General features: G+C 47.4%; 1 long non-coding RNA gene across 2 annotated transcripts; it reads right to left on the bottom strand.

The window, feature by feature from the left end:
* Positions 1 to 24,257: 24,257 nt before the first annotated feature.
* LOC117695204 (uncharacterized) lies at positions 24,258 to 44,149 on the bottom strand. 2 transcript variants are annotated; one of them, XR_013105822.1, is made up of 4 exons: positions 43,708 to 44,149; positions 32,218 to 32,317; positions 29,683 to 29,804; positions 24,258 to 25,170 (listed from the first exon to the last, which is right to left on the bottom strand). It is a non-coding gene; the product is annotated as an uncharacterized LOC117695204 (long non-coding RNA). The 2 variants fall into 2 exon arrangements; XR_004604585.2 differs by lacking the exon at positions 43,708 to 44,149 and having other exon boundaries at positions 32,218 to 32,589.
* Between the last annotated feature and the right edge of the window lie 27,699 nt (positions 44,150 to 71,848).

Raw genomic sequence — 71,848 nt, 5'->3', positions numbered from 1 at the left:
CATCTGTGATTGGGCTCACCTGTGGCTTTTAGGTTTTTTGGAGTGGGACAACAGCACATGACAATTTAAAGTCCCTCCCCCACAGGGCCAGGGAACAAAACTAAAGTGAAGAGACCAGGGTCCTGCAGGTTCCTTCGCGACAACCTCATAATGACCTGTGCACTAGACACCCCCCAACACACCTCTTCCAATTATGTATAACTGAGAGTCCTTTGAGGGACTGTCAACACCCAGACTATAGCATCTTCCTTCCTGTTTGAAAAAAAAAAAATAGTCACCAGACTAACTACCTCAAGTATCTCCTGATGCATGTCATTCTCCAGATTTTCCAGAAATAGGGAGAAGGTCATGGAGGAGCCTGTATCCACTGTTCATCCAAAGAGCAGAATGTCCTTCAAACAGGATTCATTGAACAACCTTGTGCTGGGCTACCCAGAGCTCACATGTCAGACCTGCCAGCAAGCCAAAGTACAGTGTCCCGCCCCTACTCCCATCCCAGCCAATCAGATCCGTCACAAAACAACTCTACAGTAGGGCAGGGTTATAAAGTGAAGAGGTGGAGCTAAAGTAACAGGAGCTATCTGTACCCATGCGTGCATCCTCTGCTTGTGGTCCTCAGAGGTAGGATGGGTGCTTGAAACTGAGGGAAGGTGCTATCCAGCCTGGGGAAAGATGAAGCTGTGGCTTGTAGGTAGGCTCTGCCTTGGAGAGGACTGGGAAAGAGCTGCCTCCAGACCACTTCCTAGCCAGTGATGTAGCCACCTCGATGACTTCCTGGGACACATGCACCCAAAGATATCTATCTCCCTTGCTGCTGGCTTCTTGTGAAGCCACTGACTTATTTCAACCATGAGAGCAAAGCTCAAATCCTTATGAAATGACTCTTTAGAAAGGACTGCCAAAGGCAAGACTGGTGGCTCCTGCCAGTAATCCAGTCCTTGAGAAGCTGAGCCTGGAAGATTACCAAAAGTTCAAGGCCAGCCTGGGCTATAAGATGAAATTTTGAATAATAATAAAAAAAAAAGGTGGGGAGATGGAGGAGGAGGCAGGCACACACCTGCCAGAGGCAATTTCATTGCACTGAGCTGGTGTTTGCCCGAATCTTAAGATTGGATTCCCTAAGCACAGGTAGTCTGTTTGGAAGGTGAGCCTAGGAAGTACAATTGAGACAGAAAATGAGATAAGAAGGGGCAGCAAGACAAAATGGGATGTGTTATGGATAGATCTCTGCTGTAGAGAATGGAAGTCTGACCCTTTTTGGCCCTCTGAGAGACTATACACTATTCTACAGAATGGCCTATCTAGACAGTGATGCATATACATACCACTCCTTTATCTCCTAAATCACTGGCTGGGAAGTGAACCTGAGTGAGTCCTTCCCCAGCCTTCTCCAAGACAGCTTCATCTCTCCCCAGGCCAGACAGCACCTTTCCTCAGTTTCAAGACCTTTATGCAAGGTCCCTCTGAAGACCATGAGCACGGGATGCACTGGCTCTAGAGATCTGAGGGATTTTTGAACCGTTAACAAGAAATCAAACCCACCTTCGGAAGCTAGATTATTATCTACAGAGATCTCAAGAGGAATAATAACTGCTGAGATTTACTGAGTACTCCAGTTCTTTCTGCGCTGACCCATTCAATTCTTGCACGTACGGATAAAAGAAGCACAATTATCACACCCTGACAGACAGGGATTCAGATATGCTCTGAACTCCGAGGCAATTCCATAAACATCTAGGAGCACTGAACCCATCGCTGGCATACACAGGCAGCCATCCAGTGATAGTTTTAAAAAGATAAAATGGATCCGTTTCCATTTAAATATTGGAATGTGTGAATATGTAGAGCTGGGTGTGTTCGTTAAAGGCAGAACTGGTCTCATTACCTATATATGAACCAGTGAATAACCAATTGAAGTTTTCCTGCCATAAAGGCCTTAAAAGTTTAGGAATAAGAAAGAACCCAGTGGTGTTCTTATTGTGCTGGAAATACCAAGGGGAGCTCTCTGGGGAAGGGTGGATTAGAAACCATAGGTGAAACATAAGAAAAGGGTGTGGAGTGAGTTCCAGAGGCAGGATAGAGTGGGACAGGTAGACCAGCCCATCTGGTGTTCTAGTCACAGTGTCAATGCTATTAACTAGTCACCGACAGTTCCAGCTCCCTACTCTCTCTCAGCATGTTATAAAATTATGTTTCTGTCCCCTTTCGAAGTCAGGGACTTAATTCTGTCAAGGAAAAGGTAAGCAAAATGATTTATGTTCCATCTATTTGAAACCTTTTTGCCAAGATGGCACTGAAAACTAAGAAGGAACCTCTCAAAACCCAAGCCAAAACAAAGGCCTTGAAAGTTAAGAAGGCAGTGCCGAAAGGCGTCTATAGCAAAAAGAAGATCAACACATCACCCACCTTCCAGAGGCCAAGGCCGTGCAGCTCCAGAGGCAGCCCAAGTACCCTCGGAAGAGCACACCCAGAACAAACAAGCTTGACCACTGTGTCATCATCAAATTGCCCCTGACCCCTGAGTCAGACATGGAGAAGACAGAAGACAACAATATTCTTGCGGTCACTGTGTAAGTCAAGGCCAACAAGCATCAGATCAAACAGGCTGTGAAGAAACTCTATGACATTGATACCCTGATAAGGTCTGACAGAGAGAAGAAGGTATATGTTAGATTGGCGCCTGATTATGATGCTCTGAATGTTGCCAACAAAATTGGGATCATCTAAACTGAATCCAGCTGGCTAGTTCTAAATATACATTTTTTTTTTACCATAAAAAAAGGGAGAAAAAAAAAAGGAAAGCTTTAAGAATCAAGGTATGAGGCAGGAGTGATGGCTCAGCAGTTAAGAGTTATTGCTCTTGCAGAGGACTTGGGTTTGGGTCCTAGCACCCAAACAGTGGCTCAAATAGCACCAGTAACATCCATCCCAGAGGAGTTGATGCCCCATTCTGACCTCCTCAGGCAACAGACATCGTGAACATAGTACACATATATGCAGACAAAATACTCTCTCTCTCTCTCTTTCTCTCTCTCTCTCTCTCTCTCTCTCTCTCTCTCTCTCTCTCACACACACACACACACACACATTTTTAAAGAGTCTGGGATTCATTTCCCATAGGCCCCTTCCCTTGAAGGTAATCACAGAGCCTATGTTAAGATGGACACTCCATCTACCTGGGTACCTGAGTGATGACCAGGAGAAGAGGCTCCTGCTGACCTATATGAATATGGGCAAAACCTCAAACTTTCATTGTGTTTTAAGCTGCTGAACAACTGCCAGATCTCAATAGCTCAACAGTATAATTTCATTTCCACTTGAGGTTCACTGCAAGTCCGTGGATGCAGGGAGGAACATGTTCTGCTACGTAGAGTCACTCAGGGACTCTGGCTAATGGGGGCTCCACCATCTGGAACACTGCTACAGAGCGTCACAGCAAGGGGTAGAGGGAAGTGGGAAAGTCCTGCAGGGCCTTTGCATTGCTTCAATGTCAAAGTAACACACATCCAGATCGATTTCATTGGCTAGAGCTAATCACGTGGCTGCCTCTACTTAACTGTAGAGAGCAATAAAATCATAAAAGGGAATTGAAATCTCCCCCCATGCCTGGGAGCAGGGAACTGTTGGTGAACACTAATAATTTCCACCTGGCTTCTGAATCCTGACAAACAGTAAGCCATTGAGTCTCCAAGAGCATGGGCCCAGGTGGAGAAGGCTTTCAAGAACCAGACTGTGGCCCAAGAGGTACCAGGGAGCCACCGTATTAACAGGGACACAAAGAAGGCTCATTTAAAGCTACATTACTTGACAGACAGGCATGCTGGAGGCCAGTGAGGGAAGGGGAGGTCCCTGAGGTAAGGAGATTTGTTAGGAGACCGCCTTATTAACCTAGCCCTCAGTGATAAGGGCCTGGCTTGCTGTTGCCTGAGGAAGAGTGATGAGGAATGAGCCCTGGGATTATTTGTTTATTGTTTTGTTTGTTTGTTTGATTTGAGACAGGGTTTCTCTGGGTAGCCCTAGCTGTCCTGGAACTTGCTCTGTAGACCTGTAGACCAGGCTAGCCTCAAACTCACAGAGATCTGCCTGTCTCTGCCTCCTGAGTCCTGGGATTAAAGGCGTTTGCCCTATAGCATTTTAAGGAAAGAAGGATGGTGTATTGAGAGCCGTGGCTTCAACATCTATTAGCTGCTTCCTTCTTCTTTTTCTTCTTCTTCTTCTTCTTCTTCTTCTTCTTCTTCTTCTTCTTCTTCTTCTTCTTCTCTTCCTCCTCCTCCTCCTCTTTTTAAAATAAATTTTACTAGCTTATTTTTACTTCTTTTAGAAAAGATTTCATTTGGTGCATGTGAATATTTGCCTACATGTATGTATGTGTACATGTGCATGCCTGGTGTCTGCAGAGTCAGAAGAAGGTTTCAGATCATCTGGACAGATGGTTGTAATGTGCCACGTGGGTGCTGGGAATCCAACACTTAACCAGAGTAACAACTGTTCTTAACTGCTGAGCCATCTTTCCAGTCCCTAGCTCTTTGTTCTTAGTCAAACTAAGAGCTTCAGTGTTATTGCCTGGAAAATGGGCATGATATTTACCTTATGTGATGGCTATGAGTAGAAGACTCATAGTAAATCATAGAAGGACTGAGGTTATGTCTCTGGGGAATAAAATATCTAGAATTAGAAGGGATGCTAAAGAAGCTCCTGGTACATTAAACATAGCAAGGGCAGTTGAGAGACAGGAAGTATGTGATGAAATTCAGAGCCCTAGAAACCAAAGAATTTGAAAAAGAGCTTCAGTAAGGAAGTTGACACTCAGGGTAAATAAGGCAGTCGCAAAAAAAAAAAAAAAAAAAAAAAAAAAAAAAAAAGCCATTGGGTTCTACCAGAATAAAGCAACTCGGACTGATAAGGAGGCAGTTGGGAGAAAGGGATGGAGGATGGGCAGCTGAGAAGTATGCCCCTAAAGCAGGACTGTCCTCCTGAGGAGCTCAAGCAGTGGATAAGCTGGTGAAAGGTCCAGTGTCAGGATGAAATGCTTTCCACTGCATGTAACGGGACATTTTCAAATCAAGGCTGAAAAGAAAGAAGGATGTGGCTGCAAAGAGAGAAATAGAAGAAATATTTATTTTCAAATGTTTTGCATGGTGGCTAGGCATGGGTGGCACATTCTTTAATCCTAGCCCTCCAGAGGCAGAGGGCAGCCTGGTCCACAGAGTGAGTTTCAGGCCGGTAAGGGATCCATAGTGGAACCCCTGTGTCAAAAAAGAAAAATGTTTTGCTTGAACACTGGGATGTGGTTCAGTAGGTAGAATACCTGCCGATCATGCAGAAGGCCCTGGGTTTGATGTCCAGCACCACAGAAAATGCCAAGTATATTTTCTAGAGAGAGCAAGTGTGCCGCTGTATGCCGGTAATCCCAACCCTCCAGAAGAATGAACATCAGACGTTCAAGGTCATCTTTGGGTACACAGTGTGCAAAAGACCTAAGCCCTATCCTAAAATAAATAAATAGAAATAAAAGCGGTTCTGCATTAAAAGTTAGAAAAATCAGCCGCGGGGGGTGGGGGTGGGGGTGGGGCGAAAAACAGCCAACAGCAAACAATTAAAACTAAGGCTTTATTTAATTTCTAGAGCTTTACTTTATCTAACGTCTTCTCAGACTATTTATATGAAAAACCCCTGGCTTACTCAGCGTTCTATTGCTGTGAAGAGACACCATGACCAAGTCAACTCTTACAAAGGACGACATTTCATTGAGGCTGGCTTACAGTTCAGAGGTTCAGTCCTTTATCATCATGGTAGGGAGAACAGCAGTACATGGGCAGACATGGTGCTGGAGAAGGAGCTAAGAGTTCAAACTCTGGATCTGTAGGCAGCAGAAAGAGTAAGCCAGTGGGACTAGCTTGAGCTCCTGAAACATCAAAGCGAACCCACAGTGACACATTTCCTCCAAGGAGGCCACACCTCCTAATCCATCTTAAGTAGTGCCACTCCCTGATGACTAAGCATTCAAATCTAGGAGCCTCTAGGGACCATTCTTTTTTTTTAATCTATTTATTATATAATATATATATATATAATAGATTTTTTAAATCTATTTATTTTATATATGTGAGTACACTGTAGTTCTCATCAGACACACCAGAAGAGGGCACCAGATCTCACTATAGATGGTTGTGAGCCACCATGTGGTTGCTGGGAATTGAACTCAGGACCTCTGGAAGAACAGTCAAATGTTCTTAACCACTGAGCCATCTCTCCAGCCCGACCATTCTTATTCAAACCACCATAAGCCCAACATTTGGGTTGAATATTTTTTAGTCTTTGCTAGCTGCCCACATGCATTTTACCTGATAGGCGACCCAGGAGATAGGCTAACCTCCTAGCTAGGTAGGTCATGTGTTTATGCTATGTCGCCTAGCTAGGACATGTATTTATGCCAGTGGGACAAAAGCAGGACAGGGTATATATGTTTCCAGGTGTCATCTTTGACATCTAGAGTGGGATCATACCTGTGTGGCACCCATAAAATGATTTTTGCCCTCAGTTTTCATGAGATATTAGAGTGGCAATCAGGGATGCAGAGAGTGGATGGTAGATGCCAGGGGCTAGGAGCAGGAGCCAGGGCCATGGGGGAAGCTCATGTTTAATGGGTAGCAGGTTTCAGTTTTACAGACTGCCTAGAGTTCTACCAAATGACTGCAAACCTTGAGAATGTATTTACTAGCATGGAACTAGAGGCTTAGATTAGGCTGAGAAATGGCTCAGTAGTTAAAAGTGCTTGCTGTTTTTTTGGCAGATCCAAGTTCAGTTCCCAGCACCCATATCAAACAACTCACAATCTTCTATAATTCTGGCTCCAGAGAATCTGACACTCTCTTCTAGTCTCCATAGGCACCCACATATATGGCATACATTCACACAGACACACACATAAACATAAATAAAAATAAAATTGTTATTTTTTTTTTAAAAAACACAACAAAAGAATGGTAGAGGGTATTGGGAACTGTTCTGCACCTTGTTCATTGGTTAGGTTTGGTTTGGTTGTTACTGTTTGGTTTTTTTTGAGACAGGGTTTCTCTGTGTAGCCCTGGCTGTCCTGGAACTTACTCTGTAGACCAGGCTGGCCTCGAACTCACAGTAATCTGCCTGCCTTTGCCTCCCAAGTGCTGGGAGCAAAGGTGTGTGTCACCACATCTGGCTCATTCTTTTGCTTTTACCCATCCCCCTTCATCTCATGGCCTTCAGTGAGGGTACTGAGGGTGCCATGTGGGATTGTGGGATAAATGCTTTGGCAAAGCAGTGCTTTGATCTTGAAGGGTCTGGAAACCCTGAGGATGTCTTAGAGCCGAGCAAGTGTTTCTAGCTCCGGACTGTCACCAAAATTCATCTTCCCACATGGAGTCCCTGGAGAGAGGGCAAGTGACATTCGAACATTCACCTAGAGAGACCAGCCTTCTCTCTCCCAAGTCAGCAGTTTGATTTGGGGCTGCCCCTCTGAGAAAGAGAGGTGAGCCCCTTGTGGCACTGGAGGAACCTCAGAAGGAGTATACCCAGAGCAGCCCCTCAGAGCTCCTCTGAACTTGGCCTTCTCTGGCTGGCTCTGATCCCAACTGAGCATAGCTAAGCAGCACTGGCTTCACACTGGCAAGGTGAGAAGCTCCGAGGACTTTCAAGGACAAGCAGCAACCTGATGTCTGGAGATGAAGATTACAAGCAAGTAGTGATTTCTAGAAGCAGAAGAAACGCTTTCCGAGACAGATGTCATCCTTTTTTGAACAGGAAGTCCTTTCTTCAGCCGTACCAGCTCCAAACTGCTACCCGGAAGTGCTTGCCCAACCTTTCCCTCTGTGGATTCATTCAGTGTGCCTGGCATACTCGCTGGTCTGTTGGTCATCTATTGGGTTAGGTATGCTAACCCCCAATTTATCTGTCTTAGTTGTATTAGCTGCTTTGTTTATTTTTATTTTTATTTTTTTTGAGATAGGGTTTTTTTTCTGTAACAAGCCCTGGTTGTCCTGGACTCCCTTTGTAGATCAAGCTGGTCTCGAACTCACAGAGATCCAGAGTTCTGCCTGCCTCTGCTTCCCGGAGTTCCGGGACTAAAGGCCTGTGTCATCACTGCCACTGCCACTGCCACTGCCACCACCGCCACCCTGCAATATTAGCTGCTGTTATATTGCTTTATGATTTGTTTGATCCCAGAGTTTTGGAGTTTCAATTTGTTATGGAAAAGGTAAGTATTAGTCTCTTGTATCGACAAAACACACTGACCAAAGCAACTTAAAGAAGGACTTATTCTGACTCACAATTGGAGGGTACAGTCTGTCATGCTGGGCAAGTTGAGGCAACAGGAGTGGGGACAACCAGTCATATTGTCTTGACTGTTAGGAAGAAGACAGAATGCCTGGCTTGCTCTCTTCCTTTTCCTTTACTCTCAGAAACCCAGCCTGTGGAACTGTCCTCACTGTCCACACTTAGAGGAGGCGTTCCCGTCTCTATTAACCTAATTTTGATAATCCTTCACAAGCATGCCCAGAGATTTGTTTCCATGGTGATTTGAAATCCTGTTAAGTTGCTGATGGTGATCAACCATCGAGGAAAGGAATGGTAGGGTTCATAGCCATTGGAGCAGCACTGTGAGCCAAGCAGCAGAGAGTGGCTACAATCAGCCACACCGGTTAAAGTCCCACTCCCCTACGGGCTACCACCAGTGTCCAGGCACCCAAGATAGCGCCACCAGCTGGGAGCAGACATTCAGAAAACAAGCCTGTGGGTGACTTTTCCTACACAAGCCATGACACTTTCGGTGATGCTATTATTTATTATGAACTTCAGGGAACCATGGACTAGCCTATTGATCTTTGTGATGTCATCTCCAGCACCACACCTGGCACACAGCAAAGGCTCCAGAAAGGTCTCTCATTAATCATGGCTGCAGATAATCTAGGGGCCTTTGCTAGCAGATAAGAAAAAAAAATAAAAGAGTCTCAAAACATTCCTTTGTGCCTATTCACCAGTGGCAGCCTCCTGGTCCATTTTGAAGGCCTGTAGCTACCCGACTTACAGTTTGCCCACCCCTCCTTGGGAAAAGATAGTGATATAAGTTTCCCAGTGATGAGACAGAATTTCTCCTGTCGCAGTTTAAAACCACTCCATCTGCTTTTACTGTCATTGTGACAGCCCAGCTGCTCACTGCCACCTACAACCTGCACTGACATTCAACTGCAATGCATGGCTACGACAGCTGTACCAGTTACTAAAATATTGAAATGCTTCTGTCGCCATATAGTAAATAGCTACTGGCCCAGACCCTCTGAGTGTCAACACCTGTCTTCCTGACCACCCTTGGCAAGTTCCTTGATGCCCTGCAAGCTCCTCCCCGCCCATCCAGGGCATTATTCTGAATGACCCATATCCATGTGTGGCTGTCACTCAGCTGGGACACACACACACACACACACACACACACACAAACACACACACACACCTTTCTCTTCCTAAGGCTGAAGAACAGTGACTTCAGCAGCTTGTTCCCTCCCCTCAGAGTTATGAATTCAATGGCAGTGGCCTCTGGCAGATGTGTAAGTTCTCCGCCAGCCACAGAGAGTGTGTTCCAAGCTGTTTAACCCTGAGATGAGAGATAAAGCCGCTCACCAGGGATGGTTAGGGATCAGATATCCAGAAAGGAGCTAAGAGGCTAAACCCTGCTCTGTGAAGCCATCAGGAAGTAGGCTGGCAGCTGGGCTGAATTCAACCAGAGCCAGAACTGAGCAGATGCCGGGGAGAAGCCAAGTTCAAGAGAAAATATGAGGTCAAAGTCAACCAAGGCAAGAGGTATGCTATTCTGGGCTACTGGGTCCTTGTCCCAAACCTAGAAACTCCAGCAAATCAAGATAGCAGTATGGATTCTAGAAGCCGGCCAAAGATTGCTGGGAAGACCCAAGAAAGACTGAGGGCTGACATGAGGTAAGATGATGCCAAGGGATGGTGGGTGTCAAGAAGCAGACTGGAAGAAGAAAGCCTTTTAAAATGTCATTACATTTCCTCCTCAGCCTGTGGCCTTGAGCCTACCCTTTCTTTTTTTTGGGGGGGGGGGTGTTCTACCAAAGAACACCATCATGCACCTGCCAGCATCCTTGCTGACTAAAAGAGGTCTAGGCAAAGCAATGGCTTACAGGCCTCTCCATTCCCTCCTGGCCCCAGGGCCAGAACCTAGTAAGGCTGTCTCCTCCTCTGATACAGATGAATAAAGGTTAAAAAGTACACCTCTGCTTGGTGATGTGGCCATCAGGTGGAGTAATATACACTTATTCATTGTCCAGGTCTCTTCTTAAACTCTCTGAGACTGACATCTACCATTGCATGGCCTTTGGAGCCTCCTCTCCAATCCACACAACCAGGTAACCAGCCTCACCCAAACATACATGACCTGCAAGATGCCAACAATGACCTCCCTACAGAGATTATCCATCACAGAAGAAAGACCACAGAGTACATCAAAACTCCCAGAAGCAGAAAGCAAGAATTGAGAAGGACCCACACTGAAAAGCAACTTTAAAATTAGATATAAGAGCTGGCAATCGCTGGGCAGTGGTGGCGCACGCCTTTGATCCCAGCACTTGGGAGACAGAGGCAGTGGGATTTCTGAGTTCAAGGCCAGCCTGGTCTACAGAGTGAGTTCCAGGACAGCCGGGGCTACACAGAGAAACCCTGTCTCTAAAAACCAAAAACAACAACAACAACAACAAAACAAACAAACAAAACAAAAAACAAAAAAAGCTGGCAAGCTGGCTCAGTGGGTAAAGGAGCTTGCCATCAAGGGTGACAACTGTGACAGATCCCTAGAACCCACACAGTTGAAAGAGAGACTCCATCAAGTTGTCCTCTTATCTCCACATGCATGCCATGCACTTCTGTGTCCCCCTATAGACACACTAGGCAAATAAGTGTAAAAAAATTAAGGAACAGGAGAAATGATGTAATTATATTATCTCAAAAAAAATTCAAATTTTAAAAGTAGGGCTGGAGAGATCACTCAAAAATTAACAGCATAAACTGCTCTTGAAGAGGATCCAGGTTTAGTTTCCAGCACCACCTATAACTCCAGCTTCAGGGATCTAACACCTTCTGGCCTGATAGCACATCAGCATACAAGCCTCCATGTGCACATACCCCACCTCTACTGTCACCATATACCAACTGTATATATATATATATATATATATATATATATATATATATATATTCAATATATATATTGAATATATATATATTCAAGAAATAAGGACACCAATTCATAGGAAGTTAACAAGTAGAAATGTATGGGCTATGTATCACTCTAGAAGGAATACTTAGAGTGTTACTAGCATCTCTCCCACAAGCCTTTACCCTCTGAGAAATCTTGGAACCTCCAAGGACAAACCTAATCTTAGTAACCCTGTAACAGGCCCCTCACTGAAGTTAGTTGGTCCAGAAGAGAGAGAGCCAATGAAACTCTACCCTGGTATTTTTCGATCCAACATGGTCAGCTCTAATCCCAGTAGCTGGAGCACAAGTCATTATATAGTCTGTCAATGAAGGAGGAGGAAGAGAAGAAGGAGGAGGAGAAGGAGAAGGAGGAGGAGGAAGAGAAGAAGAGGAATCAGAGGAGGAGGGGAAGGAGGAAGAGGAGGAGGAGAAGGAGAGAAGAAGAAGAAGAAGAGGAGGAGGAGGAAGAGGAGGAAGAGGAGGAAGAGGAAGAGGAGGAAGAGGAGGAAGAGGAGGAAGAAGAAGCTGACATAAGAGAAAGAACAGGAAGCAAAGACATTCCTGGGTTCCTTGTGTCCCAAACCCTGCCACTGCCAGAGTTCCATGAGATGCCAGCTTCTCTTATAAACAGAGTTGAATGCTTAAGGGTCATTTTCTTTTAAGTTCATTTGGGCTGAGTTATTTCCCACTTGCAACAAGAAAGACATACTAAAAAGCAAGTCTTAGACTTTCACATAAACACTTGGTTAGCTGCCAATCTTTCCCATCCTTGTAGTTAAGTCGCCTTCCTTGTAGGATGAGGGTTCCAGACACAGTCCTCAGTGGATCCATGGAGAACAGTGGCAGTACCAGGATTTGATGAGTACTTATTGCTGCAGAATAGGCACAGGCATAGACTGACTATTTAATTTCTCAAGAGGCTTCCAGAATCTCCAGTAGCTCCAAGCCAACAGCCCCAGTGTTCTTTCTTGTGTCCTGGTGGTGGTCGGTGGTGGTCGATAGAACAGAGAAGAATAGACATGGGCTCTGGGCCTTCACTTGTACAATAGGAGCCTACTTGGAGGGGGGGATGAGTGAGTGGGACAATAAGACAGCTAGAGTGGCACGCCAAAGTGGCTTCAGTCCTGGCACAGAGGCCTTGTTGAGTTATGCCCCTGCCGCAGGCTCACAAGTGAGCCTGCTGTTATTCAGGAGCTGTTTGCTTGCCAGAGCTTGGTGACATCACAGAAACCCATCGGCACTTGGCTCCAGACATTTCCTGAGAAATGGGATCCTGTCCCAGCAGAGCGGCACGCTGACATTTGAAGAGCCAAGGAATACATCCCAGCTTGAAGCAATGCACAGACTCTTGAATCCTTCAGAAATGTCAGCGCCTGGTCAGAAGCAGAGGGGTATTCTGTTGCCATTCCTTGGGGACAGCACAACCCAGTGGGGTAGGAAGAGGCAGGCACTTGTCTTTTTCTCCACAATCTTTTTTCCAAAATGATTCCACAAAACAGGTCAGGAGTAGTGGCGCTCAGGAGGCTGAGACAGGAGGATCACCGCAAGTTCAAGGCTAGCCAGGGCCACATAGGGAAACCCTATCTTAAAAGACCAAACAAAAGAAAAGCAGGTTAGAACACAAGACTTATGTTAGTAGTGGCATATGCCTACAAGCCCGGCGCTTAGGAAACACAGGAGGATCACTGTATAACTTTTGATTTATTACTTTCCATTGATTTAAATTTTGTACTTATTCACTGGTGTGTTGGAATTCAAACCCAGGGCCTCAAACATACTGGGCAAGTTCTCTATAAAGAACTTTATAGAGGTTTCTGGAGGCAACAGAGGCCCATTGTTTGTATTTTCTCCTTGTTTATTTAATGAACACACACATGAAGCTGTTTGATGTTAATTTTTATATCTGTGTTATTGTATGTGTCTGAGACTTACTTTATGCATATAATGAAAAATGCCCCTACCCACACTCACTTGTATAGAGTTAATGTATGCAAGCAGTAGTGAATAGAGATGCATAGTTTCTTTCTCTGTGTGTTTGTTACATATACCTATGTGTATGCACGTGTACGTACATGCATGCACCCATACACAGAGGCTACAAGAAGATGTTGAGTATCCTGACCTATAACTCTCCAACTTATTCCCTTGAAATAAGGTATCTCACTGAACCTGATGTGTTTCTGACAGAGTGGATAGCCTGTGTACTCTGGGACCCACCTGTCTCAGCCCCTACAGCACTGAAATTACAGGCATGCACAGCCATGGCAGGCTTACTTTTTTTTTTTTTTTTAATACAAGAGCTGGGGATTTGAACTCGGGTTCTCATGGCAAGAAGCACCTTTACCCATTGAACCATCTCTTCAGCTCCATAGAGTCTTATATCTCTTCATAGTTTGCCAACTATACACATACTATCATGCACGTACTTGTTCAGGGATTTTTGTTGAATTGTTGCTTTACATAACAATATACCTTCAGGACCTCTCCAACTAAGCACAGTGCTTCTTCATTCTTTTTTCAACCACATATGTTTCTAGAGTGTAGACATGGTTCATTTAGCCCATCTCTTCCTGATGGCTATCTCAGTTGGTTCTGTCCCCAGCAGTGCTGCAGTAAGTAACCGCATGCCTGTGTTGTTTCACTCATGCAGAGGATTGATCCTGCCTATGGCACCAAGTCTTTGCTTCTTGCCCTTTGACCCTTTACTCGGTCTGCTCCTCTCACTAAAGACACCAGTGTGTTTCCTTGCCCCTTCACCACATGACTTGTCTAGCAAGTGATGTACACAGCTGCTTTTAAATTCACTTTGCGTGTCTGTTTCTTCTTTGTGTGTCTCCAAATGCATAAGGTAAACATAGGCTGGCTAGGGACAAGCTAGCCTACAGGATAATGACACTAGGTATGGAACAGAACCTAATTTCCCAGTCTGTTTATCTGCTGACCACAGATCCACCAGGAGAACCTACCTAAAACGAGGCTAGTCTAATGCAAACCAACAGGGCAACTCAACAAGCCAAAAAGTAATAACACTGCCTAGCATTGTGGTGCATGCCTTTAGTCCCAGAACTTTGGAAGCAACGGCAAGTGGATGTCTAAGTTTAAGACCAACTTGGTCTACGTTGTGAATTCCAAGCCAACCAGTGATTCCAAGGGCTTGGAGTACACGATGGTGGAACAAAGGCCTGACAGTAGGAAAATTGAGAATTTATGTCTCAAAGGACAAGCCGGAGATAGAGAGCACAGTAGGAATCCTGTGAGTCTTTTGAGACCTCAAAACCCGCCCCAGTGACACACCTCCTCCAACAAGGCCACACCTCCTAATCCTTCCCAAACAGTTCCACAAACTAGTAACACATTAGCCTGTAAAGGCCATTCTCATTTAAAGCAGCACAATTGGTTGTATAGCAATAGCTGCCTGTAACATGATGTAACACATATGCAAGGAGCATCAACTCCCAGTAGAGGAGTCACTCTATTAAGGAGTATGCACATTGAAAATTTTGACAGATACTACTAGGTTCAGAGATTTTTTTTTTTTTTAGCTTTAAAAAAGCTTTAGATGTGTGAATGTTTTGCTTGTGCCCCACTTATGCACCAGTCTAGGGAAGGAACTCAGTGAGACTCTGTCTCGACATAAGAGGTAAAGAGTATATTATGATGGAGTTGAGTGCTTTGGTAGAGTCATGGTCAGCATAAAGCAACTTGGACCATGGACTACAACTAAGATGATCATCTCCTAAGATTGTAATGGAGATGAAAAGTTCCTGTGACCTGGTGTCATGGTAGTGTAGAATGTTACTCATGTGTTTGTGATACAGTGTTAACAAACTTCGTTGTGCTGCTGTGTAGTTATATAAGGTGCATACTAATTGCTATTAAATGTCTCTTATGGGCTTATGCATTTACCTTACTATATTTTTGATCATTTTAGGGGGAAATTCTTCTACATATTAACAAAAGGTCTATTGTAAAGCAGTCTGTCCCATCATACCAGCAGCGGTCTCAAGCACGCCATTTTTACAGCTTTGTTGAATTGCATTAGATGAACCTGTACCGTTTTTGATTTGTGAGCAGTCTCAGATGTTTACAGAGTGATATAATCATATCGCAAAATGTTTTCCTAGTCTGTGTCCTATCAAGTGACACATGACCGGACTGAGTATTTTTCTTGGGTCAGAGCTCTGGGTTGAGCTTCTCTACTATGGTGATTTGCATGAGAATGGTCTCTAGAGGCTCCTATGTTTGAATGCAGGGAGTAGAACTGTTTGAGAGGGATTGGGAGGTGTGGCCTTGTTGGAGGAGGTGTGTCACTGGGAGTGAGCTTTGTGGTTTAGAAAGCCCATGCCAAGCACAGTCCCCCCACTTCTCTCTCCCCTCTCCTCCCCTCTCTCCCCTCTCCCCTCTCTCCCCTCTCTCCCCTCTCTCCCCTCTCTCCCCTCTCTCCCCTCTCTCCCCTCTCTCCCCTCTCTCCCCTCTCTCCCCTCTCTCCCCTCTCTCCCCTCTCCCCCCTCTCCCCCCTCTCCCCCCTCCCCCTCTCCCCCCTCTCCCCCCTCTCCCCTCTCCCCCCTCTCCCCCCTCTTCCCCTCTCCCCCTCTCCTCCCCTCTCTCCCCTCTCTTCCCTCTCTCTCCCCTCTCTCCCTCTCTCCCCTCTCCCCTCTCCCCCTCTCCCCTCTCCCCCTCACCGCCCTTTTCCCTCTCCCATCTCCCGTCCTCCCCTCTTTCCTGTCCCCTCTCCCTTCTCCCCTCTCCCTCTCCCCTCTGCCTCACCTCCCTCAACCTCTGCCTCTGCCTCTGCCTCTCTGCCTCTGCCTCTCTGCCTCTGCCTCTGTTGCCTCTGCCTCTGCTGGCCTCTGCCTCTGCTGCCTCTGCCTCTGCCTCTGCCATCTCTGCCTCTGCCTCTCTGCCTCTGCCTCTCTGCTTCTGCCTCTCTGCCTCTGCCTCTCCTGCCTCTGCTCTCTGCCTCTCTGCCTCATCTGCCTCTCTGCCTCTCTGCCTCTCTGCCTCTCTGCCTCTCTGCCTCTCTGGCCTCTCTGCCTCTCTGCCTCTCTGCGCTCTCTCTCCTCTCTGCCTCTCTGCCTCTCTGCCTCTCTGCCTCTCTGCCTTCTCCTCGCTGCCTCTCTGCCTCTCCTCTGCCTCTCTGCCTCTCCTCTGCCTCTCTGCCTCTCTGCCTCTCTGCTCTCTGCTCTGCCTCTCTGCCTCTCTGCCTCTCTGCCTCTCTGCCTCTCTGCCTCTCTCTGCCTCTCTGCTCTCTGCCTCTCTGCCTCTCTGCCTCTCTCTCTCTGCCTCTCTGCCTCTCTGCCTCTCTGCCTCTCTGCCTCTCTGCCTCTCTGCCTCTCTGCCTCTCTGCCTCTCTGGCCCTCTCATGCCTCTCTGCCTCTCTGCCTCTCTGGCTCTCTGCCCTCTCTGCCTCTCTGCCTCTCTGCCTCTCTGCCTCTCTGCCTCTCTGCCTCTCTGCCTCTCTGCCTCTCGCCTCTCTTTCCGCTCTCTGCCTCTCTGCCTCTCTGCCCTCTCTGCTCTGCCTCTGCCTCTGCTGCAGATCAGGATCAAAGCTCTCAGGCACTCCTCAGAGTTATGCTTGTCTACTTCCCACATGTTTCCTGCTGTGATGTTTAGGGACTAACCCTTTGAAACTGTAAGTAAGCCCTCCGTTAAATGCTTCCTTTTATAAGAAATGCTTGGCGCATAGTGTCTCTTCCGCGATCAACGGGGAGTAACTTAAGACACCAGCATATATAGAAAGTTATTTGTAACACACACACAACACACACACACACCACACACATATCCCATGACATAACCTTCTTGGCTAGGATAACTATCTGACCTAGGATAGATCCATCTCTTCCTCGAGATTAGATTCTTTTCTGAGATTTTGAACAAAGAACTTAAGATCAGAGGATGACGGGCTCCGGAGTCGTCTGGCCAGTTTTACAGAGCTAACGTTGGCCAAAGTGTGACATGTACCATCAGACAAATGAGCCACAGAAGACCAGTGAAGGGAGGACATAAGTGCACCTAGCTGTCACCACAGGGTGTCAACATGGGCCCTAGACCAGGAAGAAACACGGGACCTCTCGACTCCATGCACATCTTTCCAAGGCTCAGTTCCCACCTCATTGATCCCTCACAATTTTGGGTGCAGTTGGGTTTTCACATTTATTTTTTTTATGCAGCTACATCTGGAGCCAGGGGTCAACCTTGGGTGTTGTTCCTGAGGTGCTCACCACACACACACAACCAAAACACACGACCTCAAACACTATATTCATATGCAGGCTCTCATATCCTCACATACTTTAAAGAAATAAAGCTGGGACTGGATAATGTCTTAATGATTAAGAGCACTCCAGGATCTGCCTGTCTCTGACTCCCAGTATTGAATAACAAGCAAGCACCATCATGCTGGAATCTCTATGTGGGTGCGAGAGATTGGACTCAGTTCCTTGTGATTGTGCAGCCAGCATTGTGCCAACCCTATTGTCATTCTAGGTCCCCTGAGGCTGAGTATCTTGATGGATCTTGTGTTTTAAGTACAGTTCTGAGCCTTAATATCAAGGTATCCTAAAGCAAGGCATTGTCATATCACTGGGGGTGCGGGGGGGAGCATTTTCATCTTGCATGGCTTAGTTCTGCTTTCAAGACTTTTGTGGTTGGGCAGGGTGTGACTCAGTAGCAGAGAACTTGCCTGGTCTACCTAGGGGGCCCTGAGTTCCCTCTCCAGCATGGCAAACAAAACAAATCAAAACAAAACAAAAAGCCAAGAGTGTTGTGGTAGCCATCACCCTGGAGAAAGTAAAATTAGAGAATTTGGGGGCTCAGCCAAGGTCACCCCGTGACCGCACAGAGCAAGCTTGTCTGCCAGCTGGAGGTGGCTGCTGCCAAGCAGAACCCCTGCCTCCCCACTTTCTGTCTGCAGGCCAAAGCCATCCTATAAGCATGCTCAGAATCAAGCCCTGAGCCATCAAGTGCTGGCCAGGTCCTGAGAGGGGGTGATCAATACTAGCTAGGATAGCCAGTGAATGGCCTTAAATGACCTCTCTGGCTGCCACCAGAACCCTGAGTATTCGTACACAGAGATGCTTTCTAGTCATTCGGGCTTATTTCTTCATGGAGTGTCTTCACTGAAGGAAGGCTGCAACCTTAAAGGAAAATGAGAGTCCAGGTACCCCAAAGAGACTTGGTGCACCTCTGCAGTGGCCTGGTCATCTCTTTCGGGACAGATATGATCATAAGTTCTTGTCATATACCTCTTACCCCTCACTGCAATTTACCCCAGAAGTGGAAAAAAGAAGGCTACTGTCCCTTCCCCTCCTTCCCCATCCTTCCCACCTGGGTACCATCTCTCTCTCACAGTTAGTGCCCCCCCTCACTCTCAGGCCTCATCAGCCCCTCCAAAATAGGATTTGAATGTCCAAGTGAAGAGAAGCCAGGCTTCTGGATGGGGGCTGCAGGAGGGCTGGAGGGGCTTCTTACATGGAAGTCTCCTCTGCTGTGAGCACAAACACCTACCTTGCACGAAACCCACCACAAGGTACTCCTGGGGTCTACAGACTTTCCTTCTCATTGACTACAGGAGTTGGGAACCAGCCTGGCTGCCCCATCCCCCCTCCTGCCTGCCTCCCACCCCTTCCACCCCTCTACTACAACTCACTTTTTATCTCACCAATTACAGTTTTAAAGCATTTAGGGTGTTGCTGTTTTAGTTTTAAAATTTGTTAGGCTCAATTTATGCCACTTAGTAAAACCTCTATTCCAAACGAAGCCAAATGAGAACTAAAACACTGTGAGCAATAAAATGTGGGCATTTCATTCGGGCCAGGCTGCCTTTCTGATTGTATAAATGAAGCAGAGAGGAGAATTCAAGAGGAACCTGTCCTCACTTGAGCCCTAGTTTCCTGGCTAGTGGCAGGAGCCAGTCCCCGTTAAGCCCCAGAAGATCTGACAGTTGGCTCAGGCCAGTCTTCTCCCCCAACTGCTCAGATCTAGAAGAGCAGGATCTTGGGTGGCTGTCTCTGAAGCCGGTACCTTCACTGACCCTACAGCAAGCACCCTAGCAGCCCCTACTTCCAGCTGGTGTCAGCCACCCACCACCACCACCACACGATATACGATAAATAGATGTTAAACTTAGCTTAGCTGTAGCCAGGAATGCAAAGTGAAAACATCCGATCCATGTTGGTTACCATGAGATGGCTGAAAATTTGTCCTTCTCTGACAACTGTGCCCCCCTGAACCTGACTCTGGGGGTGCCTATCGGGGTAAATGGTGGAGCAGAAAAGGAAAGAGAGGAGGAGGAAATTAGGCCTCTGGTGTTAAGGGACATGGCTGCCAAGCAGGTCAGAGAAGTTTCTTACTGATGTTCCCATCCCTCCCTTGGAGGCCCTCCGGAGGGTGACAGCTAGAGTTCCCAGGTGGCCCTTGACTTTGCCAAAAGAAGAAAATAGAGAATATCATGAAGGCTTGGAACCTAATTGGGGAGACTAAGGCAGCAGTGACAGCCATGTTGATGAGCCAATGATTCACGTGATTTGGCTTGTCCCCTTACTGACAATAAAGGCTGGGTGTCTGGCAGGAGGTGGGGCGTCTGTATGCAAAGGGACACTAATGGCTCCCATGGCAAAGAGCCACAGTTCACCGGGAACAAAGAAGAGAAGAGGCACAAGGGGCTCAGAAGTGTCCTTTGCAGGTACAGGCACAGGCTTTGGCAAGGTAGTCTGGGAAGGAAGGACAGGATGAAATGCATATGGAAGGCCAAGGGTTGTGTTCCCTCACAGTTGTACTTTCTGTCTTTTAAAAATGTTTTTATTCCTGTGTGTGTATGTGTGCACGCACGCACGTGTGCACATGCATGTATGTAGATAAGCAGAGGTAAAGGGCAAACGTGAGGAAGTCGGGGCTCTCCTTCTACCATGTGGGGTCCCAGGGCTCAAACTTGTTTCATTGGGCTTGATGGCAAGAGTTGTTACCCCTAGGCCATCTCACCAACTCTCTCTTTTCATTTCTCGCCTCTCTTCTCTTCTTTTCTTTTCCTTTCCTTTTCAGTGCTGGAGTAGAACTCAGGGCATGACATATGCCCGGGTGAATGCCCTACCACTGAAAATTGCTTTTGATGATTGGAATAAACTCTCAAAGAAAGTAAAAATATGTCTAGTAGAAATGTACAGTGGTAGAAACTTCTGGAACAATTTAAGAGAAACTGGACCAGTTCCCCCAGAGACTATACTCCAATAGCATCTGCAGTCCTGCTGGCTTCTAGGATGAAATTCATAGCTAAAAGACGTGCTACTCTCTGTCCGAGCTTAAACTCTCTGGAAGCAGTTGCTAAGAACAAGTTTGGAACTACAGGGAGATCAAGAGGCCTACGAAGGGAAGGAGGGAGGAAAACAGGACTGGGTACAGTTGGGGGAGTTGAGCTGAGATGCAGGCCCTGCTGAGTTTCCATTAACCTCGAGGAGAAAGTTCCAGAAAGTCCAGTTTCAGAGCCAAAATGGTGAAGCCTTTATAAGGAGTGACCACCCCAGGAGAGTGTGACCTTAAGCAAAGTGTTCTCAGCAGCTGAAGCTGACCTTGAACATCTCACAGCTGGAAGCTGCCTACAGATGGCAAGGCCCACAGCTGGGCTATCAGGCCTTCCTCAGAAGGGAATCCGGGCTGTGCCCCTCTGAGTCAGCTACGTCCTGAATTTCTGGGGTTTTAGCACATCTGGACAGATAGGTCTCTTGCTTTTCCTCTGGGCCCAGTCACCCCTCACAGTTCCTCTGGAGGCTGATGTGTCTGGTACCCATCCTGACCTGATCCCTACCCCGGTGGGTTTGATTTGCTAAATTACCCAAGGCCCAGGAAGGAGAACTCTGCTCTGATTTTGCCCTTATGCAATTCTCCTCCACTCTGGCACAGCCTCTAAGTAACCAGAGGCCATCACAGCTTGTCACTGCAGGAGGCCTGATACTTATGGCTTTCTGCAGCACTGGTCATTAACCTTTATTGTGTCACCCACCAGGACACTGGGCAGGCCCAGGACCAGCTACATTTAAATAGGACAAACCAATCAGGACCAGAAAGCAGCCCAAAGCTCGGCCACATCATCTGTGGCGGAAGTGGTCTTCACTGGCCTCCAGTTCAGCCCCCTTCTTCCCCAGCTGTAACTAGTCTTCCAGCCACTCGACCTCACCTCCAGAGAATCCAGAGCTGCCCCCACACCACCGCAACTTCCACTCACTCACATGCTTTGTTGACGTAATGCACGCATTCTCCAGATACACGTCTTGCTTGCTCCTGGTTTATCAAAACACGACTCTGTCCCTGAGTTAATGGTAAGGGTCCTGAAGAAGCTAATAGGTCTGGGGGACATTGTAGGGCTGAACTCTGGGCAAAATGTAGCCCTGGTTTCTCCTTTAAAGACATTCCCAATCTTCCAGCTACAGGCCCTCCACATCTAGCCGGTATGGCTACTTCTTTGCTTCAAATGATGATAGAAAGCAACGGGACTAGCCAAAAGCCACTTCTGCTTGCAAGGTAATGCAACAGAATATGTAGAGCTTCTCTGGCTAGGGGAGGAGCTGGGGTGTGTTAGTTAAAGAGGAGCAGCCAACCTCATACCTGCAGGAACTGTTGGAGCTGTCCAGCCCAGCCTTGAATGTAACTTGGGTTAGCCAGAAGCCATGGGCTTCTAGGGGTGGTGTCCTGGAGACCTCCTGCAGGCCTACTTAACCCCCATTACATCCGTTCCCTAATATACTTTTCACCTTGGGCAAATAGTGCAAATTGGAATTTTTACTTGCTGATCAAATATTTACCCAGTGAGCGGCCATTCTGGCTGTGCTTGCCTTCTCTATGTTTGTATCCGATGAATTAGCATTTTAGTGTTGCCCCACCCCCACCTCTCCCGGTGAGGATTGGAAGATCAGAAGAGAAAGACCAAAGGTGGTAGCTGCAGAGGTTTCTCATAAGGAAGGGCTTCCACTAAGTCTTCGGCCTTAGGGGAAGTGATAGCCCCCACCTACCACAATGCCACATTACCATCCCTGAAAAGATCTCATCGGACATTTGTTCTTGCTTGTTTGCTTTTTTGAGACAGGGTTTCTCTATGTAGCTCTGTCTGTTCTGGAACTAGCTCTGTAGACCAGGCTGGCCTTGAACTTAGAGATCTACCTGCCTCTGTCTCTGCCTCCCTGAGTGCTGGGATTAGAGGCTCAAGCCAACCCAACGCATCAGACATTTAAAGACACTGTTTTGGAAGGTAGGAATGGTGGTTGCTTCTAAAGAACAATGACAACATTCTGTCCTTTTCATGATGTTACCTTCAGAATCCACTCTTTGGAAAACTGAGTTCAAGGCTCAGATCGAATCCGACTAAATCCTGGCACCTCTGTGAAAATCAGTTCCCTTATCAGTGTAATGGGTACAATCATGTAACCCTCATCAGAAGGTTTGTTGGAAGGATCAAAAGAAATCTTAACATTAGTGGGCTATTCACAGGCCTATAAAATATAAAGTTAAATGTACAACTGTCTAAGAATAGAAACTACAGCTGTTTTAAAACGTGACCCATAATTCTTTGCTACCATTTGTGTCAGAATTGGGGTCTGTGTCTCTTTCCCTTGAACCTGAGTGGGACCATGATTCCTTTAACCGCTACTGTGCTATAGGGCTGCATGAGGCCACGTGACTGCCGAGGCGAGCTGAACAAACGTCACGCAGCTTCATCCTGGTTCTCTTGGGATAGCTGTTATAATGGAGGCAGCGGGCAATGGCACATCTCCAAAACACCAACCAGGTGACAGAAGCCATCCCGTGCCCTCAAGACCTCGCACAAGCACCAATTCAGGTGGCATGAGAGCAAGAGAACAGCTCAGCTGAGCCCTACTTCCACTCCTGACCCATAGTCTTTGTGCCTAATAAATCAGGTGTGTTTTTACGCTGCCAAGTTTAGGGTAGTTGGTCATAGAACAGTAGCAACTGAAAAATGCTACTAGCTGTGGTACCCCTTAATGTGTACAAGTTTTATGTTTTTATGTATCAACTTGAAAATAAATTTGATGTATGTGTGTATGTGTGTGTGTGAGAGAGAGAGAGAGAAACAGAGAGAGAAACAGAGAGAGAGAGAGAACAATGCCTACTCCTTTGTTTCTGAGTTCTTCAATCTGCCAAGAGATCAGATCCCCTTATCTCTTATTTTCTTTCCTCCTTCCTTCTTGACTCAAAGAGTCAGGACAAGGGAGGATTTGTCAAGACCCAACTTTGTGCTCACAGAACCACCAACCTACCTACTCAAGGGTCCATGGAATCGTGGAATCACCACCTACCTACTCAAGGGTCCATGGGACCATGGAATCACCACCTACCTACTCAAGGGTTCTTGGAATTATGGAAGACTTGACACTGCCCCCTCCCAGAGTCTGGCTTCTGCCATGTGACAGGACTTCTGGGTCTTCAAAGGAATTCTAGCTGAATCCTCGTGAATTCTGGCTTACCTGGAAATACTTAATTTTCCATGTCATAAAGAAGAGAGGTGCCACAGAAAACCACAAGCAACACATATGGTATAGCCATCTACTCCCATTGCAATACACATTCCTGGAGGGAGGCTTACCAGATTTAGGAAGCTCCCCCAAACTTAGAAGCTTCACAAGGGTCTTTCCACATTATATAAGCAATAAACAATTACTAGCCAAGAGGAAGCTCTTCTATGCAGCTGCCTGCAAGTTAGATAGGGCACTCCAGGAAATGTATGTTTCAGGAGTGGTCAACCATATTGGGGTGAGGCTTTTCAGTGACACAGCTGCCTTCTGAGTCACCTATACTCCTGGAAGTAACCCCAATAAACTCATTGGTTCACCAAGCTAGACTTTGGTGTAATCATTTCTTGGATCTGTCATGGGTCCCCTCGGTGAGGTGAATAGCTGTTGGCTCACCTCTCAGGAAAAGTGACACATCAACCCATCATTCACAATTAATTGGATTTTGGAATACTGGGGACATTGTCCTTGAAAGCAGGTCACCGTTTATATTTGTACTTTTATTAAACTCGGAAAGAAAACTGTGCTTTCCAGAACCTACACTGTCCAGAAGGATCTTGGCATGACCCAGAGGATCATGATAATCTGCCAGCGGTGGCCTGCCAAGGATCTTCAAAATCCGGAAAGTGAGCAACCCACACCTGGAAAACAGGTTGCTGGCTGCAGAGAGCTTTCCAAGCCTGGATCGCGTTTCCACTTGCCGAAGCACAGCCTCCTAATTCCGGCAGCTCATGAACCAGCACGTAGGTCCTCGGTGACGTCAAATCACTCTTTCAACTGAGCGTAATTTCTTTCAATGATGGGCTTGGAGCAGGTTCAGGGACAGTGGTTTTTTTTTTTTTTTTTTTTTTTAATGAATCACAAACATGCACATCAGATTTAGTGTTATGACTGTGGTGCACGGAGTGTCACTGTTAATTCTTGCTAAGCGCTGACAGTAGGATCAACCCCCAAACAGCACAGGCAAATACAACCATGCCAGCCCCGGGGGGCGTGGAGACTGCATAATTACAGGCAAAGCACAGCAGTCATTATCATCGCCAGTGCATCTCGACCAGGGCGTTGGCACCACTGAGCCACAGAGCCAACTGGTTAGCCTGCCAGCTCAGGTGGGAGGAGCCAGCCCCTTCTTTCCAGCAGAAGGCAAGGAAGAATCCTCAAAAGCTGGGCAGAAGCAGAGTGCCCATTCCTCAGCCCCGAGGACTGCAGTCCACTGTAATCCAGCTTTCTTGGAAGGCTGCTCAGGATGGGCAGGAAGGGTGGAGGAGGAGGGCTGTTTGGACTATATGCCAGATTTTGCTAAATGCTGAACAGTTGAAGATCACCTCAGTCTTTCTCTCTCTTCAACGGCAGGGAGTCAGTATCGCTGGACCAAGTACCTGGTCACTGTATGTCCCAGGATTGCCTGGAGGGAGCAGGAAGTTAGAAAGGTAAGGCAGCCACAACACAGCTGTCCTTGTGACAATCAAAATGCTTCATACAACCACACCTGGATTTCTAAACTACCTTCTCAACAGAAGACTAGAAGAAAAGTGAACTCCTGTGCTCTGCTGAACTCTCTTGGACTCTTTGGCTGGATTCTCAGCTTAACCTAAGGTTCAGTCACAGCAAGTGACTGAAATAAGAGTAAGGAAAATTAAGAGGGATTGAAGACAGCAGCTTCAGACCTAGACAGCACAAAGGTGGAATTTATATCTTTCGACGCAATGTTTTCTGACCTGAAAAATGAGGGGTCAATACCTTCCCCATTAGTACCTTCCCCGAGTATCTGCCCCCCATCTCCACTTCACAGCCTTAGTCTTCCAAACAACAGCCCAAGGTGGTGTTACTATCATCCACCTGACAGATGAGGAAACTGACACAAGTTGCTGTCCTTTCTGGTTCTGAAGCCATTGGTGACCCCTACCCTAGGTGCACATGGAGCTCGCTGGGGAGCTTTCTGAAGTCTACATTCCTAGGACAGACATATCAATGTGTGTGTGTGTGTGTGTGTGTGTGTGTGTGTGTGTGTGTGTGTGCACATATTTATGTTACTAGAAATTAAATGCTGGGCTAGGCAAGGCTATATCCCCAGTCTCAGTCATCTTTTTTACTTTTTTACAAGGTCTCACTAAGTTGTCCAGCTTGACGCTGATAATTCTCTTGCCTTATCTTCCTAAACCCCGAAGTTATCAAGAGTCACAGGCCGGTGTCAGGTCAGCTCATTTTACATTTATTTATCATCCATTGTGGAGGGTTGCAAAGTGTGCATGCCATAGCACCCGTGTGGACATCAGAGGACAACTTTCAGGTGTTGTCCACTCTTTCTACCATGAGAATCCTTGGGATCAAACTCCATTCAAAGCAGCAGGGACCTCTACCCACTGAGCACCTCCCCTGCTCGCATTCCCACCTTTGGAAGCTCCCTGACCCCAGTGGCTCCAACATGAAGCCAAGGTTTTGAACCCAAGTACTATAGCACTTTACTCCTCCCTCCTTTCCCTTCCTCTTCCTTCTTTCCTTCCGTTTTTCCTACACTTGATCTTAGCCAAAAAGCCGAGACGCAATTCCTTCCTTCTTTCCTTTTTTCTTGCCTTTCTTCCTACCTTCCTTCCTTCCAACAAATATCTATTGAGTGCCTAAGAAATGCCAGGCTGTAGGCAGTTGGTGACTAAGCTTCTTCCTTTTCTGAACTACAGGGGGGTTCTCAGGAGTGTCAGGGTTGGGAGATGGGGGTTCTTCACAGTCACCCAGAGCGATGGAGTGGTGACTGTACAGGGCTGAGCTTTGCAGAGAGGCCAGAGTCGAATTAGACATTGGGGTACAATCTGGGAGTCTAAGCAATCTCTTAGCTCTGCTCAGAGTCCAGAGAGGGTAGACAGTGGTGGTATCTGCTTCACATGGGGACATTTTATTCCTAAAATGACTTCTGTCTCTTTGAGGGGGAAAAGATCAAAAGTCGTTCTGGCCATCCATAAGCAAGGGGCAACTGCTCCCGACATCCATCCAGTGTTGGTGTGGGCTTCTCTGGACCAGAAGAGTCCCTATCTCCATGATCAGGGCTCCCTAGTTCTAATTCTAGAACCTGCCCCCTCTCTCATGAAAGCCAGGGGACAGCACTGCAGCCCAACTGTTTTCTAACTGAAGGCTGTAGTGGGCACACTTCTTACAAATCCCACTGAAAGGAATGTCTAGCCTTTGTGTTAAGTGAGATTGGGTGCATTTTTTTTTCCCATAACCAGCAGAAAATGTCTTATCTTTAAGATGCAGCATTTAGGGAAAACATTAACCCCTTACTAACCAGACTCAGAGAAAAGTGGCCACTTGTTTTCTTATGTGTGTGTGTGTAAGGGGGGAAGGGTGTGAGGGGGGGGGGTGTTCGAGGCACAGGCACAAATGCCGTGGGGCACATATGGAGCTAAGCAGACAGTTTCAGGTACAGGTTCTCACCGATCTGGTTTTCAGGAAGGATCACTCTGATTTTTCTGCTTAGGTACTGCAGGCTTGCTGGCACTCTAGTGGGAAGCTTACAGGTGACTCTCCTGTCTCCACCTCCCACCTCATGGTGGGAATGGCTAGACTACAGATGAGCTTTGGACATGTTCTGAGGGAGGGAGACCAGACCAGGCTTGCGCAGCAAATACTTTTACCCATAGAGCCAGCTCCCTGCCCCCAACAAGTGTTCTTTCAAAGAAATGAACTGACAGGGGACCGCAGCATCCACCCCCTGTAAGTGAGGCCTCAACAAATGTCTACTTATTCTTTAAATAAATCCAAGTGAAGCCGTATGTTTTATAAACCCCTGTCCTTCACATGGCACCAACACAGTTGGTGTTGTCTTGGCGGCCCACTCACCTTGACTTGTGCAGAGGAAGAGTGTGATCCTATGTTGAGGGCTACATCTCTTCACTCTTGCAGAGCTCCAGAGCTTGGGCCTTGTGCTTTGTGCTATGTGTCAAACCCAGGACACGTAGCTGGGGTGCCTATTTAACAAAGCAGTTCTCCCAGCATCCTTCAGTTCTTAAATGTTCCAGGGCTTGGCTAGCATACCCCACCACATACCCTGAACTCTCCACCCTTCTCCCAGAGGCTTTTCCCTGTATAATCCAGATATTTTGGTTACCTCCTGATTTTATACCTTTGTCCTCCTGGTTGCTGTATTTGGTTTCCCTCTCTCCCTTCCCCTCCCCCTCTCCCTACATGGTTCAGGGTAGTGACCACTCTGGACTCTCCCAGATGTGTCTGCCTCCTATGCTCTCCCTTAAATCCATAATAAGCTTTCTCCACCATATCTAAGAGTGGTCATGTCCTTTCATTTCCTTCTTTATTTCTTTTTTTTTTTTTTTCATTCAGTTTACTCCTCTTTATTCCTCTTTTGCTCCAAAGTCCCTGCTGTGGTGCTAGCTCAGGAGCCAGCCGGTCCATGCCCACATCTGAATTCTCGAACTTTCCCCAAGCTCGTTCCTCTTCCTTCCTAGTTCTGATCCAAGCCAGAAAAGTCCAAATGGGAACAAAAGCAGGGACAGAAGAAATTGTAGAATCCCCTAATATATTATAAGAGCGTGTAAAAATCAGAATAAAGAGATCACTGGGCAGTGGAGATGGCTCAGCCAGGAAAAGTGCCTGTCCCAGGAGCATGGGGACCTGAATTCAGATCTCTAGCACTCACATCAAAGCCAGGCACGGTGGCACTTGACTGTAACGCCAGATCTGGAGGCTGAGGAACACGGGCAGATATTAGCAGCTTGCCACTCACCAATCTAACCAACCAGAGAGCTCCGAGTTCACTGAACTGTCTCAAGAACTAAGAAGGAAGGAGGCAGAAGAAGATGGCAGATGGCAGCCTCCAACCTCCACGTGCATGTGGGCATACACGTGGACACACCTTTGTGCACGTGTGCCCGTGAAAGACAGACAGAAAGGAAAGAAGGAAGGGAACAAACAAAGAGTAAAGAGGTCCAAATGAAAAGGAATCTAAGCGCTTATGTGATTGGCGAAAGAGTGAACTCAAAAGCAAGAAAAGCCAAACATACTTTGGCTCCTCTTGGTTGACCCAGAAACTTGAGGTTGCCTAAATTCATTTCTGCACAAGCAAGGTGTCATAGATAATAATTTGTTTCCTTTTGTTGACATCATCAAGGTTTTTTCTTTTTCTTTTTCTTTTTTTTTTTATCTTTCCCAGAAACAGGTTACAAGCCAAGAGCTCTGGGAAAGCTTTCTACCTCCTTCGAAAACCTTCACCTCTCTATCCTCCCCCATTTCCATGACACAATTCCAGAGGAGGAGTCCCCGGGATTCCAAGTTGGAAAGAACAGCTGCCCAGCCATGATCAATGTATAATGAGGCCTGTACACCCTCCACCCCTGTCCTTTCTTCTCTTCCTCCATGAGAAGGGCCCCACTCCAACCTTACCATGTGCTCCACCTGCGTCCATTTAAACAAGTCTAGGGGGAGGTAAGAATAAGAGAAAACCTTTGCAAAAAAGACTTGATCTAGTGTGGAGTGTCATGCCTACACTCCAAGCACTGGGGAGGCTGAGGCAGGAGAAGAGCAAGTTTGAGGCCAGCCTGGGCTGGAAAGCCAGCTCTCAAACATGAGACTTAGAAGCAGCAGACAAGAGCTGGCTTCGAAACGCAATTTTCTACATGATGTAACCCAGTCTCCTCCAGCCTGACTTTAGAGTTTGAATCAACAAACTCCAAAGATCACTGGCTAAGTGAATACCACCAGTCACTGGCACTGGGGCGTAGCTCCTTCTCTGAGAGGAGAAAACCCACCCCATCCTCTGGGTCATCTTTGTTGAAGCTCTTAGCAAAATGAATCTGTGATCAAAATATCACACAGATGTCGCAGAAAGGAGAACCGGAGGCCACAGCCAACATTGTCACACTGTGTGGCACTGGATAAAACCCACTCAATTCTCTGTCTACCACCCTACCTTTAACATAATCAATCAAACCATAACACTATGACAGGCCAGGCTAGTGTCCTCCTTGATGTCCTGAAATGGTGCCCTTCCTGTCCTGGGTAGACCAGCATGTCTCAGCCCTCCAGGATCACCTGTAGATGAAAGGAATAGGAAAGTTTGTGAGATCAAGCAGGGTAGACCAACTGTTTTCCCAAGCTCTGTGAGCCACAGAGTAGACCTCACAGAAGAAAGGCCCCTAGATACTGATTCCAAGAGACCCTGGTAAAATAAATCCCTCTGGCTTCCCTTCCCTCCCCCCCCCACCGGCCACCCCCCTCCCCGCCCCAAAGGCTAATTGTCAAACTAATGGAAGGTTCTAGATTCTTGGAGAAAGCCAGAAAGGAGCCTGAGGTAAGTGTCACACCCAGTGATCCTTGAGCAACAGATCCAGAAGAGTTGTTTACTGCTGTCCCACCAGCAGTGAACTGCCTTGGGCTATCACTCACGAGGGAAGCCCTCTCTGACCCCATGAGAGCTACAAAACAAACTCAAAGCCACAGTCTCCTCGCCAGTCTTCTAGGCTCTTCCTGAGTCCTGTTTCTGGCTCCCACAGGAGCTCTGAAATGAGGTGGCCAGAAAGACCAGTGAGGTGGGGTAAGGGACCTTTTTTCATGCTTATTAAAAATCTTTTGTGTGCAGCAGACTAAATCCAGCTTATTGGACCTGCTTGGCCAGCACTTATCTTCTTCAGCCCTCATGAGCTGAAGCACTTTCATTCGTGCCTGAGACCAAAGACCCTCCTCAGCCTTTGGCTGGCTTTGGGCTTCCTTTATGAGGCCATCATAATTAGATAGTGGCCGACCTTGTGGCCCTAAGTGCCTCCTCCTTCTCTCCACAGCCCTGCCGTGCCTCAAAGGACTCACACCTAGTGCCAGACTGGAAGATCAGTCTGGAAGGAAAGCCAGTTGTCAAACAAATCATCGTTCCGGGAACACAAAGCCACAGGGACCCTCAGGGTGCTGCTGCCACTCAGACAGGCAGCATCAGAGAGTCTTGTCTCCTGTGTGTCACCAAAGTCCTAAGTTTGAAGACAGAAAGCTGGCTGCTGGCCAGCAACTGTAGCAGACACTTTATCTAAACAAAGGGAGAGGCCAAAGAGTGGAAGAGGGAGTGGGTGGACTCTGCGTGGGTGGTTTCGTGTTGCTTTTTTTTTTTTTTTTTTTTTTTTTTTTGATAGCCTTGTGTCTCTGTCTCTCTATCTCTCTCTCTCTCCTCCTCCTCCTCCTCCTCCTCCTCCTCCTCCTCCTCCTCCTCCTCCTCCTCCTCCTTCTCCTCCTCCTCTTCCTTTCCTCCCTCTTGTTCTTCTAATCTATTCAGTTATGTAGTATTCAACAACCAGGCGCTTGCCAAAACCTGGCAGTGATACCCACCCAGCCATTTCCAGTCCAAACGGCTCCTGTCAACTTTTACGACCCTGCGCTAAAACTCCAGGCACGTCTCTTATTTACCCAGGCTGTCTGGCCTTCCATTTTTCACGTGTGTGTTACCCCTGCAGTTGCTTCAACTTCCCTCTGGCTCTTAAAATGCCAGTAAACGCCCAGTCCAATTTAAGCTGGGAGGTGTGGAGTACTTCATCTCTTCGGGCGCCTGCACTGCTTAATGTCATTTTGTCTTGTTCGGCTTGAGACCCAAAGGAAGAGGAAGACTACTGCATTGTGAAAATTGTTCTCATTTGCTGGAAACCGTTGTTACTAATAATAGCCTCACCCATCAAAGAGCTGGCATGGCCTCTGCCTACAGGGGTGGGGTGCACACATACCTGACTCAAAGGGGATACAGCTGGTCTAGGTCAGTGGGTGAGGGCCACAGCCATAGCCACTCCATGTCTTGGAACTGTGCTTATGTTCTGGCCTTTCATTCATCTGTTAATCTTTTACGCAAATAGTGTATGTGCATGAGCCAGCATCTCTCTCTCTCTCTCTCTCTCTCTCTCTCTCTCTCTCTCTCTCTCTCTCTCCCTCTCTCCCTCTCTCCCTCTCTCCCTCTCTCCCTCTCCCTCATGTGTGTGTGTGCATGTGTGTGTGTGTGTGTTGTGTTGTGTCTTTGAAATCATCCCAGCAAAGGGGGGGGGGGAGGTTCATGGTTGAGCCTGACCCAGTGCAATGCAGAATATATTATTTCTTTCAGAGTGTGGCTAGCAGATCTACACATGAATCACAGATCAAACACGGCCAGCAGAAACAATGACAGGAAGCATAGCCAGAATGAATCAATTCCTTCATCCTGCTATACCAAAAAATTAAAGCGGAGCACTCCTGGGGTTTTTAACCCAGATAAGACTTCAGCCATGGCCGTGTTTCCCGTGTTCCCGCATTGCTCCTTTTGGCCCCCTTTTTCTGTGGATAAAACGGGGAATATGAAGTGAGCAGGGTCAGGTTCTTTTGGTCCATCTGGATTTTTTTTTAATGACATGTCTCTGTTTCTTGCCCCCAGCATGTACATGTGTGCGCACACACACGCAAACACACACACACACACACATCACACACACATCACACATTTTACCTTTCTCCCAGAACCAAACAGGATGTAGGTTTTACAATTTCTTCCAGCAGAGTGGAAAGGGAAAACAGCAGAAAGGAAGAGTCTTTCAGGATATCAGCTCCTAAAAGGAAAAAGAAAAATCTCAAAGCAAAGAAAGTTCTAGTTCCCAGCTTGACATTCATTCTCCATCTGCAAGGGTGGATACAGCCCCTTCATTCTCGAAGATCTGTTTAAATATGTAGGTGGTCTGGCTCTAGTCAGCTGGGTTTTATGTCGGCATTGACCCCAGACTGACCCCAGCCCTGAGGATCCTCATCATCCTGCTGGCAGAGAGCTGGAGGGTGGAGCTGGTTTGTGAAAGGGGCCAGCCCTCCTCCAGCCTACTGATGGGCCACTAAGGCCACCCTGTCGGGCTGGTCAGCTGCAGCCATGTCCTCTCCTGACCTCTGCTCTAATCCCGAGGACGCCCTTTATTTAGACACCACAGTCCAGCCTGATCTTCAAGTCCCGGCTTGACTGGCTGGAGTCAAGCCAGGCATGGCCACAGGCTGGCTCCAGAGGGCTCTCCCAAGGAGGCCACAGCAGACTGGGGAGGCAGGCCAGGCCCAGAAGGCTCTGGCAGAATAGACCAGAGAGTCCATGCAGGTCTGACTTGCAGACTGAGTTAGAACTCCAGTAGTGATCCTGCCACTGACTCTGGCTGTTGTGTAACCATCTCTGATCCCCTAGTGCCTCCAGCATCTAGATCAGTACTCCTCAGCCTTCCTAATACTGTGACCCTTTAATACAGCTCCTTGTGTTGTGATGATCCCCCCCCCACCATAAAACTATTTTCATTGCTACTTCATAACTGTAATTTTGCTACTGTTAGGAACCCTAATGTAAATATCTATGTTCCAATGGTCTTAGACGATCACTGTGAACGGGTTGTTCGCCCCCTCCCCTCCCTCAAAGAGGCTGTGACCCAATACTTAAGAACCACTCATCTAGAGAGAAGGAAGGCTATGTGACGCTAGCTTTGGACTACTCAGTAATGATGCAGTCTTGAACCAAGGTAGCCACCTTAAATAGAAAGAAGCAAGAATAGCACCATCACCAGGAGTCTCCAAAGAAAGCCCTGTCATCTTGACCCGAAGAACCTAACTGCAGCTCCTGTTTCCAGCTGTCACTGTGTAGTCACTTGCCATGGCTCACTAAGGGCCACTGGGAAGGTCCAGGAAATGGCACCAGGTACTGGGGCTGGAACCGTCCTGTATATTAGGTTCTTCCCAACAAGCTAGTAAAGGAATGCACTGGCAGGCCTTGCCCTAGTCTCACTGGTTAAAAATGGAGATTCCATGAAAATGAGCATCTTATTCAAAGTCACCTGATGGCAGAGCTGGGACTAGAATAGAGGTCACCAAAGCCTAGTACTGTCCCCTCTCCATGAGTTGAGCCACCATGCCCAAGGCCATCGAAACCCCTCTGAAGAATTCTAATCAGAGGAAGGAAGGGTTTAGCTATACACATCGAAGAGCTTGGCCAGATCTCTCAAGAACCTGCAGGACAAAGGCACCCCCTGCACCACTCCTGGCCCTGGGGTGAGGCTTACATTTGAACAAACATTGAGGTCCATGAACACACCACCTGGAGTTACAGCTCTCCTCCCAAAGGAAATGGAGTTGAAGACATACCTTCTTTCTCAGTAACTCGCTTCAGAGCCCTGTTGGGTCTCCCAGGCCCTCATATTCCTCTAAGGTGCCATGAGAGGGACTAGGAAGAAGGCACCACCCATGAGGAGCTGTGGGACCACAAATCTGTATAGAAATGCTCATGGTAAGGGGGCCATTGTTCCACACTCCTCCAGCAGGCAGGTGGCCTCAAGAAGTCCCTTAACATTGGGGAAGCTTGCCAGAAGTACCACACAGAGGACACAGCCTGGAAATTCCAACTCTAATCTGTTACCTTGTGAGCCCTGGGAGGAAAGACTGGGGTACTGACTTTTCATGCTGTCCAGAGAGCCTAGGGCAGCCACAGAATACAAAACTTCAGCTCTCTCTTTCTCTCTCTCTCTCTCTCTGTGTGTGTGTGTGCGCGCGCACACACTCACGCATCCCCCCACCCCCTCCATCTTTCTCTTTGTTTCTGTCTCTGACACCCCTCTCTCTTTTTGACACCCTTTTAGTTTCTCTCTCTCACTCTCTCTGCCATTTGCACTCCATTAACTTCCTCCCCCTTCTGTAAGCTGCTCCCTGGCCTCTCCTGGGAGCACAGACTCTATAGATTACAGGTGTGAGAGTCCCACCCCAAGCTCTACTTCCCTAGCAACTCCTACTGACGTCAGGCGGTACTAAAGCAAAAAAAGCAGTGAAGATTTCCTCACCCTTGCCAAGAGCCTTCAGTCTGATGAGGGGTAACCCTTTAGTGTACTCTGTGCCACAATAGAGAGCTCAGCCTACCACAGCGTGGAGTGTGGGGTGACCATACAGATAAGAATGAACAATCATAGGACCCCACCACCATAAGCCTGGGCCAGGGAGGCTCACCTAAGGGGTTCAAACATTCTTCAGAGGGCAGTGAGGAGCTATGGAAGGGTTTTGAGATCCAACTTTATTTTTGAGAGTTTGTCATGGCTGTATAGTAGGAAGATTCGAGAACGGCAGAGAGCTGAACGCGGTGACCTTTTAGGTCTTTCAGCACCGCCCCCAACCCCACCCCAGGGGGAGTTCAGAAAGTCACCAGGCAAAACAAGGATCACCTTGGGGCACCAAGAAGAAAGCAAAGACTGGCCATTCCCCAGGGGTGGACCCATTTGGCAGTAAGCAGAGGGCTTCCCTGTGTATTCTGTGCACTTGGGTCCTGTACTACCAGACCCCAAGGCTCCCTGACAGTGCTGCCCTCTCCATATCACTTACAACAGAGAAGCCACAAGAAGTCCCTTTATTCCTTAGGATAAGTGTAGTTGGGCCTCTTCCTCAGCTTAGTCCTTCTGTTCTCCTCCCCCAGTTGGCCGGTCAGCCATGGTGAGGAATATTCTGTCCCTGTCAGTAGCCGGAGAGGCTTGATTGTAACCACCCTAAATTCTTCCTCACAGGCCCTCCGCTGGGCCTTTCTACAAGTCTGCTGACAGGCTGGTAGGTGGCAGGCCGAGCTGAGGCCTGAGGTAGGGCGGGGGGGGGGGGGTCTGCATTAGAATGCTGCCCCACGCCGCCAGCTTTTCTCCAGTGTGTCTGGGCCATTCTTGCCAAGCACTGTGTGTAGAGCTGCAGGGGACAGAACAGGACAAGGTGCCCAGAACCAAGAGTCCCGGAAGACAAGGACAATTTGTCAGCGTTCTGGGAACCACTGGAGGCCACAGGGTCCAGGGTTTACCCAGGCTGCCTATAGCGGTAAGAAAAGGTTTCCTGACTCCCTGGAGGGGCCCTGACCAACAGCCTAGCCCTTCATGCCCCCACTTGTCTGACTACTTCTTCCGTAATTTCCAAAAACCAAGAGCAGAAGCCAGCTTCTCTGTTCTCTGCTTGCTTCTTTGCTTCTATGCTGGGGATTGAACCCAGGGCCTCATATCTGCTAGGCAAGTGCTTCCTTCACCCCTCAGCCACAAGGTAACCCCAAGGAGGCAGTTTCAATTCTTTTCTTTGTCAATCCACAGTCACAGAGACCAGACCAACCAGTGAGGAATAGCAACAGGGTAAGGGGCAGGATCAGAGTCAGGGTCTCTAGGAGTCAGCTACAAGTTTTTCAGGGTCCTGCCTCTTCCGAGTTCACAGTCTAACCAGGGATGTAGATAGTATTATCAGGACCACCCATCATGCAATCAGATATTGCATCTAAGTGCTTGGCTAGGCTTAGTAACAGAAGAGAATACGGGAGATCAGAGCACCTGCCTCGCCCGCGGTGCATTAATTCACTGAAGTCTCAGCAGAGCTCCCAGGTAGGTGCCAGCTCCATTTTCAAGATCAAGAAGGCTTGGGAGCCCAGAAAGATTGAGTAATTCCTCCAAGGTCACACAGGTGGAAGAGTGATGTGTGCCAAGTGGCCGGACTCCAGAGTTTTGTGTTCTTAACCACTAGACCAGACAAAAGGAATGAGAGGTAGCTCTTAGTGTTTTCAGCTGCATCCAGAAATGCTGGGCAGCATAAAACCCTAGGTCTAGTAGACTCACAGACCTCATCAATGGCCTTGAGCGACTCTTGTGCCCTTTCTAAGCCTTAGTTTCCTCACCAAGTAAAACGGAGATAAAATGGAGAGAGCAACTTCTTTCTTCTCAGGCTGCTGGGAAAAAAAACAAAGAAGCCCAGGGGTGTGAGGGTCCCCATCCAAGAACCACACAGAGCAGATACTTATCTGTGGCCCACGGGGCGCCATTTCCATAGACTCCTCCACCCACCCTTTTATTTAACTAGGAGCAAAGGAAGCAGATGAGGTTGTGGGATCTGGTGTGGCAGTTAGGAGGGTGGGATCTTCAGGAAGGGCTTATGAAAAGGGCTGGTGCTTATCAGCAAGAGAAGAGGCAGTTCCCAGAGCATCTCTTCCAGACTCTTCACCCTAGCTTCACCCCACCCAATCCAGTACTCCTGAACCTTATGCAAGGCACCAATCAGCACTGCCTGTCCTAGGAATGGTCCAAGGTTCCAGGGGTGGTCCAGGGCTCCTCAGCCCTAGTACCAAAGGACCAGAGACCCCACTTAGTTGTTGTCAAAAAAAAAAACCCACCAGAATTTGAAAGTGAAGGTGAGGGGCCAGGCCCTCAGAGTGAAGGGGAGAGGAGAAGGCTCCACCCACACCCACCTCTTAGCAGCCACTGAGCCTGCCTGGAGTTCTCTCCCTACAGGAAAGCATCCCACAGCCGACAACCCCTGCAGGGAGATTTGTAGATGGCTCCCTAATGTGATTGAGGGCCCTGCCTGGCTGGCAGCCACCAGCCTCACATGCAATTAGGGAAAAATAATGTGTAAAGGAGAGCTGAATCTTGCACTGCGAGCTGAATCCTGTGCTGGGCTGCAGCAGGCAGATGGACAGAAGCCAGCCCTGTCCCTTGATTCAGTCCACCCACCTCGCTACTTCCCACCTACACCCTCCCACACAACTGAGGGACACAGGACCTCTGTCACTTCAATCTGGCCTCTCCCTCCCTCCCCTGCCCTTTCTGGTCTGCAAGGGTGACACAGGATCTTGTTCCGAAGCTGAGGCTGCTCAAACTAGCAGCCATCCTCCTGCCTCAGCCCCCTGAGTACTAGCATTACAGGCACCAGTCATCATTTCTCACTCTGGTCAAAATTATCAGTCGGAAATATCTGCTTCAATCCTCATCTCTCTTTCATTACACTTTGACAAAACCTGCTTCCAGCTCACACACATGTAGTAGCCACACAGGCTCACCCAGGTCAAAGTTTACCTCCCTCTCTTTGCATGTTCTGTGTAATGTCAAGACCATTACCAAATTGAGCATCACACATTTTCTTTCAAACCTCCAGTTCCAATTGCCTACTGGTGGGTATCAGATAACCCAAAACTTAATAGTTTAAAGCAATGACATTTCTTTTGCTTGCTAATGCCAAATTGTCTTCGGGAGTTTGCTCGAGACAGCTGCGTTCTGCTTCGTCTGATATCACCTGGGGCAACGGGAGGTTGAAGCCAAAGGCCTCTGAGTTCCCTCTCAGCTGTCGGGTATCACACCAGCTATTGGTCAGGATCTTGGCTGCAGATGGAATCAGGCACACACACACTCATACAAGGCCTTTAGGTGTGGCCTTGGGTATTCTTCCCGGCGTGACAACCAACAGGTATCCAGAATGAATGCACCAAGAAGACAAAGCAGAAGCTCTGCTTCCCTATATGACTAAACATCAGCTGTCATACAGTGTCATTAGGTCACAATCATCACTGGCCCAGTGATTTCCATCACGCTCTCACAGACAGCTCAGTAAAGCAATGTTGTATGTGGCTCAGGAAGAGGTTCTGGGTTTGGTCCCACATTCATTAAAAAACAAAACAACAACAAAACACTGAACAAAGCTGTCCAATCAGAAGAAGACCACACAGGATAGGATGTATCAAAGCAGTTCTCATCACATATAGAAACAACTCCCTTCAGAAAATTTATCTACTGCATTATCTAGAAGATTATAATGAGACTATATGACCCATGAGGACAGGTGCCATCCATTACTACAAAGAATCAAATGTTTATAAAAGGACATGAAGAAGGAGGATGAGGCATGAGAAAGGGAGACAGAGTCACTTCATTACCAAAATATACAGATAGTTTGGCTGGAGATGAAAGTCAGTTGGTAGAGTTGTCAGAGTCCCCAGGTTCAGTCACCATCAGCACAGAAATCGGACGTGGTGATAAACACCTGCAGGCTTACCACCGGGGAAGTAGAAAAAGAGGCGGAAGAAGTTCAAGGTCATCCTTGGTTACACAGTAAGTTCAAAGCTAGCCTGGCAAATGTAAAACTCTGACAAAAAAAAAACCAAACAGACAAAAGAAAGCAAAACAGCTCTTTTGGAACTGGAAGTGGCTAAGGGCTCTTCTAGTCAACTTTTATTCTCTGCAGAAGAGGTAATTAAAGTTTGCGTGTGCACACACTATCCCAGGCCTCAGAGTCAAGTCAGTAATGCCCCCCTCTTCTCCCCAGAGTCAGGGAGGGACACTACTTTACACATACCCCAGTCCTCAGATATAATGCCATCCAGGCATTTAAAGAGAATCAGTATGTCTTCTGACTTGGCCTTCTAAGACATGCTCCTTGGCTTTGGTACTTTAGATACCTGTGTAGACTCAACCAGGGCCTGCTGCTTCGGGTCTGCCTTTCATGCCCTCTGGCTTGCTGCTAGACCTCCACGTATCAGCTTGTCTTGGGGTACTTTGGCTATCAGATCCCTACTCCCACCCCAACCACAGTTACCCTGTCTCAGACAGTAGAGAGTCATGGAAAGAAAGCTGTCGGGGGACATAACAGGTCTCAGGCCAAAGAAACACCGACTCATATTGGTGTAACCCCAGGGCATGGGGCATTCTGGCAGGATGAAAGAGAATATCCTCTCTGAGGGACCCAGCAGTTCCATGGAGCTTCTCCAAAATGGTGGCCGTTCCTCTCTGCTTCACCCTCCTTCAGCCTCTGGGGCCTCAAGAATAGCAGCACCCAACCTAGAGTGTCCCAGATTCCAAACGGCATAAATTGAGGGAGAGGACTCCTTTAGCCCTGGCCCAGAGGGCAGCAAAGCCCACAGCCTTCTCTGCCATGGTCTTCCTCTGGAGCAGGCAGAAAAAACCTCAACAATCTTCTTCCTTGGCCTACCATACAGATCTCCTTAATGTCATTCAACTACCATCCCAGATTTTCTGTAGCCACCAAACAGTCCAGCCAAGTCTCTGGCTACTAACTAGGAAATCCAAAACCTATGACTTAAAGTAATCAGTTTTCTTCCCTTTCATCATGATGGGGTCTTAAGATTTAGAGTGGGCCTTGGTAGGGTGAGCCCTCAGCAAATTCAGTGTGAGACTAATTAGGGTCACATGTCACCAATTGTCTAAAAGGTGCCCAGAAAATCCAAAATGGCTCCTCTCCTGTGTGCCTAGTGTCTAGGCAGAGGAGCCTGAGAGGTTGGCTCAACCAGGCGTCTAGGTTTCCATGGGGCATACATGTGTGTTCCCTGTGGGTCTCTCAAGTAGTGCAGTTAAACTTCTGACATGGAGACAGACCATGGGCTCTGAGAGACCAAAGCAGAAACTACATGGCTTTAAAAAGGCTAATCAAGGGTCTGGTAAGAAGGAATAGCGTGTTGAGAGCTCATACTACTCTTACAGAAGACCCAAATTCAATTGCCAAAACCACATCAAGTGGCTCAAAACGGCCTGTAACTCCAATTCTAAGAGACTCCTACACTTCTGGCCTCAGTAGGTGCTTACACAGATGTGCACCTCCCCCTCCCCCAACACATACACACAGAATTTAAAAATAAAAATTTGAAGGCTGGGGGTGGGGGTGGGGGGATGGCTGAGTCAGTAAAGAACTCACCTTACAAGTCCAAGGGCCTAAGTCTGATCACCAGAATCTTCATTTACAAAGTTCCTCACTAATGTGTGCTCATAACCCCAGCACTGGAGAGGTGGAGATAGGCTGGCACGCACAGTAGGCCATTGAGCAACTCTGTCTCAAAAGAACTAACGTGGCCCACTCCTGAGGAATAACACCCAAAGTTGTTTTGTGTTCTCTCTCTCTCTCTCTCTCTCTCTCTCTCTCTCTCTCTCTCACACACACACACACACACACACACACACACACACACACACACACACACACACGTGTGCGCGCGCACGCGGGGTCCAGCTTCCTGGCAGGTCTGGTTACCTCTCAGGCAGTAATCCCATGACTCACCACTCCAGACTGAGCAGGTTGTGGATTCATTTGTGTTGAAGTCCCATCCTCCAGGACCTTAGAATGTGACTGCATTTGCAGACCGGGCTTTTATAAGGGACAATGGAGTGAAAACAGGGCCATGAGGGTAGATCATAATCTGATTAGTTTCCCTGTACAAAGGGAACTTGGATACACAGACACCAAGAGGCTGTGTGCCCAGAGGAAAGACCATGTAAGGACCCATTAAGAAGGCAGCCAACTGCAAACCAAGAGGTCCGAGAGCCAACCTTACTGACACTTCGCTCATACACCACTGGGAATGGAAGAGTCATTGTTTAGCTACTTGGAGAGCTAGGCGGATATGCCAGCCACTCACAAGGTGAAGTGGCATAGAGTGAGGAGGCAGGGTTCAGGCCAGCAGTGGACAGGTTTTCATCAGGCTCCTTGGAGAGAAAAGCAGCTATGGTCAAAGCATATGGCAGCCTGCTTGGCCTTGCCACACCCACCAAGGGTTGAGTGAAGGTTGGGGAGGCTTGATATATTGGAGGCATGCTTGAAGGGATGGGTGACGGATGCAGGTCTGAGGCTCAGCATCCAGAGCATCTAGGCATCAGCTGGAATAACAGCTATTTGCCACAGTAAACCATAGTGGTCTCCTCTATAGCATCTCTTCTTGGCAATTTCTACAGTGTCCTGTGTAGTTCTGGCCTGTTTCTCCCAGTTTTGTGTGAGATGATGACTTCCATTCTAGTACAAAGCAGTCACCCACGAGAGGTGAGAGCCACAGCATGAGTGTGTCAGGTATGGGACAAGACATAGATGGAGGTGATTGTGACTGTCATCCTTCTGGGTAGTGACACTCCCCAGATGAGGCAGCTGTGCTTACCCTGGGCTCTGCCCATCTATTCTACCCTGTTCCGGTCAAGCTCCAGTATGACAATCATGCCTTTAAGGTTTTCTGCTCCTATATAAACAAGCAGGTGCTGGGGACTCCCTCAGGACAGTCCCCAAGCTGCAGCCCTGGTCTTGTCCTTCCCAGAAGCCACCCACTTAACCAGAGTGTATTGAACTACTCCGAGGTTAGGGGAAGAGGGCTCTTTCAGGGATAGGGTGGCCCAGGGCCATCTCTACTGCTCACTAGGGAGAGCCAGTTGGCAAAGGATGAAGTTTCTGCTCACACCATGTTCTCCGGAGTGTGATGGGCCCCCAGGGAACAGAAATGGAAGAAGGGCCAACCGTGAAGCTGAAAAGCTGAGGCTCCAGGTTCCTGAACTCCGACAAAAGTCTGCTCAGCAGAGCTTTAAGGCAGAGACTAGATGCTTCTGGTTTGTGCCACTGAATAAGGTCAAACTAGGCCCAAGAGATGAGGCAGTAGATTCAAGGTCACACGGCCACTAAGACTTAGAAGCCAGGTTCACTGCCAGCCTTACTCTATGTGATTTCTAGATTAGCATCTGTTCTATGCTGGGCATCCAGGATCATGAGGTATGGCAGTGGGGCAGTGGGGATGGTACAGTGTAGAAATGTGTGTGTGTGTGTGTGTGTGTGTGTGTGTGTGTGACTTTAGAGTACACGGGTAAGAACTCACACAACACGTCAGTGTTTTCAAAATTCATATGAAGCTGAGCATGGTGAACTCAGATCAAAATGCCAGCACTTAGAAGGTAGAGGGAACAGAACCCTGAGTTTGAAGTTACCCTGGACTATAGAAAAAATTCCAGGCCAGCCTTGGGTATATAATGAGTAATGAGTCTGTCTGTCTGTCTGTCTGTCTGTCTCTCTCTCTCTCTCTCTCTCTCTCTCTCTCTCTCTCTCCTCCCCTCCCCTCCCCTCCCCTCCCTTCCCTTCCTCTCCTCTCCTCCTCCCTCTTCTCTCCTCCCCCCTCCTTTTTCTCCTCCCTGCCCCTCTCTCACACACACAAACAAAAGCTCTGGGAATGTAGGTCAACTAGTGGAGTGCTTGCCTAGCGTGAGTGAGGCTTTGGCTTCAATCCCCAGCACTACATAAACTGGATGTGCTGGTCTACTTACAATCTCAGCCCTCAGAAGCAGAGCCAGAAAGATCAGAAGTTCAAGGTCATCCCTACTTATATGTTTAAGGCTAGCCTGGGCTATATACCCTGTTTCAAAACATACAATCAAAGTAAAACTAAAAATTCACATGCAGTTCCTGGCACATGCAGACCGCACTATGGAAAACATGCCCTAATTATTATAATAAAGCAAAGCAATTCCATCCTCACTGACTCTATCCCACCACCAGCCAGGGAAAAGCCTGACAAAGCTCCCAACAGCAGCTGCATGGTGAATACTCTGGCCCCTGTGAGTTCCGCTCCTCTGCTGCCCTTTTTCACCGTGGAAGGTCCAGCATCATGCCCAGCAAGTGTCTTCCTGTACAAATGTGGTATCAAGGACCAAACTGGTGATGCAGTTTGTTTGATGCATGCTACAGGGTGATTCAGGATTCACCTACTTTCCTTCCCTACTCCTGGGTTTTGCCCAACCCAGTTCTTATTACTATCTCACAAGTTACACCCGTTGGGTGGGCTTTGGCTGTAACAGTGACAAGAAGGCTATTATCTGTCTCTTTTTCTAAGTCAGAAATTGCTACAAACCCAAATGCTAAAAAGAACTGTTTGTGAGCTCACAAGAGCTGGGGGTCAGGACTATTGGAGTCTCTGAACTAGATGCTTGCCTCTCCAAGCTTCCCACAGGCTGCAAGCAGAGCCCTTGTCTGGCACTATAGTACTCTTGGGTGATCTCACTGGGGCACAGGAACCATTTGGCAGTACATTTGTGGCTACATACAATGAAGTGTATCTTTTTTTTTTTTTTTTTTTTTTTTTTTTTTTTTTTTTTTTTGGACAAGGCTCAAGCTGCCCTTGGACTTAGTCTTTAGCCCAAGCTGGTCTCTGCCTTCTGAGCTGAAATCACAGGTATGCACTCCCAAGCCCCCCTGTTGCAATTCGCCTTTCTGATGAGCTGCAGTGTAAGGAGTTTGGACACGTGGTGATTGTCACACAACCCACCCCGCTGTGAAGAACTAGCTGGTTAGCATCATCCCTTTCTCTCACCACCCCCTTCTATTTCCCTTCCCTCTAGCTCGCCCTTGAACTTCATATGTACAGCTCACACTGTGGTTTCCCTCACGGGCATATTGTACTTACGATTCATTCAGGTGTGTCCAAGAATAGCAAGCTGGCTAGCCTTTCCGTTATATGCATATACCACGAATCCTATGTTCAGTAACATGCTGACGAGCATTTGGGCTGTTTCCAGTTTGAGGCTCTGTAAGACAAGGTCTCACTATGTAGTCCAGGTTAATTTTACACATGTGACATTTGTCCTGCCTCAGTTTCCTAAGGGCTGGGTTTGTAAGCATGAGCCACCACATCCAGAGCATGAACATTCTCATTCTAGGCTCTCTCTCTCTCTCTCTCTCTCTCTCTCTCTCTCACTCTCTCTCTCTCCAAAATGCTGGAGGTTACCTGAGAGTGGAATAGCCCGAACTTATGGTGCATACATGTGTGCTTTAATAGATGCTATCAAGCTGTGTTGCCAAGTGGCCATCCTGTTTCATAGCCTCACCAGCACTGTGCAATTATTCTTGCTTCTCACTGGTGTCAGCACAAGGCATTGTGTCTTCTTTCTCTTAGTCGTTCTACTGGATTTGAAGTAGTGTCTCCATACGATTTCACCTTGGGCCATTTTTCAGTTCTAGAAGTATGGTTAATCTGAATAGCATTGAGAATGGCTCTATGCCTGTGTGTTTGTAACGAGGCATTTGAAATCTCCACCGGGGAAAGCTGATTTGGAATTCGAATGAACACTATCTGCCAATTCCTGCAGCCGCCAATGGGGCCTCTCTCAGCATAGCCCTTCCCAGCCTTTCCTTTTGTATGATGTCATCCAGGGAAAGTGAGGTTCGTGCACAGGAGACACCAGCACAATCGAGGAAATGCACTGGCTTTGTCCCTTGCCCTCATAGAGGGCCCCTCCCTGTTCATGGAGTCTGAATCAACACAGTTCATATCTAGGAATGGCAGAGACTACTCTGTGCCCATCTCCCAGTGGCCTTCATGGCATGCACCAGCCTTCCAGAGCCACGTGCACACTTTATGCATGCACATTGCTTTCTTTCTTTGAAGGGGTTCCCAGTCTCCAATTTGGGTTATCAGAAACAGATTGGTAGCTGACCCCACCCCATCCCCCAACACCCACACATTCATTCTAGATCGTGGTAGTCACAGAGTCTCTGAATTCTCCAAAGATGATGTGAGAGTCTGACTATATATGCCCAGCCTTTTCTGCAGGCTAGACATGAGCTTGTGGGTCATTGCTGGCTCAAAGGGTGGGAGTAGATGTGTCATGTTCTGGGACAACTTGTAGAAGGTGTTGGCAAAGGGAAAAGGACCCTTTTGGTTGCCTGTTGGCAAGAGCGCATGGTGATGGTGAAAGCTGGAAGAACCTTACTAGGATGTGAGATTGCCAGAAATCAGGGCAGGAGAAGTCTGGATCAGCCACAAAGATAGAAGCACCACACCAACCTGAATGGCTTCCATAGATTGTGCCTATGAGAGAGAAAGAAATCTATCTTCCCCTTCTTTTCTCCAGCACTACTTTTTTGGTAAGTAGCCTTGAAGATAAGCCATAAAGATACTGCCCTCTGACATTTATGCCCTGAAGAGTCCACCTGCCATTTCTGAGACTAAGTCTGGAGGGAGTATGTCACAGATGGCACTACTATGAAAAGATTTCTGTAGACCACTCACACCTTCATGTGCTGAGGATGAAAAGAAGCCCAGGCCCTGTGCATGACAGCTAAATGAGGGAGGGGTCATGCAGAGGAGTCATAGACACATCATGGCATGTGTGTGGAGGTTAAAGGACAACTTGCAAGAGCTGGATCACTGTTTCTACCATATAGATCCCAGAGACTGAACTCAAGCCATCAAGTTTGGTAGCAAGTATCTTAACCTGCTGAGCCGTCTCCCTAGTCTGTTAACATTTAAAAATTTTAAAAAGTGCTCCAGTGTGTGTGTTAGTCAGTTTTCTGTCACTATAACAACTATCTAACAAAGTTTAAAAAGAAAAGGTTTGCAGGTTCTAGTCCATGGTAGGTCAGCCCTGTTGCTTTGTGTCTTAGGGAGCACAGCATGACATGGCTATCAGACCTAGGTGCAGTCAACAAAATTATTCCCCTCATGGCTGGGAAAAAGAGATGCTCCACCCCTTTGATGGCACAGCCCCCAGTGACCTAAGGACTTCCTATGAGACCTACCCCTTATAGAGTCCACCATCTCCCAGTAGTACCACCCTAGGGAACAAGCCTCTAACTTATGGGCCTTTAGAAGTCATTCCAGAGTCAACTACAAATCAGTAGTGACACACACTTGTAATCCCAGAACTTTGGAGACTTAGACAAAAGAGTCATGAACTAGATGCCAGGTTTGTCTACATAACAAGATCCAGGGAAGCCTGGCCTACAAAAGAAAACCTTGTCAAAAAAAAAAAAAAAAAAAAAAAAAAAAAAAAAAAAAAAAAAAAAAGCCAGAAGTCATGCTTCCAGCATTCAGGAGGTAGTAGAAGCAGACATATCTCTCAATTCCTGGCTAGCCCAGACTACATAGCAAGTTCTAGAAGAGTTGGGCCTACATAGAGAGACACTGTCTTACCAAGAAAAAAAAAGCAGAGAGAAGAACCAAACTATAACACTGGACAAAAGTGCTGGAGCCAGTTCCCACAGACCAAAACCCTCACTGCCTGTTCCCCTGGAAGAGCCTGAATCTGTGTGGAGACCACAGTGACCATTCATGCTGAGATCATACTAAGGACCACCAGGGAAGGGAGTTGTCCCAAAATCTGCTCTAAGACAGCCCTGGGCACACAGCAGGTACGAAATCTCCAACATGAAATTAGAAGTAATTGAGGCAGACCCTACTCACGTTCTATTGAATGTGGCCTGTCTAAGACAGATCATTCAGCCAATACAACAACCACCAACATGACCAGGACAGACCAAACAACAAAAGTCAATGTACCTAGGGCCTAGGCCATGCTTAGTTGGTAGATGGATTGCCTAGCATGCAAACAGCCCCGGGTAGTGTGTACCTGCAATCCTAGCACTTGAGAGGCAGAAGTGGGAGGATCAAGGCCATCCTGGACTAATGAATAAGATTAAGGCCAGCCTGGGATACAGGATACTCTATTAAGGGAAAAAAATGGGAAAAAAAATCCATATACACATTAAACAGCATTTCCTGGCTTTTCCTTCAGGCACATTATAGTTTTCTTTGGCCAAAACATTACAAAACTAAAGATGCCCAGGAACTGATGAGATGGCTCAGCAGGTAAGAGAGCTTACTGAACAGGTATAAGGACCTGAATTTAAATCCTCAGCACCCCCACAAACAGAAAAGAAGAGGAAGAGGAGAAAGATGTTGTCCAGGGGGACCAGATTCAATCCAAAAAGAAACGAGAAGCCTCAAGGTCACAATCTTCATCTCATAGTTAAAAGTAGCACCTACCCACTTCCCACCTTCTGCACCTACCCACACCCCAGGCAAAGATTATGGTAAGTTTCAAGCCAACAACAGTATGGAGTACAGCAGCCCATATATGCAGGTCAGAGAACAGCTTGTAGGAGTAGGTTCTCTCCTTCTTTCATATGGGTCTTGGGGGTCAAACTAGATCATCAGGCTTGGTAGCATGAACCTTTATCCATTGAGCCTGAGGATACCAGCTTGAGGATCAAAACTTTGAGGCTAGCCTAGGATACGCAATAAGATCCTATCTCAAAACAAACAGAAAAATAAATAACCAAGGGTTATGTGTGATGGTGCATGACTGTAATTCCAGCCCTCAAGAGGTGAATGTGGAGGGATCAGAAACTTAGCTACTTAGTGAGCTTAAGGGCGATCTGAGCATGAGACCAACAAAACAAAAAAGAATCAAAGGAACACACCCCCCCAAAAAGTCTGTGCCCCAAAATATACTTGCATAAGAATATTTGTAAATATTATAACAGTAGGAAATTGGAACACACTAAAATGTTGACTCAAAACAGAGAAGCAAATTGCGGTCCAGCCATGTGATGGAATACTATTCAGCAATGTAGAGGGGTGTGCTGCTTCCAAGACTTAACAGCAGCCTGAAGAAATCTCAGACAAAGCAAAGAGGGTGGGGGAGCACACTTTGTAAGCTACTAGAAAATTAAAAAAGAAATGAAACTAGCCTATGATAATAAAAATCAGAATATGAGCTGCCAGGGCAGACTGACTAGAAAGGGGATGAGGAAATTTCTTTTGAAGGGGGGTGGAGGGTAGGGGTGGGGTGGTGAGTGCTCTGGTGGAGGTTACTTTCAGTACCCCCTACACTTGCTTAGCCGCATCAAACTGCGCGCCTTCTTTGCATTTCAATGTATGGAAATTAGGGTTTAATTAAAAATTAAATTAAAACGAATTGTAGGCAAGGCTTATGCCAGGAGCTAAAGATACAGTTGCAGAGGGCAGACAGAGCCCTGTCCAGAGGGAGCTGCCATCTGGCCTCAGAGCTAATAAATGGCAAAACTAGAGACGAACTGAGATTACCCGCTCTCCCAAGTCAGCTCCAGCTTTGTTTAGCCTTCCTGGTGATGGCACACCTCAGAGCACCATGGGAGTTCCAGGGAAATGACTGTGACCTGCACCAGAAGCCACTGGTCCTTTTTCACAGTGCTCACAGCACAACCTGCCAGCAAGGCCAGGAGACAGGTAGGGATCTGTCTTTGCTACTGTCGGAGGTGGAACTTCTTACCCACCCTCTTTTCTTCTTAGGACTGTTGGCTAACCTGCTTCACAACACAAGTAACTACTTACTAATTTCTCGAGAAGGGGAAATAGCAAATACGCAAAAGCAGAAAAGAGGTACATACCAACTATGCAGATCCAGAAACACCAAACTAGCAAAGGAGTTTTGTTTTTTCCTACATTTTGGGACAGTTAAGACAAGGCTTAACCATGCTGGGATTTGAGAAGCTGGCTTCCAGGGATGTGGTTTTCTGATCACTGTTTACTGTACTTGTACTGGAGTCTTCGGAGTATCACTAGGCCCCAGTGTCAGCAAGAAGTTATCTGGTAATTTAACAGTCATTTAAGCATTTGCTGCTCTAGTCCTTAAGACATTAGAAGCTAAAGAGCAAGGAAAGTCCATCCCACTAAAACCATCATCATCTATATAGCAAAAAGATTCCCATCCTTAGGCCTAGGTCTCCTAATCCTGGATACATCTCAAGGGTCCAGAAAAAACGTTCTAGTGATTCACCAATTACAATTCTTTCCAACTTGTAGCATTTAGCAACTAAGGTCACTCAGCTAACAGTACCTATGGTCAACACTACTATCCCTCTGTTTCACATGGGGAAACTGAGTCTGTGAGACAGAGACAGGCAATAGACAGATCAAGACAAGAGACAATATCTTCTAAGCTTCTCACGAGAAGCTGGGTTTTGCCTATGACCTTCCTGGATGGTGAAACTGCCCAAGAGCTATGACAGGCAGCTTCTGAAAGGGCCCAATGACCCCTACCTACTTCCTGGTATTCAGCCTTTATAGTCCCCTACCCCACCTCCTCTAAGGCTAGACTGGCTAAAGAACTTGCTTTGTAGAAATGGCTGGAGAGTACTTGGGCTCTGAGATGGCTGGCATTCATTGTCAATTCCTGAGGATCTAGAATCAGCCAGGAGGTACGTCTTCAGGCACACCTTTGGGGCTCATGAGGAATTATATAATTTAGGTTAATTGAGGCATGGAAGACCCACACTAAAAGTGGTCAGCACCATAGCTTGGGTGTGGGTCCTGGTCTGTACAAAAGGACAAAGCTAAACACAAGCATTCATCACTGGCAACCTATGGAGAGACCTACCAGGCAAGGATCAAGACATGCCAGTAGTGGTGTTAATGAGTTTGGAAGCAAACTTTCTGGGGCCTCCTGCCAACAGCCCCATGAGGTACCAGAGAGCCACCCTAGAAGGACATGTGTTGAAGACTCCCACCAGCACCCTTAGAAGCAGCCATCTTGGAAGCAGGTCCTTCAGACACTTGAAGTGACCTCAGCTCTCTGTGGCCTCAGGCAGCTTCTCATCTGCAATCCTTGAGAGACCCTGAATCACAACTTCCCAGTCTCTCCAGTCTGCATTCACACTCCTCCAACTATAACGTCATCAATGTTTATTATTTTAAGTTGCTAAGTTTGGTAATAGTTTATCACCAAACACACAACTCGCCTGGCTTGTCGCTACTGCCTTCACACTATTGCAATAAGCGATAGCCTTTCTCTCAGCTGACCCTCATTTTTCGGCCCCTCCCAATTTACCCAGCTCCCCCTCTGACAGCTTTTCATTCTTCGACCCCATTTTTCTTTTCTCATTTTCCTTTCTTCATCTCTTCTCTTTTCCCTAAAAAGTGAGTCAAAGTTAGTCCTCCTACAGGGAGAACATTGAGAAACTGCAGTTGTGTCAGTGGGGGGTGGGAGGGGGCAGGGAGGGCCCGGCAACACTTAAGGCTCTTCCACAGTGTACCAGTCACCTTGGCTGCCTAGAATATATTCCCCGTGCCTTTTGCGTGACTGCCTTTGTTTTCAGCACACCCTAAATTGCCTCTGTGCCAAATGCTGAATGTGACCAGAAATGACACAAGATGAATAACGTGGCATATAATTATCACCACATTTCAGATGAGGGCAATATGCATTTTTCTCAAAGCCGAAGGGATGCAATTTTATTTTGTAACACAAAAATGCTCCATTTGGGGGTCAGTTTTCAAGCAGCCCTTCATTCTGAAGCAATTTCATGTGAATAAAAGCATTTGTATTCGTGCGCTGCGTAAATGTGCATTATCCCAGCCCCAACTCCTGGTATATACTTGCTCACGTGATCCCAGTTCCTCTAGGTGAGGCAGCCCCAAGTCAGAATAGGAGAAGGTAAATTCAACATTGCTTTTAAATTTGGCCCATGCCTTAATATCTTTCCCTCCTCTACTGCCAAGCCAGGACAGGCTGGCCTTTCTTCAAACTGCTCTTAGAGTCAACAACAGGAACTAGGTCTTTAACACCCTAAACATCTGACTGTGACACCGACTTCTTCTCCTGGAGTTTTGTGTTTTTTTGTTTTTTTTTTTTTTTTTTTCTTTTTCAGCCAGGCATGATGGCTCACATCTGTCATCTCACAGTCTGAGCTATATAATGAGTTGAGGCCAGCCTGGAATACAGCATTGAGGAGATCCTGTGGGAAGAGATGCAGGCAGAAAGGGAAGGAGGCCTCATGTCTTCCCGGCTTCATTCTATTCTCCCGTGGTTATGGAAACCAGAACTACATTGTGAAGGCCTGGGCGGGCTTGGGTTCTTAAGGTCTCTCTGCTGGCATAGGAACCACCTTCTCTGTGTCCTCACGTGATCATCCCTTTGTGCAAGTAACCTTGCTATTTCTATTAGAGTTCAAATTTCCTCTTCTTGTAAGGACTTATTAGGTACTTAATAGCTATTGGGGGCTCTTGGGCTCTGTTCCTTTTTGTCCCAGGGAAGGTGAATTTTGAGGCGAAGTTTCTCTGTGTAATAGCCCTGGCTGTCCCTGATCTGTAGATCAGGCTGGCCTCAAACTTACAGAACTATACCTGTTTCTGCTTGGCCTTAGTGCTCTGTTCCTTAAATGTCTAGAAGCTGGAGTAGCCTAGAAAGCCCACCATATAAACAGAAAGACCTTGCTGTCTCAGCCTCAGGCCTCCCCAAGTCTTGGATGTAAGTAAGGACAAGTAAGTAAGTGTAACCTACCAGTGAGATTAGATTAGGGCCACTGTGATGGCCGAGTTTTCAGTTTGTTGCCTCTTTAAATATTTACCTTCATTATTTTCAATTATGAATAGGTATTTTGTCTGCATGTGAGTATGTGCATGTGAGTTGTGTCCACATTAGCCAAAATGTGTGGTTGCCTGGAGCTGGAGTTACAGGTGGTTGTGAGCCTTCAGGCACAGGTATTGGTAACCCAACCTGGATCCTTTGGAAGAGCAGCAATTTTATTTAATTGCCAAGCAAACTCTCCAGTTCCTTGATGCCTCTTCAAAAGCCTATCTCAAGTCACATGTCAGGGTTGAATGTGAGTTCTAGAAGGACACAAGATTCAGCCTGCCTCATGATGAGGGCCTAGGGAAATGAGGTGGGAGGATACTAGAAAAGGAGGCTTTCTTGAGCAGAGGATTGTGGGTAACCACCTTCTCTGTGTCCTCACGTGATCGTCCCAATCAAGGCCCTCAGGGACCACAGAGTGTTCTCTGTGTCTACTTAGAGTGGTCCCACCAAAAGTAAAGCAGCTGGGATCCTGGGAGTGCCTGCACATTGCATATTGGCTAAGAATTCCTCCTGTCTGGATATCTCTCTCCTTCCTGGGATTTCCCTAGGCCAGCACATATATAACACTCTTTAGCAGAGACACGGGAGGTCCCCATGGATATACAAATGAATTGTCTCCAAATTTCAAAATGATTGGTACCACTTTGAAAAGAGAGACAAGTGGTGAGGCTTTTATTTCTAGGTCTAAGATAGGTCATTTAAAGGTCACTAGCGAGAGTTGGGAAGGAAGCTCAGTGGTCAGACACTTACCTTTCTCTGTGCAGTGACAAAATATTCACCAAAACAATGAAAACAGGTATAGCTTTGTTTAGGCTCACAGTTTGAGGAGAGACAGTCCATCCATAGTGGTAGGAAGGCAGAGCAGCAGGTGTATGAGGCAGCCAGTCCAATCCAGTTAGCTATCACACCTAACACACGAATTCCAGCTGTCAGAACCGGATCATTCACTGAGCTCCTCGGTTTACAGGCAGACAGCTGTGGAAGCGTGGAAGAGAGCAATCAGGAGCTGTTCCTCTAGGCCAAGGCTGGAGCCTGCCACTCCAGCTGCTTCTCTGCTCACTGGGCAGGAGAGGCCCAAGATTTGTCAGTCTCTTTGCTGGGTAATGAGCTCTCAGGTTGCCAGCAAATGCTAATGAACCTCACAGAAAAATCTCAGAACGGCTGCAGGCGGCCAAGGGCTCAGGAGTCCATCAGGATAGCAAAGCTAGCCACAAGACAGGTGCAATTGAGCCGAGTTCCAGATGGGAACACACATGAACTGTGGGATCTTATCAGAAAGGCACCAGCCTCTTCCAGATCCCCACAAAGGATCTTGATCCTCCAGGGAAGCGGAACATCACTGGGAGGGGTATCTAATCCTCCCAAGGACCTTATGTCACTGGTCTACTTTATGAGTGTGCAAGCCACTCACACATGTCATTTAGGAGCTGGATCGTTGGGTACATTAAGCACTTCATCTAGACATTGGCATGCTCACTCATCTGAGGCCTATGTTCTTGAAGGCCTGCAAGGCCAGCTCCAGAAGTGATAGGCCTCTTTTTGATCTCTAGAAAATGCCAGGGACTCCTGGAACAGGGATGGCACTTCAAGCTCATGTATCCCTCACCAGGGTTCATGAAGTTTCTAGATGGTCCAAGAGTAATAGTCCCAGCAGTGAGTCGTGCAGAACTATGGCTACCTATGAACTGAAACGCAAAGGGCTGCAGGCATAGGTCCCAAGGGATAAGAGCAAAGTATACAGGCCACATAATGTTTACTTTTTGTGTCAGGACCACATGGAGACTGAGGCAGAAAGAATGGAATTCCAAGGTGGATTCCCAGTGAGCTTTCAGAATCTGTTTACCCAGAACTAGGAGTGGCAGGCAAGGCTCCTACCAGACAATATTTTGGTTCTTCAGATGCTGCCTGCATGACAGCCCGAAGGCTGCCACTCCATCCATCCATTCATCCATTCATCCATCCATCCATCCATTCATCCATCCATCCATCCATCCATTTGTCCATCCATCCATCCATCCATCCACCCATCCATCCATCCATGTATCCATCCATCTTTTATCTTACAAATACTTGAAAGTGCCTACTGTGTGCCAGGTGCTGTTCCAAGCACCAAGGAGATACCAATGAAAAAAAGGCAAGCTAAATCATTGCTCCCAACAGAGAAATATACTCCAACAGGGATGATGCAGACAATAAACACAGCCCAGAAGGCAGACATGTGATCCCTCAGCTGACACTAAGGAGGAGCAGGGTAGAGCTATGGGGGTGGGAGGAGGAAAAGAGAAAATGAAGAGAACAGCCTTGCAGATGACTGGAGAGGGAGAATCCCAGGAAGAAAGACAAGCACAAAGGGCCTTAGGCCAGGGAGATCTAGGAAGCATAACAGTCAGGCAACATTTTGCGCATGCTTATAGGCCACAAGGAAGACCTGAGGCTACACACAGAGTAAGATAAAAAAAAAAAAAAAAGCTATCAGAGTGCTTTGGACATGTGACATGATACGGTGTGGATTCATATAAACAGCCTCAGTGCTATGCTAAGCCTAGAATCAACAGAAGAGAAGTAGAGAAACAGTGGAGAGGGAGTTGGGGGGCTACAGTCATTCAGGCTGAGCGAATAGAGAGAGTGGGAGGGTTACAGCCATTCAGGCTGAACGAGTGGAGGCTTGGCCAGATGAGTATGTATGAGAAGGGCTGAGATTATCCTTAAGATGGACTCTCCAATACAAGCTGAACTGAGTGTGGGGAACAAAGCTAGATGACTCAGTGAGCAAAGGCTGATGACCTGAGTTGAATCCCTGGGATCCACATGGCGGAAGGAAAAACCAACTTCTGCAAGTTGTTTCCGGATCTTCACATGTGTGTCATGCTCACACGTGCATACACCCTAGATCAATAACTGTAAAATTAAATTTTTTTTTAATTGGACTTGGGTAAGAAAAAAACTCAAAGACAGCCTGAGGTTTGGAGACGGCACCATGGTGAAGGCAGCACAAGGGTCAGGCTGTGGGGACATACCAGGTTTTTTTTTTATATCTGTTAGACATGTAGGTGGCAAGGCCAAGGAGGCAATGCGACATATAAACCTGAGGAACAGGGAAGATACCCAGGGTAGAGTTTGGCGTGAATGCTGTTAGTGCCTGCAAATATTTGGAGCTGTGATGTAGGACCAGATCACAGAGGGGCTGGATAACACAAAGCAGAGATAGACGAATGAAAACCCAAGGGCCTCCTCTGCAAGTTACATGAGCTGCGTGACCACAAGCCTCAGGAAACTTTCACCTTGAAACCTGTTGAGTTCGCTAGGATGAGTAACACAGTAGCCACAGGCCTCAAGAGTCAACAAGCCCAAGGTTGAGGAAGCCCAAGCTCTGAGGACGGAACAGTCGAGAAAAACCCTCAACTAAAGAAAACAAGAACATCCTTGGATATCTCCAAGAAGGAAAGCAGGCAGTCTGTGGTGGGAAACAAGACACTGTGCTGGGACAGGGGCAGCTGGAGACAAGGAATCAGATTGAATGCTGAAGCAGATGAGAAGCGAGGTAGGCAGGGATGGCCCTTATACAAAGGACCCTTCCCACTTGACCATGGCGAGGTCCAAACAAATCTACTGCACAGCGACATCTGCCAACCACATGTGTCTCTGAATGGCCAAAGATTGACCCCAGGAATGGATTCTCACTAAACAACTTATCCAGTAAGGTAGAAGCAATTCTGGAGAACTGGAGAGCAGTATCCTAGAAAGAGGAAAACACTGTTGGGGAGTGGGGGGGCAGCAATGTGGGGCCTGCCAGGTGCCTGGCTGACCAAGGGTCACAGACTCTGAGACAGAAGACAAGGAGAATTGGGCCTAGAGAGGTGGCACTTGACCTTGGCACTGGGAGCCTCACAAAGCATTCCCAGGAGGGAATGACGGAGTCCAATGTATATTTAAAGAACCCATTCAGACAGTGTGAAAAGGTTCAGGCAGACCGCCCAGAAGCCTGGCAGGAGGACGCTGTGTACCCCCTTCCCCCCACACACAACCAAGAACAATTGCACAGAGTCTCCAGCTTTCCATACACAGCTGCTGTTGCCCTGGATGCCCTGGGAGAGATTATTATAAAAGGGTCCATGAGGAAAAATGGTATGGAGTCATTGCCTTGTCTGTCCAGACCCCCTCAGTCACTAATAGCAGACCTCTAAGTGACAAGCCATCCCCTGACCAGACAGGAGGCTGGAAAGAGAGGCAAACAGATGTTCTGATTATTGGTCCTTCCTCTGATCCATCAAAGTCAGATTTGCCAGGTAGCAAGAGTGTGTCAACAATGAAGAAAAGAGTAGCCTGATTCTGCAGGAAAGCTTTGGTCCTTCAAGGACAGAAGGCCCACTCTTGGGGTCCCTTCAGTTTGAAGGGCCCTAGATATGCCCCTTTAGTATGTCCCAACCCTGCTAAACTCAGAAACCAAAGTACTGAAGCCTACCAAATAAATGAAGAGAAACCCAGTAAACTGAGGTACAGTCAGTCACCCATGCTAAATGGGCACTTTCTGTTTTTCTTTCTCTTTTTCTTTTTCTTTTTTTTTTCTTTTTTAAATTGAGACAGGGTCTGCCTAGGCTGTCTTGGCTGTCCTGATGCTGGGTTTAAAGGCATGAGCCACTATATCTGACTGCAAGATTTTGCCAAAAAAACATGGGCATCTACCTCACTTGGGTCCATAAGGTAACTAACAACAGGACAAATGCCTAGCATCTCAGACTTGGTTTTGGGTCTCTTTCCTTTGTTTGGAGTCAAACCCCTGCCCTGCTTGACTCTGCACACACACACACACACACACACACACACACACACACACACACGGAAGTCACTCAACCTGTGACTTTCTACCTAACTTATCCCCCCCACCCCCAGCCCCATAAGGATGAAGGCTCAGAGATGACAGCCATTTCACTTACCTTTGGGTTCTAGGCATAGCAGAGCCTCAAAGGTCAGACCGCCAAGCTTTCCAGATGGGGAAATTACTGCTGAGGGTTAAGCTAGTCCCTGGAGCAAGAAAGACGGTGTTATCTGGTGTGTTAGTGGTTTACCTTTAATCCCAGTACCCGGGAAACAGAGATAGGTCAAGGCCACTTCGGTCAGCATAGCAAGTTCTAGGCCAGTCAGAGATGCTATTGCAAAAGATATGACTCTGGTCTACACAACAGGCCTGGGAAATTAACAAATTTACCCAAACCCCACCCTGCCTCCCTAGCAACTCTGAGCATCACTGGACCTGCCACAGATGCCAGACTGAGAACAGAAAGCAAATTCAACCCGGCACCCAGGAGCTGTCTCCTGGATTTCTCAAAACCATGGGCTAGCCAGCCAGAGACTTCATTAAAGCCACTCAATGGCCTTCAATGGCTGCAAACCTATTAAACAATAAAGATAATCCATTCACACATAACAATAAGGAAAGGGGAAAGAGCGAGATCCCACCAGATGTATGTACATAAAAATCCAAGCAGAGACCAAGCACTCTGACCCTGAGTGACAGACATGAGGGAAGGGGGAGAGACTCCCTGGTCTCTTCCACGACCACCCTCCAGCTAAGGAATTGTTCTAGAAACCTGGGAGCCATCTGGGGTTTTAAAAGCTGGGCAGAGAGAGAGAGAGAGAGAGCCAGGGAATTTAGGCCTACTTCAGCCATCCTAAGCCATGCTCCAGAGCTGGGTGTCCCTGACAGCTGTAGCCATTGGGACACTCCCAGAGCTTTAGAAACCGGAAGAAGACTTCAGGATTTAAATAGCTCAGGCAGCATGGACCCTGTTTCTTCCCATGGGAAACTGGTCCGCAAGCCAAGAACTGCCACCATAGGGACCTCTTCATGGCCCTGGACAGGACAAACAGCTTCCAGGCAAAAAGGTCACCAACTGGGGGGGGGGGGCAGTGTGCTTCCAATCAGCAGGTAAACCAGTATTTTTGTTCTCTGACATCTTTAAACACACACACACACACACACACCAGAAGAATAAAGCTAGCTTCTTAAATTAGAAATCTGTTGTGTAATTAGTCCATTTAATCTTCTTTGAGTTGTTGCTGTTTTTCCTATGTGGCTTCCAGAAATGTCATTGGCTAGGCTTTAAAAGTAGGATTTGTTTTTTTTTTTTTTCCTTCCAGAGAAAAATTCTATAAATATTTTCTCCCTTTTAGCATGTTTTAAATTTGAACGACATATTGTAAAGATAGCAGGAGTTATGAAAATCTCTCTTGGCTGCCAGGGAAATGCCTAGAGAAAAGGGACTCGAGAGGGAACTTGTGCCCTTAGAGATGGTCTCTGGGCCCTCCCATATGGCCTCCAGGGTACCCCAGTTGCCTCTGCTCACTACTGCTGGAGCTACAGAAAGCCATCTCCAAGGGGACAGGAGAGGCACATTTGGGAAAATGCTACCTACCACTTGTTGGTCGTCAGAATTCCACCCTTAGTGAATCATACCTTTGGATAGGCTTTGAGGCAGAGGTTTCACAGAGGCATGCCTTAATGTTCTTTCATGTCGACTGTAAGGCTTCATGTCCAGCAACAGGAAAAGTCTATGCAGAGGGCAGGAGGTATATATAGTTCAGAGGTAGGGTGTGCTTAGCATACACATGGCTCTGACTCTCATCACCAATAATAAAATAAAATAAAACAAATTACCTATATAAAGAAATTTCTCAGTGCAGGATTGCTTATAGGGTACAAAAGACTGGAAGTGACCCATGTGTACATCCATGAATAGGATAATGTTTAAATGAGGTGAGATGAATTACCACAATATAATGCTACATTGTCATTTAAAAAAGTCTGATGGGGCTGTTGCTCGGTAGATACAGCACTTGTCTAGCATGCACAAAGCCCTGTGCCAATCCCCAGCAATGCCTAAAACCCTGTCATAGGAGTGCATGCCTATAATCTCAGCGCCCGGGAGATGGAAACAGAAGGATCAGAAGTTCAAGGTCATCCTCTGCTACATAATGAAACAATTTCTAGAGTAACACAGATACAATACAATGATTGGTTGGTGTGTGTGTGTGTGTGTGTGTGTGTGTGTGTGTGTGTGTGTGTGTGGTGGGGTGTGCTTGCCTATAAATATGTCAAGACAAGAACCATGCTGGATGAGACAGCATGGCTCACTGAACCTGAAGCTCATCATTTCTGCTAAACTGAGCATCCAGTAAACCCCTGGGCTCTGTATGTCTCCATTCCTTGAAACAGTGGGGTTACAGACGCATTGTGCCTAGCTGGCTACTGGGATCCAAACTCCAGTCCTCATGTTTGCGTAGCAAGTACTTTGACCACGAGCCATCTCCCCGGCCCTCTCCCCAAATGAATCAATAATAAAAAGAATGCAACAGAGAGTGAGCCCTGATGCATGTCACCCTATGGATTTAGAGCGTTAAGTGGAAAAGCAGAAAGTTGGGCATATTATGCTATGTTTGTAGCATACCACCAACTTTCTCTTTATATATGTTGATATAAACAATACATGTATTGGTATCAAAACTGATAGCAGGAATGGCTTTCAAGAAAGGGAGCTGGAGAGATAGCTTAGTGGTTTAAACAAGGGCTGTTCTTGCAGAGGACCCAAGTTAAGTCCACAGCACCACGTCAGGAGGTTCACAACCACCTAGAACTCCAGCTCCAGGGAATCCAATAACTCTGGCCTCCATGAGCACTTCCATTCAAGTGCACACTCACTTGTGCGTGTGTGTGCATGCACACGAATACGCGCGCGCGCGCGCGCACACACACATCATTAAAAACTATTTTTAAAAGAAGAATTTGGTTGTCTCAGTGTAAGCCATAGTCCTGCCACGCTGGCTGCATATGTACTATCATTTGTGTGTTTTCAAACAAATACATTTGCAAACCATCAAATACACATATCTTTGGATGATCTGGAGAACCATATATAAGAAGTTTGAAGCTGGGCATGGTAGCACACACTTTTAATACCGGCACTCAAGAAATAGAAACCGGTATGTTTCTATGGTACGTACGTTCAGGAGTATCCTAGGCTACCTAGTGAATTCAAGGCCAGCCCAAGCTATTTAAGGAGGAGAGAGAAGGGGGCTGGTGAAATGATGACTGGGCAGGTAAAAACAATTGCTGCACAAGGCTGACAACCTCAATTGGATCCGGAAACCCATAATGGAAAGAGAGAACTGATTCTTGAAGGTTGTCCTCTAACCTCCACATGTATGTACCCCACAACAAGCATAAACACACACTGCTCTCTCTCTCTCTCTCTCTCTCTCTCTCTCTCTCTCTCTCTCTCTCTCTCTCTGTGTGTGTGTGTGTGTGTTGATGTGTGTGTGTGTGTCTGTCTTTCTCTCTGTCTCACACACACACATAATGAAAAAATAAAAGAATGGAGAAATTGGAGCAGCATAGGGGCCATCTCTTGACTCTAATACATTTCCTTGAAGAAACGCCATTTTCTTTGCCTTTTTAAAAACAGCATTTATTTTTCTCCTATTCTGGGCCAGGCTTGGGGGCAGCAGGAGGTTGTCTGTTTGTGACAGGGTTTTATGTAGCTCCCTATGCAGCTAAGGATGTCTTTGAACTTCTCATTCTCCTGCCTTCACTCCCCAAGTGCTGAGGTCAGAGGGACGTGCCACCATATCTGCCGTAATGCAGTGCTGTGAACCAGAAAACCCAGGGCTTTGGACATTCGAAGCAAGTGTTCTGTCAAATGAACTCTATCCACAGACCTAACAGAGGAACTGACATTTCTGAGGCAGTCCTTCAGGCTGGGGTAGAATCCATCACACCCATACCACTGCTGAAGCTGCAGGTCTGTGAACTGTCTGCCTGCCTGTCTCAGAGTCCCTTTGAAGTAGACACTTGAGTCAGGTCTGGGCATGGCTGTGGAATTTGGGACCTCTGTTTCCCTATTTGTCAAATGAAAATAATACTAACATCTTTTCTTCATGGTGGTAGAAAGATGAAGTTAGATAACTGTCTGCCTGGCTCAAGATGAGTGGGAGGGATTATGGTTGATTGATGCATCTGGTGGGCTTGGGAGGAGTTGATGCTAACGTTTACAGACCCCACCTTAGGCAGGATGAGTGTACCCAAGAACGCAGCCTCAGGACCCCCCCCTTGGCTTTTTGAGACCATCTATTGGTTAAACAAATAAGGTGAGATGCCTCTTTATTGTCTCCATTCTACAGATCAAGAATCCAGGGACTGGGGAAGAATAATTTTTCAAATTCTTATGGAGCTAGCATTTGCACTCTGCAGTTGTTGTTTTGATGTAGTCTCATGTAGCCCAGGCTAGCCTTGAACTGGCTATGTTAGCTAACAGTGACCTTGAACTTCTGTCTCAAGTGTACATCACCATTCACAGTTTTATGAATCCAGGGCTGCATCCCTGCTAGGCAAGCACTCTAATAACTAAGCCACACCCATAGCTCCTGCATTCAATTCCTTATACCTCCAAACCCATGCTGTCAAACAGCCGTGCTAGCCTGCCTGCTGGTAGGCCTCCTGGTGCCTCAGCACACAACAACATTGACCTTATTGCATGCCAGTTGTCTCTGCTTGTCGAGCCAGAGTGTCATTTCCCTAAAGCGCCAAAGAAATCTTGAGACCAAATGGGTCTGCAAGCTTTTCCATCACCAAGGAAACAAATCTTTGTCCCATCTGTGCTGGACCTGGGCAAGTGGTGACAGTCAGTCTTGGGGTCCTCTTGTCCATTGACATGTCACCTGGATAGATAGTAGCCTTTCCCCCAACTTACCCCTTCCCTGTGGCCCAGAATCAGCTCTCCAAGAAAGAGAGCTAACAATCTCTCTCAATGGCAAATCCTCACAAGAAAGACCTGTCCACATCCATCTGTCCCCTCAGTGCCACCTTGTCAAGTGTGTGCTGCTCCCATAGAAAACTAGGATCCAGAGCACAAGGGTGAGCCAGGGGAAAGAGACACAGGAGCCTGTAGGCAGAAGTACCTTGCTGGTCTCCTGCCACATACACAGATAGTCTCTCTGGGGCCACAAGAGAGCACTGAGACTCCCTGGAGAGGCCCACAAAACCAGCCAGCCGAAGGGAACAGCCTTCTTAGGCAGCCTGGCAACCTGCCAAGAACCAATGGCCCAGCACCACTGTCAAGAGGCTCCTTTGACTTGCCTAGGCAGGTCCACAGAGACAGGTCCCACTGTGTATACAGCAGAAGCAAAATGAAGGGCGGTGGAGTTCTATATACTATTTCCACGTAGGCATCTCTGTCAAGCTCAGGCCTTGCTCTTTGCAGCCCCAGAGCTTCTAGAGGCAAGGGAGGATATGATGTTTACAGTTTGCCTGGAGGGAGTAGAGGAAAGATACACTGGAGTCAGCTGGGGAAGAACAGGGAAGGGCTGGCCACCAAAGCCCAGAGCCCCAGAGCTGTCTGTCCCATCACTCTTAGTCTGCCAAATGGCCAAACAAAGACAAGCTTCTGAGTGACTCTGACAGCTGAGAGTGGCCAAGGCCAGTGGTTAGAAAGGCAGAACTTGCTCTCTCTCTCTCTCTCTCTCTCTCTCTCTCTCTCTCTCTCTCTCAGACACACACACACACACACACACACACACACACACACACACACTCCAGGAATAGCACTAGAAGCTAAAGACCAGGTGGAGTTAGTCCTTTCAGAAACAGTTATTATTTCTCATGTCTACTAGCAAAAGAACCACAGCCCTGAGTGGACCCCACGCTGTACAGGCTTTAGACAAAAGCCTACAATTTAGAGAGCGGAGCTCCATTCACTCACGAGGACTCCAGGGGGCCTGGTTCTGTGCACACCTGTAATTTCAGCACTTGGGAAGTTGAGGTAGAAGAATCTGAAGACAGGGAACAAAGACGCAGGCTAGAGAAGTAGCTAGGTTGGAAGGAAGCTTGCCTAGCCTGGAAGGAAGCTCTGGATTCTCCCCCAGCACCACATAAACCAGGTATGGTAGTATAGATGGGACCATGCCTCAAAACAAAACAAGTAGAACTAGAAAGATGGCTTAACAGTTAAGAGCGTATACTACTCCTATAGAACGCCTGCGTTTGAGTTTCAGTATACGAATCAGGCAGCTCACAAACACCTCTGCCCTCCCTCTACAGACACACATGTTCACATGTTCATACCCTCACACAGACCCATACAAATAATTAAAACTAAAATACTTTTAAAATAACTAACGGGTTAAAATAAAACAACCTGGGACCTAGCCAGGTGTGGCAAAGGCACAGCTTTGTGTCTGAATCACAGTTCTGTCAGCACCGACCAGTTGTGACCCTTTAGGTGCCTTATTTAAACCCTCTGAGATCACTTTCAAAAGGAAGCTAAGAATAAGAAGGGAGGGATACGGTGAAGGGAAATGAAGTGTTTGGTGTTGGCAAGACACTTACCAAATGCTTCTACTAACCAGACCCGGAATCTCAGCAATTCAGAAAGCTGAGACAGGAGGTTCAAGTTCAAGACCTATCTGAGCTCCAGAGTGAATCATCAGACCCTGTCTGAGCTGGGTGTGGTAGCGCACACCTTTGATCCTAGTGCCTCGGAGACAAGTGGATCTCTGTAAGTTCCAGGCCAGCCTGGTCTACAGAGTGAGTTCCAGGACACGTGGGGCTATGTAGAGAAACCTTGTCTCAAACAAACAAACAAATGAAAAGATTACCAAACTTATAAAGCCTTTGATTAACATCTTTAAAAAATTGTATAAAAGCAAAAAGGAAAAGGGGGCATGGGGTAGGGGTTTCCTAGGGAGGGGAAATGGGGAAAGGGGGTGGCATCTGAAATGTAAATAAAATATCCAATAAAAAAAAACAAACAAACAACAAAAGATACTGTCTTAAAATTTAAAAGAGCTCAGACTGTAACTCAGTGGTAGAACATTTGACAGCATGCATGAGTTTCCCACAACCTCCCCCCTACACACACACACACACACACACACACACCAGTCCCCATTAATAAATGAAATGCTGGCCATAGAGATGGCCCAGTGGATAAAGGTGTGACCTTGACAAAGGTCAAGCCTGCCAACCTGAACTCAATCTCTGGAACACACAAGGTGGAAGAAGATAACAGACTTACGAAAGTTGTCCTCTGTCCTACACACACACCTACATAATATGCATGCCAAAACAGACACACACATACACACACACACACACATAAATATCAGAAAATTAACGTTAAAAAGAGAAATGTTGGTATCTTGGGCTCCCCACAGTCTTAGTGAGGAGACCCTGTACAAATCTCTGAAGTTTAAAGCTCTAAGACATGGCCAAGGTAAATTCTATCCACTGCCTCTTTTCTGTGCATCCTGGGCCCTGTCCCCAAGAGAAAGCCAAGCCCTTCTGCTCATCAGCTTAGTCACTTGCATTACCTTCCCTTCCAGCGTATCTTCTTACTGCCCCTAGAAAGAATGGGGGCTCTCCCTACATCCTAATGGGGAGATGCAGGGCTCCTGAGCTCACCAGGCATCCAGGTTGTAGCCTGGCACAGGCTAGCAGTAGATGCTGCAGGAGCTGCGCTCAGACACATCTTGAGGGAAACCTCAGCACGAAGCCGTTGTGTTTATTGACATCATAAATCACCAACTGTTTGCATTCTGCCGCCCCTCTCTGCCCTGCTTTCCTTCCAGCCAAACTGTCCCCAGAGCCCCCTGCTGCCACCCGCCCTGGAATGACCCCCTACCCCTACCCCAGGGGCCATAGCCATCAGCTCATTTACAAGCAAGATGGGTTCTGTGTAGTGTATTTGTACTTGGTTTTCAAAAAACCTAAACTGCCTTTGTTCCTGGACAATGAGGAGTGAGCAGCTGTGGAAAAGTAAAAGGGGCTGAGGGCTGGAGGTGGGCTAGTGAAGAACTGGGGCTAGGGGACAAGGAGAACTCCAAAATCCCCGAGAGCCCCAAAGGCAGCCAGCCAGTCTTCTCCTCAACTCTGGCTCCGGGCAAGCCTTCCTCAAATTTAAGATGACTTCCTGACGTCTGAATCTAAAATATGTTCTTATACATGGTCTCCAAGGCTGAGAGTCTGGGGTAGGTCTGTGAGTTCAAGTCCAGTGTGAGATACAGTGAAGGCTAATAACATAGGAAATTGAGGGGCAGGGTGGAATGCAGTCAGGATCTGAGTTCAACCCCCAGCACCATATGGCTAGAGAGTCAGAAGTTCAAAGTCAATATCCATCCAGCCTGAGATTAGACCCTGTCTCAGAAAAAGAATCTGCTAAGTGTTTTGTTTTTGTTTTAATTCTAGCCAGGAATGGAGGTGTCTGTAATCCCAATACTGGGAGGTTGTGGCAGGAGGATCGTGAATATGAGGTCTGTCTGGGCTCCAGAGTGAGATCCTGTTTTTAAAAGGGACGTTTGGAACAGGTGTAGCAAAACAAGCTCCGCAAGCAGAACAATCCACACTGTTTGTGTCGCTGTCGCCTTTCACAAAGGGACGACTTGCTTTTGGAATGTTTTTAAATGTTGTCTTGTTTTAATTTACAAAGCAAAATGTGCTTATAAAAAAAAATCAAACAATTCCCAGGAAAAAGAAAATGAACAAAAGGTGAGACTTCCTTTTTCTCTCCTTCCAGATACTGCTTCTTCCCTGGGGGGAGTCCATCAGAGCCTGACCACACAGGGGACTATTGTACACAAATGCACTCATGCTGTACATATGGATTTACAATTGGATTTTTTTTCACTTCATTTCTTTGGAGAATATTTCATATCTGACTATGTTATTGTTTTCAATCATTTTGCAGTATTTCGTGACATGGGTGCACCTTGTTTATTTAACCCTCCCCTTCTGTTGAGCATAGGTTGTTCCCAGTTTGAGGGCATAAAGCGATGCCAGAAAACCCTGTGTGCTGGGGTAAGTTTGAAGGAGCTGGCTCAAACAGTAGAAATTCTGGGCTATAGGCTCAAACCACTTTAAATATGTATAGATATGGCTGAATTGTTCTCCAAAGATGCTGGTCCGGCTCACATGGCCACTGTCTATCCCTTTCTGCCTTCTCCAATACTTTTCTTCGGCAAATGGAAAGGAAAGTAGCATCGCGTTACCGCCCCATTTACACTTAGCTCTGCTTATGGGTGAGGTTGGGCATCTTTTGGGGAAACACCAGTGATCCATTCCACCCTCTCAACTAAAAGTCTACTGAGAGATTTCAAAAGGGCTTTTGCTCATTCTTCAATATTTTTTTTATTATATCTCTATTATGTGTTGGGTGGGGGGGGTCTCCCATGTGGGTGCATATGGAGGCCAGAAGTTAGCATCAGGTGTCAACTTTTAATGCTTTCCACCTAATTTTATCAGACAGGGTCTCTCACAGAACCAGATGCTCACCAATTGGGTATAGTAGCTGGCTAGGAAGCCCGGTGGATCCATCTGTGCTGGTGCCTCTGCCTGAACCCTGTGGTTACAGGCACATATCAACATGCCAGCTTTTACATGGGTGCTGGGGAACTGAAGTTGGGTCCTCATGCTTGCAAAGCAAACACTCTTATGCAGGGAGTCATCTCCCCAGGCTTTGTCTTGCTTTTTTTTTTTTTTAATCCAAACTGGTATTTATTTTGGTATGGGGTGAGAGATTCGGTCCTAATGCTAACTTGGTATTGCTTACAAATGATGTTATTTTTAAACATTTAAGGTGAAAGAAAGGTTTTACGCATAGACACCAAGAGCAGCTGTGTATGTATAAACACAAACAGCTTAGTCAGTGTCTGGAGAGCAAAGGAGGCCCATGCCCCCGTCAGCAATGTACCCCTGCAGCTACTGCAGACTGAGAAAGGTGCACTGCCTAGCCTTTCCACACAGGTTCCTGCTGTCTGCCCTGCAGGAGGATTCAGGCAATCAGGAGTTGGCTCTGCTCACTGGCCTGAAGAGCTCTGCAGTTAGACCTGAGCTGGCAAGGGGACCTGTCCCCGTGCCCAGCCCAGCACTGCAGGCCTCGGGCTGTTGAAGGCAGGCTGACCCAGACACCAAGAATGCAGACTGCCCTGCAAAACACTGCGGCAAGCTGCCCCACATCACCATCCTGGAGGCTTAATGTAATTACACCAGAGCAAGCAACTTCCGGCCTGACTCAGGATGCAGGCATTCTAATAAGGCCAGGCCCTGGGGAGGCAGAAGAGTGACAGAGGCAGCCGGCAGCCCAGAGAAAGCACTTGCTTCCTGATCCTCAGGCCCCCTATCTTGCTACCCAAAGCTTATGAGGAACCCAGGGCAGATTTTCAAAATAAGATTCTGATCCTTGAGAGCATGTAGGACTCTGGCCAGCCTGTGTGCCTGCATCATGGGCCCTGACCTGGCCTTCAAAAGGTCCGGTGTGAGGAGTCATTTCACGCACCCCAATGCATCAGACTCCCGGGAACACCAAGGCCTTCCCTGGGTCAGACTCAGGAATAGGAAAGCCTTCCTCACAGTGTGCCAACCTCCTCCCAGATGACTGTGGACTGAGGCTTACCCTACAGAGACCCCCTCAAGCTAACCCTTTCCTCTGTTTTCCTGCTTTATATAATAAATGGCCAAGTTTCCAGGTTGCTGCTGGTACATCTCTGTCAGAAAGCAGGGCTCACCCAGCTCCAGCTTCTCTCTCTCTCTCTCTCTCTCTCTCTCTCTCTCTCTCTCTCTCTCTCTCTCTGTGTGTGTGTGTGTGTGTGTGTGTGTTTGTGTGTGTGTGTGTGTGTGTGTTTTCCTCCATTCCTGTAGCCCCAGCCAGCTTCATCCTGTGGGTTGTAACACCTGAGGCTGATGGGTTTGAGCTTGAAGAGGTTGGGAAGGTGTAATCCCAACACTTGGGAGGCAGAGTTGGGAGGATCACTGTGAATTAGGGTCCAGCCTGATCTACACAGTGAGACCCTGTTAAAAGTTAGAGAAGGAAGAATCTGCAAGCCTAGCACAGTCCATGAAGCAGACGTGCCCATGATGACAGGATTTTGTCATGTGCAAAGTTCATGCTCACAAGCCATGGATTGAGCTGAAAAAAAGAAAAGAAAAACCCATGTTGTAAGTTTGCGATTTTGTGTTGGACCCATTCTTAGCTCTCCTCCATCACAGGCAGCCATGCTTGGCCTAAGGGCCAAAAGCTGGACACACCTGGGATGGCCATCTCCTCAGCTCACACACCTCACCTCCCCCAAGGCCCAGTGTTGATGACTCAACACAAACCAATCACGATCTTCTTGGAAAACAGCCAAAAGATTCTGGGAGTTTATTCTAGCACCTTCATCAGCTCTGACGTTACTGCAAAGAATCAAGCAACCTTGGCTGCCCCAGCTCAGGAAGTTTCTTATTATGGAAACTAAGCAATCACACAAGGCAGCCCGAATAAAAGCTGTGGAGGCCACAGTAGCAGAAACCATGAAAGGACACAGGCTGAGGGTCCTTGTTCAGAGGTTTGAGAGCCAGAGAGCTTCATATATGGGATTTGTTAGGGTTTGCATGTGTGTAATGAGATATCTTGGAGATGGGTACTAAGCCTCAGCTCACAATTCCCTTACGTTTCAGATACAATTTGTCCATGTAGCTTCAAAGTAATTTTAGACAATGCTTTCAGCTGGGGCTGGCTGCAACCTATCAGAGGAGGTCAAAACCCATCACATGAGGGTTTTGACTTGGGAGCATTTTGAATTTGGGGATTCAAGATGCTCAATGTATACAACCAGGAAGTGCCCTTTACAGACTGAGGCCATCAGTGACATTCTAGCTAAGAGTTGGAGTTAGCCAGGGAGAGAGGAGTGGGAGAAGAGCTCACTCAAAAGGCTTGAGGCTTTCAAGAAGTGGTGGGAAGTAGCAGAGCCCAGAAAACAAGGGAAGGTATACAGGGCAGAAGAGGCGTGCCAGAGCCAGAGCTACACGGTGAGATCATGTCTCTGAAAGATGGGGTGGGGAGCTGGCCTGAAGCTGAAAACGCACAGACGACCGATGTATACTCTAGTAAAGGTCTTGGTCTCCAAAGCATGTGGGTACCCACCATGCATCCTGTGACCCCTCAGATGGTCCTGTCCCTGAATCCCTAAGCCTTTTAGTTCAAGCTTTAAACATCAGTGATGAGAAATAAATGGTCTCCACTCTGCATACTGCAGTGCTGTCTGAGTCTGAGGTGGTTTTCTCCCCAGCAGCAGTGCCTGCACTAGAGGTATAGTGGAGGAAGGTGCTGTGCAGTTTGAAGGGGGAATAGTGCACGTGACTCAAGGTCTTGGAGGGCAATCATGGGACAGTGACTGATTGCATTTGCCTGCTTGCTGGTGTGTCATGTCCCTCTGGCTGCATTGTGGATAACAGACTAGAAGGGTACATGCGCAAGAACAGATGACCGCCAGAGAGAGCTGGGGGAGGGTGGGGGGGGGACTGTTGAAACAAGTAGAATGACCCAGGACTTGGAATTCTGAGGCTCCAGGTTTGTGCAGAACTCATGGAGGGGGTTAGGAAAAACTGGGAGAAAAGCAAGTGAGGCTGGATTTGTGGAATCCTGAGCCTGAACTAGAAGGCTTAGTGATTCAGGGCCAGGACCATCTGAGGGGTCACAGGATGCATGATGGGTACTCAGATGCATTGGCGACCAGGACCTTTATTGGAGTATACATCAGCCCTCTGTGTTTGTGAATGTTCTTGTAAAGCCAACACACAAGGAGGTGGGCTGTGAAAGTCTAGAATCAGGAAAGAGGTCTCATCTCTTTATGAGAGGAGCTCGTTGCCACAGCACTGAAGAGGGTGTGGAGAGAGAGGCCAGTCCAGATTTTTCCTTTCTCAAAAGAGCAGGGCAATGTAGCTCACAGTCAGAATGCCTATCCAGCATCCAGCAGGCAGATACCCCTGGGCTCTATCTCCAGTGTTGCAAAATATTTAATTAAAAAATATTTTTTTAATGCAGGGTCTTCCTAGGTGACCCTGACTACCCTAGAAGAAACTCACTGTGTATACCAGACCTCAAAATCACAGAGCTCTTCCTGCCTCTGCCCCCCCCCCCCACCCACCTGAGTGCGGGAATTAGAATGCATGGATACTACGTCCAGCTAACAAGCCGGGGAGATGACTGTCTGGGAGGTGGGACCTTGCACCCAGAAATGCAGAGCATCCATTGCCTGAGCCATAGTCTCCACCTGAGGTCAGCTGGACCTCAAAAGGAGCTACTTACTGTGCATTCAAGGCTACCAGCTAGGACAGGCTGCAGCTCAGCAGCAAAGCATTGTATAAAACTGTAGGTGCAATCTCCAGTCCTTCCAAAAAGGAAGAAAAAAAGAATGCAGTCAGAGGTGGTGGCACATGCATTTAATACCAGCACTTAGGAGGCAGAGGGAAGTGGATCTCTGAGTTCGAGGGTAGCCTGGTCTACAGGTCTAGTTCTAGGACAGCCAGAGATATGCAGACAAATCTTGTCAGAGAGAGAGAGAGAGAGAGAGAGAGAGAGAGAGAGGAAAAGATGAGAAAAGGAAAGGAGAGGGGAAGAAGGGAGAAGGGGAGGGGAAGGGAAGGAAGAAAGGAAAAGAAGGAATGGAAAAGAGAAGGAAAGGGGAGAGGGGAATGGAGGGAGGAAGAGAAGGAAGAAGAAAAATTTAAATGAGGCCATCTCCCACTCAGAGCCCTCATGAAACCTTATTTTGGGAACCAGGATCCAACCCTCAAGAAGCTTGGGGTTTGACTGAAAAAGAAGTTCCAGAAGAAGGCAACATAGTGTGTGGCGATGATGACAGGGAGCAGACTGCTAGCCAGACCAAGATGTCTTCTCCTCGCCTTTTCAGTAAGCAAATGCCCACTGTTTACTTGTGGATATGACTGCCTGAAACACACACTACATTTCCCAGCCTCCCTTTGGACCAGTAGTCATATGCCTAACCTCTGGCCAATGAACTGGGAGAGAAGGGAATGAGAACGATGAACTGTAACCGAGGTTTTATGAGCCCAGACCCTGGCACTAGACCATGAATTCCCATTCGGTCATCCACTTCCCAACTGTGTGTTCTTGTGTGGGTTGCTTAACCGCCCTGTGCCTTCTGTTCCTTACCTGTAAACCAGGACATGCGTTATTTTATATTATCATATAAAAATGACCTGCACCTAGAAGCAGGGGCTGGCACACGATGGTGATTAGCTTGCGGTTACTTTACTGTTGTAACTATTACAAGCCTAAAGGAAAGCAGCCTGGCCTCTTCTCTTTCCTCTTCTTTACTGTGTACACAGGGAGTAGTGACGGCTGGGACTTTAACAAACATCTTGGCACACAGGTGGCCTTGGGAGCTATGGCCATACACTGACTGGGCTAGTGAAGAACCTCTTGCAGACATGCAATGGAGAAGTATTTACTCAGAGGACTAAACCATGAGAAGCCAAGACAACTAACTAGATTGCACTAGCTGTAACAATCCTGGCATGAAGTCCTGACTGCTCAGAAAAGAAAAGGGGGAAGGGAGGGAGGGAGGGAGGGAGGGATGGAAGGAGGGAGGAAGGAAGGAAGGAAGGAAGGAAGGAAGGAAGGAAGGAAAGAAGGAAGGAAAGAAGTCAAGCTAAGCATAGTGGTGGTTAAATGCCTTTAATCCCAACATTCAGGATGCAGAGGCAGGCAGATCTTTTTAAATTTGAGGCCAGCCTGGTCTTCATAGTTAGTTCTAGGCTAGACGGGTCTACATAATGAGAACTTGTCTAAAAGAAGGGGGCAGTCGCCTCCCCCTGTGCAGTCTTTGTATTTGGTATGTGCACATGTATGTGAGCATCTACATGATGTGAATATGCTCACCCATGTGCATGAATGTACAAGCAAAAGGAGGGTCTCAAGGTCCTGCTCTATAATTCTCCACTGTGTTCTCTTGAGACAGGGACACTCAGTGAACCTGAGCCTTGCTGTTTTTCAGATTAGCTAGCAAGCCTCAGTAATCCTCCGGTCCCTGCCTATCCCAGTGCTGGCTACACCCAGTTCTTTATTTGAATGTGGAAATCTGAACTGAGGTACTTACGTTTACACAAGAGGTTCTGTTCTGTCGCCCACTGAGCCATCATGCCAGCCCCCTCCTCTTTCTCAGAGAGGCACTTATGTAGCCCGGGATAGTTCCAAATTCAATGTAGCTGAGGATGACTTTGAACCCCTGATCATTTGGCTTCTATTTCTCAAGTGCTGGCATTACAGACCAGTGCTATCATGCCTGTTTTATGCAGTGCTGGCAATCTGACCCAGGGCTTCTCGAATGCTAGGCAAGCGCACTCCCAACTGAGCCACATCCCCAGCCCCTGTGGAGAAGCTCACTGAAATGCCAGGAGACTTGAGCAGGCTGTGGGAAGCCACTAAAGGTTTGTGAGCAGAGCCTTGGCAGTCTCCCAGCAAGCCCTGGAAGTTTGGCTGGCGCTGGGAGTTAATATAACAGAGAAGGGGAAATCGGACACAGAGCAGCAATCAGAGGCCATCAGAAGGAGACAAAAAGGACTTTCTGAAGTGCGGGGGAGTCCCCAGACCTCAGTGACTCTTC

The sequence above is a fragment of the Arvicanthis niloticus genome, chromosome X, assembly GCF_011762505.2.
Source record: "Arvicanthis niloticus isolate mArvNil1 chromosome X, mArvNil1.pat.X, whole genome shotgun sequence".
Taxonomy (NCBI): domain Eukaryota; kingdom Metazoa; phylum Chordata; class Mammalia; order Rodentia; family Muridae; genus Arvicanthis; species Arvicanthis niloticus.
This window is presented reverse-complemented; position numbering and strand designations above follow the sequence as displayed.